General features: G+C 39.4%; 3 protein-coding genes across 3 annotated transcripts; 2 read left to right on the plus strand and 1 right to left on the minus strand.

The window, feature by feature from the left end:
- The first annotated feature begins 13,038 nt into the window (after window positions 1–13,038).
- Window positions 13,039–19,192, plus strand: LOC113034368 (T-box transcription factor TBX2-A-like). The gene is made up of 7 exons (XM_026188855.1): window positions 13,039–13,556; window positions 13,636–13,903; window positions 14,160–14,306; window positions 14,402–14,478; window positions 15,449–15,555; window positions 15,996–16,441; window positions 18,022–19,192. The coding sequence occupies exons 1-7, from the start codon at window positions 13,225–13,227 to the stop codon at window positions 18,325–18,327; spliced, it is 1,683 nt and encodes a 560-aa protein (XP_026044640.1). The 5' UTR covers window positions 13,039–13,224; the 3' UTR covers window positions 18,328–19,192.
- Window positions 19,193–21,110: 1,918 nt separating this feature from the next.
- On the plus strand, window positions 21,111–46,471 carry tm2d2 (TM2 domain containing 2). The gene is made up of 4 exons (XM_026187925.1): window positions 21,111–21,476; window positions 21,804–21,894; window positions 21,987–22,102; window positions 42,929–46,471. The coding sequence occupies exons 1-4, from the start codon at window positions 21,244–21,246 to the stop codon at window positions 43,140–43,142; spliced, it is 654 nt and encodes a 217-aa protein (XP_026043710.1). The 5' UTR covers window positions 21,111–21,243; the 3' UTR covers window positions 43,143–46,471.
- A 3,800-nt stretch (window positions 46,472–50,271) lies between these two features.
- On the minus strand, window positions 50,272–52,988 carry LOC113034142 (uncharacterized). Its single transcript, XM_026188494.1, has 4 exons — window positions 52,918–52,988; window positions 51,740–52,816; window positions 51,467–51,635; window positions 50,272–50,949 (listed from the first exon to the last, which is right to left on the minus strand). Exons 2-4 carry the CDS (start codon window positions 52,638–52,640, stop codon window positions 50,823–50,825), a joined length of 1,197 nt encoding a protein of 398 aa, XP_026044279.1. The 5' UTR covers window positions 52,641–52,816; window positions 52,918–52,988; the 3' UTR covers window positions 50,272–50,822.
- Between the last annotated feature and the right edge of the window lie 6,034 nt (window positions 52,989–59,022).

Here is a 59,022-nt window from a genome sequence, read left to right on the forward strand (position 1 = left end):
CAACATAAAAAGTGTTAGTGAAACAACATAACAAAATCTGGTTGGAAACAGCTTTATGTTCTCTGCGGCAGGAAACCCTTCTGGACTTAAGAGACAAGACATCCATGAAAATAATGCAGGATTTTACTGTGATATTATCTGAAATCTGAATCACATTTACAACCTGAGTTTGAAGCAGGAGAATATCAATGTTATGGAAAACATCCTTTCTGGTTCCTGTACCAGAGCAGTCAACACTATCAGACCAGTTGCTCTCACATTGCATGTCATGAAGGCACCAGAGACCACAGATGAGATCATCCCTCGATCCCTTGCAGTCTGAATACACACCCGATTTTGGGGTGGATGACACAACGGTCTACATGCTGCAGAGAGCTAACTGCCAGGAAAAATCAGTAATCACATCTGCCATGTCGTGGATTACTGATTACATGACAGCCTGCAATATGTGAGACGAGGCAGCTCTGCCTGATTTGGTGATGTGCAGTACATCAGCTCCACAGGAGACGCTCCACAGGAAATGGTGCTGTCTTCATTCCTGTTCACCTTGTACACCCAGCCTTTCAGTACAACTCCAGGTCATACCACCTACAGGTACACTGTGATAACTCTGCAGCAATTGAAGTGATGGACAGCAGGAGGAGTACAGAGTACTAGTTGATCATTTTTTGGAGTGGTCTGGAAGGAATTTAATTTCACTCAACTCAGTTCAGGTTTGTACATATAGTGCCAGATCAACAACAATCATCTTAAAGTGTTATATACTGTAAGGTATAATATTCTTGAAAAGTAAAAACTCCCTTGTAACAGAAAACAGGCTCAGGGAGGAGCAACCATCTGCTGTGACAGGTTGAGAGGCAATAGGAAAAAGAAATTAAAAAGAGAGTATAGGGAGACTGAATCATCTGCTTTTGAATATGAATAAGATGTATGAATAAGATGAGAGAGATGGTGTTCAGCTTCGGAAGGGACAGGATGGCTTCAGAATGCTGATGTGGTGGACGAGTACAAGAACCTGGGCAAGCTAAACTGACCAACACAGTCTCACACAGATGCTGCATACACAAAGGGGTGCTATTTATCCCTTAAGGAAGGTGAGATCCTTCAACATGTGCAGTAAAATGATGGAGATTTTATATCAGTTATTTGTGGCAAGCACAGTGCACACTTTGCTGTGATGTGCTTTAGCACTGGTGACACCAATTGACTGGAGAAAAATATTAGGAAAGCTGGATCTTTGATTGGCTCCAAAATGGATACTTTTTAATCTGTGGTGTAGAGGAGCTCACTGAACAAACTGTTACCCATCACTGGTTTACCCCGATTTCTTCATCATGTCAGTGACTGTAACAAACTGTTTCCATCCCCAACTGAATAATTATCTTATTTATCTATATGCATCTGACATACTTCATACAACATACTGCAGCTGGATTCTATGAACCAAAAAGCATATTATGTGTTGCAGTGTCATCACAGCTATGAGCTATCAGCATCAATCATGCTGCTTTGTCTTTAATAGATGTGAGCATGCTGTCCTGCACACAGCTAACCTGACACATCCAGCCTCCTGCTTCCTGCAAAGGGAAGCAGCAAATGATTAAATAATGAGGAGACCTTAATGCTTCCTCTGGCGGGGCATTCCTCTGTTAGTAAATGACCACTTACAACAGACAATAACTGCCTGCTTAAAGAGCGCAAGCATTAAGAACAGGCAAACACCTCTGGACATAAATATTCACACTATTCAAATGAACAGGCCTGAGACAATATTGTCACATCAGTCAGCAGCAGGGTGAAATATAGTCAGACACACTTTAATAGGCGCTTCACCCTCCCAACCCCCACGTTTGTGCTGACAAAAAGGAAAACACATCTTCTTAATTGAAACACTCATTTCCTAGCTATTTTCTCTTTGCGATGGATTACTCTGACACGTCTACTGACTTTAATTCACAGCCTCGATGAGGGCATTTAGAAGGCCATCTCAGGGATCATATTTTCATTTATCACATATTGACGAATACATTCCTTTTTAAAAACTATTCAGTTAAACTTTAATATATAAATATTGCTGGAGAGAAAGCCTTAAAGAACGCATGATGGAGTGTTTTCAGGGGATTGACTCAGCTTTGCTGGCCGGTGTGAGACAGAGAGAGCGGGAAGTTGTTTGGTTTTACAGCAAATTTGCAAATGCAGAGGATGCGTCTTCTTAAAAAGATTGACTTTCTCACATAGTCAGGAGCTACTCCAGAAAATTAACAGTGGTCTGCCAGCTTCTGTAAATTATCCTGAAAAGTGCACTGGTGGTCAGTGTAGGGCTCTAAACTTGAACAAGCTGAGAGAAAAGATGGGCTGATGGATAGCCATGGTGTCCATCACTTAAACACTTCTGATAATTGGAGCGGCTGATGGCATTTGTCATTGTTATTTACAGATATCACATTCTTTTATGTTGCTTAGCAACACCCAACAGTTTAGTGCTCAATATAAAAATAATCATATTTAGATTGTGCTTTTGTTTTGATAGTCATATTCATCCATTCTTTTCCACTTATTGTTATCAGGTTCACCTGGAGGCTCGAGCCTAAAGAAGACTGAGCAAAAAGAAGAAAGGCATACAATTCCTTCGGGATTAATAAAGTATTCTGATTCTGATTCTGAAAAAGATGACAACAAAACAAATCTCAATAAAAACACAACATTCTTGGAGGAGGTAACTAATAAACTATACTGCCAAGAGCACAAACAAATCTGCATTTTTCTGTTATCCTACTTTTATTCTACTTTTTTTTTATACAGGAGTAATTTGTGTAGCTTTTTTGTTACTATAGTTTTACATTTATCATATATAATTTATAATTTTAAACAATAGTCATGTAAAAAAAAAGACAATTTACCAAAATATTCTAGTGTTAAATTCAGTCAGTGATCTCTAGCACCAGCCTATTTAGAACAGAATGATATAATAATAATAATAATAATAATAATAATAATAATAATAATAATAATAATAATAATAATAATAATAATAATAATAATAACAACCCTGCGACAGACTGGCGACCTGTCCAGGGTGTACTCCACCTCTTGCCCTATGACAGCTGGGATAGGCTCCAGCACCCCCCGCGACCCTGAAAAGGATAAGCGGAAGCAAATGGATGGATGGATGGATAATAATAATAATAATAATAACAAAAGTGTTTAAATAACACAGTCAAATTTCAAACCTGATTGAAATGCTGTGGTGGGTCATACATTCATAGAGAAAACTATTGCTTCAAGTTATTTTCTGCTAAAGGTGGTTCTACAAGTAGTAGAAGACCTGGGGTGTAACTCCTTTTTTCATATAGTATTAATCCATTCATAAGAGCACTTTTTTCTGTCTGTGCTTTTCTGTGTAACATTCACAGACACCCAGGGAGTAGCCCAAGATGAAATTTTCACCCTGCTGATTGGCAGATGACCTGCTCTACATGATGACCTGGGAATTGATAGGTGTAGCTTTCAGGTATGAAAAGTGAAGCAAAAGTAGAAATGCCTTAAACCAGCCTTATTTTTCATGGTCAGCATCTGGTCACAAAAACACTTTCCTAATCGCTTTAGGGTCTCAGCTGCCATATTATAAAAAAGATGAAGTCCGTTTATTATTGTCGGAAAGGAGGATTATACAGGGTATGCTCCACAACGTGTCAGTCATAAGGTTTTAGCCCATGAGCATGTAGTCTCCTGTACCCAACTTCAAAACATCAAAGTGTCTAAAGTAGACAAACCAGCTCAAGGTTTTACTGACATCTTTACTAATCAATGGGTTAGTGACATCTTTGGTGACATCTTTTGTATTGTGCTTCCACAACGAAATCTATTTTTATACATGGAATATAATATTCATAATTCCCTGTACTTCTTAAACAATTTTAAATGGCATTTCACATTACCTTCCAGTAGCCTTTCATACAAATATTAGACTCTCTTTGAAGCAGAGTCTTATTCTGTATGCCCACAGACATAAAGTGATGACGGAGAAATGTTTGGGTGGAGCTCACTTAAAGAACATCACTTGCCAGAGAGCTAATCAAGAGAGAAGCTGTTTTACAGTTACAGCTCTCTTTAATGTCCAGCCTTCAATCCATCTTTCACCTCTCAATAGTTTTAAAGTGACAAAAATTGATTTCTAGGGGCCTTCTGCCTCTTCCTTCCAAAACTCTTTCCCATTCACTTTTTTCACTTACATTCTTAGCTGATTTATGGCCCTGTTGTTTTTTTCTGTTTGTTTTATTCTTTTTTAACAAACCTCTCTGGTTTTGGTCAAATTTGCTGTCTGAGCAGAATGAACTGGAAGCAAATAAATACATTTGGCTTTACTTTAAATTACTTCTGCATCACTGTGTGCACTCTAAGAAAAAAAAAACTATAAATGTAATATAAGTATAAATAGTAAGATCTTTTGGATGTTAGAAGTCAAGATGGGTTTAAAGACCCTGGCTTGATATGACACACCCTTGGGTTTTCCTATAATTGACAGCGGTCCACCCCATTAACATGACTCCTAGATCAGTTTAAGTTTTGTATCTACATATGCCCTATTTCATGTTAGTAACATCTTTCTTTGTGTGTCTGTGGTTGTTTCAGCTCGCTAACAAGTAACAAGGGATGACAATCCAGACAATGAGATGGGAAAAAGTATAATTAAGCAGAAGACACAAGAGACAAAAAGCTACCAACTAACACAGGAAATGAACATAAAAGCTGAATTATAGAAATGCAGGAACAAGATTGAACTTCACAGAGAGGAAAATAGGGAGGATGGGACAAAAGCTTGCAGCTGTTTACAGTAAAAGCTGTAGATTAAATGACATATATACATTTTTTCACCTATTTTTTCAAATGTTTTAACCTTCAGAGAACTCACCTTAAACCTGAAGACAGAAAAAAGTGCTCATGGGTATTGTTGTTTGCCCAATGAGCAAATACATCTTAACTGTTTGACTATTTCCAGAGATCTGAAGATCCGGGAAATGTGAAGAATGCTTCGCATCACCTTGAGAATCTTCAGCTTCAAACCCCCACACTCATCCCCACAGCCCAAAGGTTATCTGCTGCCAGACTCGTCTGCATACACAGTTCAGCTGTAAACCACACTAATGCCTGAACTGAAACTGTTGAATCATGTCCTACAGATACATACAACAAATGCACGAACCAGGACTGTGACTCTTGGTCATGGACTTTAAATATACTAATGAAAAGAACATTTTCTACCCCTAAAATGGAGTAGAAAGAAGGGAATACAGATTTATTAAATTGTTTTAGACAAGGGATATGGCAAACAGAATATGACCATGATGTTAAGGCATCATCAGTTTGACACTCATGATCCTTGAGATAGAATTTGCATGACCCTATGTACTTTGAAATTAGTGAATAGGATCAGCAAAGGTTCTGAAATTGTTTTTTAGTGAATGCAGCTCCTTTCTGCATAAATGCATTTGATCTGGACCGATCAATCCAATAATTACCCATATTTTAGCACCCATATCGAGGTACTTCACACAACTGTGAAGGCCGATCAGTCTATATATGGTTTGAGTAACACATGCTGATGTATCTATACAGGGTTTTTTTTGTTTTTTGTTTTAACAGAAGTTATGTGAAACTGCAGAGAGCAGGAGAGAAAAACAGGAGGTCTCACAAAAGAAACTCAAAAAGAATCCAGCCAATATTCATTCAAAATAAAATGAATGTTTTGGTTCTGAAATGTTCCTGGTTGGATTTGAAGCTGTGCTAAGGATGGAACAGAACTGCTTCAGAGATATAATGTCACAGTCATGTAAATGATGTATTTAAGGGGCTATGACTGAAAAGGTTCTCACAAATCCTCATTTATGGATGGTTGGGCAGGACCTTTCGTGCATACTGGGTACCTTTAAAGGTCCTGTTTAACATGCAGGGCTAATGTAACCATAACCAAAGAATAAAACAAAGCTCTAAAGTGCATGACACATGAACTGTGGTTCACTCCAACTTCCTATATACACTTTTCAGCATCCTAATAGCCTGTGGGTCACCAGTGATCTGTTTAGGGTAAAGATTGGATAGTTAGGTTCACATCTTCCCCTTAATTTACCATTTAATATAGAATTTTCACCTGTATGGTATACGCAAATGGAAATCTTCTAACAGAAGAACTGGGTCCAAGATAAATGTGGAAAGGTTCATCTGAAAGATAAAAATATTTTTGAAACTATGCTTGTTTAACATGTAGCAAAACAAGCAACCTAACTCCTGTTCTATGTTGTTCACTGAGGTTAAGAGGTGCCAAAAATAACACCACTTTGCTGTCTGAATATGAAATGAAGGGAGACTTGCCAAACTTGAATTTCTCATGACTCTTTTTGCCACCTTGAGACATGTGGTCACAGTGTGTTTGATATCTCTTTTAGCACCTCTGCTCCGCTGCTAAACTACATTCCTCCCACCTCCAAAGCCCAAATATGTTCACTCACACTAACCCGTTACCATTAGGCCATTCATCAACGTTCAACTGTCCAAACACGAGAGGTGTTAGGGGAGACAGTGCGGGCAGACAGGTTTGGAGGGTTTCCAGAGCTCCTGGCTGTGAGTATGTGTCAGCTAAACGTGGTCAGACTTATTCTGTCTTCATAAAACATTTTCTAAAGTTTGTCTGTGTTTATGTTTTCATTTCGCAAATATTATTTTACTCTTTTTGGCTCTCTGGGGTCCGTTTTAAAAGTACCACAACATGCTTTGTGTTTTGACATAGAAGCCTATGGTCGATTAGACAGTGTTCCTCAGGAGCTTTGCCAGTGAAGTGATCTGGAAGATCCAGCAGCCATAAGAGCTGGTCTAATGATCTAAATATTAAGGAAATGTGCTTCAGTTCTTCCTTATTAACTCTGTTAGCATAAAACACACCAGACCATCATTTATGAAAGGACATAAGATGTTTCTGTCCCATAATTTGCAGCAATGCACCATCCTACCATCAATAAAAATAGATACCCATGGACTGATAAGTGATATATATTGTGAATGTTAATTAAAGTGAATTTTCCATTTCATGCCACAGCCTGCTGATATGACCAGTATAGAGCCAGAACCTCCTGAAGAGATTATAGATCTCGTATGGCCTGATAATGCCTCTGGATGCCGCAGAAAGAAGTGGAAACTGTGGCTGGAGAACCCTGCTTAGCCTGCTGTCATCATGACCTGACTTAGGTTAAGTGGAAGATAATGGATGAGTGGAGAGATGGATAGGATCAAAACAGGTTACACTGGTTATATGACATGTAGGCTGCCTTATCTTATTTGTGAAGGTTGTTGTCTGTACATAGCCTAAAAGGAAAACCAAAATTCTCATCTTCTTAGGCTATTGCAACATCTTCTGTATAAATTTTTTTAATGTTCTGGGCTCAGACATTTACCAGTCAGTGTGGATGGCCTTGAATTTACTCATCCAGTGAAAAATATGCCCACATTTACCATACTGGGTTCAACCTGATTTCATGAATATTTTAGCATGGGTCTTTGATCTTTGACTGCTTGATAATGTGATGATGGATGTTGCTGACATAGGTTATGGCGATTGTTTGTTTCAGCTTGCTGGTTGGATTTTGTATTTCTATGAATTAAATTAAATTTTGGTCAATTTGGTCTGATGACTATACATACAGATCTCCTGCCACAATGTTACAATCTGTCAGATAACCCCACTGAAAACTGACCCAACCCAGGACTTAAGCTTATTGTGATGGAACTTCCTTTCCCTATTCATCAAGCTTCTCTTGCCTTATTGGCACCCAAAAGGATCCATCCAGCAATGTGGATGTTTTACTGCAGAGAGTGTGTTACTGGGCAGTGACCCAGTGGAGATCTGTGGGTTTATCCGCAGTGGCAGGTTTTACACACAACTCATGGGCCAAACCCACAAATAACACCAGCCGTCTTGTTTGCCATCATTCTCTGGCCTGTTTCAGATTACTGGCTGACTCTTTGAAGTAGGCCGATGAACAGACAGGGTTTTCCCCTGCTTCCCTGATAGAAAAAGACTGGGTCATCAACAGTTCTGCCACCCACCACATATCTTGAATGACCTCTGGTTAAGACGTGTGCTTACTTAGGCATCTGATCAAAGAATCTTGGGGAAGCTGTAACAAAAGGTCCAGTGTGAGGCATTTCCTGATTTCACAGCAGAATCCTCACTGTACTACAAACCTCAGTGTGTTGCCTTTGGAAAACTGGCCTTACCGCTTCATCAAAGGCAACAACTTGAAGTTGTAGCACACTATCAGACACAGAATACTGAGCTTCAGGTATAGTTTATGTTCTAAGGAAAATAAACTTGCATATATCTGTTACAATTTGAAAATGCCCCAATGATCATACACCTAGAGAGGTAAAAGTTTCCACTGAAACATTTATATGAATGGTTTTCAGTTTAAAATGATACAAAGTGCATATGTTAGTGTTACAAAACATCAAATTTTGAGCCCATCTGGACCTATGCAATACTGACATAGATATTGGTTAAGTGCATCTATCTTATTATTTCTGTGGTGCATCACCTAAAATGATTGTTCAACAGTGCGGTGGAGCAGCTAGATGACACTACTATATGAAACAGTGCAGATTAACTCTTTTCATTTAAGTTCAGCCCAAAACCATCATGCAGTTCTGTGAAGCTCCAGTTGGACTTTGCCATATTGCCAGCTGTATTTCAATAATTCTGCACTGGCTGTGTTTTCTTGACCACCTTTTTAAAAACCATTAGAATTGCACAAAACAGTTCAGAGATGTAAATATGAGACGAAATGCTAGCAAAATTTTTTACAGTTGTACAGTTGTAATTTTTTGCAACAATGCACAGCCAGCTGGGAATTGTGTAAATATAATAAAAATGCAGTAAAATGTTATTTAGTTTAATCAATACCTCATCAAAACATTAAAGAAAAACAAAATAACTGATAACCGAAATCACATGGCCATTTCCTTTGAGAAATAAGCAAAAAATATTCAAACAAAACTTTATTATGCTACACAGACAAAATGCCACCACATTTTTACAAATCACATATTACTCCTCACATTTGGTGTGTGTGATGGGCCGTCAGCGATGGTGGTGACTGGACACAAGCTCTCCTCTGATACAGCTGTGGTCAAATCTAATTTGGTATTTGTAAGAGTGCCATCTGTTGGGGACATCATAGGTAATGGTCAATATTCGGGACATTTAAGGTAGAATAAGGGGCGAACTAATTTTGCTCATTATATGGGATGTCCCGTAAATTGAGCAAAATAGCGGGACAGTTGGCAATCCTGTTCTACATCTAGTCAGCTGCAAGTTAATGCTAATGTATTAGTAGGCTACAGTAACTGCTGAGGGCTTTTGCAAACATAATGTTACTCTCAGCGGTCTGAATTAGCCACAGTCTTTGATAGCACCAGTTGTACATTGTCAAATAGTTTGTTATTAATTTGTAGAAACATAGTGGCCTAAAACTAAGTTATATATTTGACTTAAAAATGGAAAAAATGCCCCCAGCAAGCATTTCATCACTGAATAATGGTCAGCTGGTGGCCTTTTCTTGCTGCCTTGTCTTGGATGTCTTGCAGGTTCTGACATCAAAGATATAATGTCTCTGTCAGCTGGACATACTTCTTAAAATCCCCTTACCCTGGACTAACTGGACTTCTAGTAAAGGACATTTTCATTTTCAAGAACTTTGGTTTTAATAATGTTTCTGTTGTTGTTATTTGTATTAGGACTACATACAGTAAAATTTCACACACAACTATGTTATGTGACTTCATACTCAATGCTATCTCCTCATGCTGACATGCTGTCCAGCCCCTCCTGTGTTGTACACACGTGTGGTACAACTGTATCCCGAACCTGCCGCCCTCACTCACACAAAGTTTTCCCTGCAGTGTCATGGACCATTGAGCAATAAAAAGTCTGTAACCAAATCTAGAGTCTAATCCAGCCGGGAAAATCACTGGCTGCTTCTCCACAGAGCCGAATCCTCCCACACTGTCCCCATGCAGCACTGTACAGAGAGACCACATCAGTGGAGCAAATGAAACCACAAGGCACGGCAATGATGTGGGAAGACAGAAGGTTTGTTTGTTACACAGATTTCACTAGTGGTGCTGCTATGGTGTTTGTTACAGTGTTTATAGGAGGTGGGGAGTGGAGGTTAGGGTCCTTGAGTCGGCCAACAATATTGAGTATACCTCTATGCAAACCTAAATGCAGGATCTAAGACAGACTGTGTTATACAAAATGGACTTTATAATTTATACAATTTGACCTGAAATGAGTGAGTGAGCCCATAAACCCATTAGAGAAGAGTTTACTAAGGTCAGACCAGGGGGCTGTTTTCCCATAGACTTTTATAGGGCTGGAAGTCTTTTGCAACCACAGTTATCGTCCTCTTGGTAGACATCAAAAAGAATGCAGGTTAAAGGCACTTCCATGCTGCCTTCATTGTTCAGACCCAGAAGCTATGCCCATCTTTTATACTGTGGTTTAAACCTTCTGTTGGCTCAAAGGGACGAGAGCTAAAACAGTTTATTTCAGACACCTAGGCCCACTATAAGACACAACAACACACACAGCAATGATAAAAGTGTTGACTTTTTTCTTCTTAGAAACACTTCAGTGTTTTAGTGTTTTGAGCACCATTGAGCATCTGGAATATTTCCTTTTTGAAGACTAGAAGCCATGTTGTCAGTCAGTGTTTGCTTTATCAAAAGGCATTTATGATGCCATCTAGAGAGCTCCTCTCCCAACACCTTTTCACCTTCAGGGTTCACTGTCAGGACTGTGCATTCACTGGCACCTACAAAGATATTATGCAGTCCTTCATGCTCCCAGACCTGTTGAAGAAACTTCCACTGATAACCTCTATGGCATGTCTGAGGTACTTGCCTTTCTGATCAAGTAGCTCACTGTCTGCGGTGTCAATATAGGGCACCACTGTAAGGATGTGTTTCCAATTTCTCCTGAGCTATAAAAAAAAACTAAATGAAACAGCGCATGAAGCAGCAGAAAACTTGAAGAAAGCATAGATGAGTAGATGCAGGCTTTTTAGGCTTATCACTCTAAATGGTAAATGGACTGGTTCTTTTAACACTTTTCTACACTATCTGAGCACTAAAAGCGCTTTACACAACTTACCTCAGTCACCCATTCACACACATTCACACAAGCGCTTTTTTTCTATGCTTTCTCCGTACGTGCTTCAGTCTAACATTCCTACACATTCATACTCCAATGGATGCACTGGAGACGAACTTGGGGTTAGTATCTCGTACAGATATTTGGCATGCAGACTGGAGCAGACGAGGATTGAACAACCAACCTTCTAATTAGTAGATGGATTTTACACTACAATGTAAAAAAACAAAAAGGCTGAATGGACAAATCATGGAGCTGACAAATGAAACCAATATGGAAGTACCAAAGACAAAAGAAAAAAAGGAGAGCCTCAAAAGCCTCTTTGATTGACAGGTGTCCAGATACAGGCAATTGTAGCTGGTAGCGGGTCTGCTAGGCCTCACCTCCACTAATCAGGGTCAGTGAACTGGACCTCTCCACTGGGTTTGTGTTGTTGGTGCCTTTTGGAGCATTTTATTGGAATACCTGAAAATAATATGGCCTGCTGCGCAGTACAGTTTTTTCAAGAAGTTTGTGCAACAGTTTTGATAAGTTCAGTTGTTGTGTTTTATTTGGCTGTTTACACTATATGAATTCAATGATGAAGTTTTTTTATATATGAAAACATAATCAAACATAATCTGGTCCTTATCAGGTCCTCAGATAAACAAATTATACTTTGTTATTATGTATTTAACAGAAAAATTAGCAAAATGCAAAAGCAGTGAAAAACTAAATGCATGTATTCCATATGTATCAACCAGGAGCTGATAATCAAATGCACTTAATTAATTAATCTGTAGCAAACGTAACCAACTTTATAAAATCAGACGTTTTGACAGTTTTCTTGTGCCTTGAAGTGGAAAACATTTAGTATAGCTGCCAATCTTACTAGGAGTGCATGTCCAAGTGTATGAATAATGGGTGTGCTTAATAGACAGCACATTGTAATATATCGTTATATCATGTGTTGCTGTTCATCTCTCTCTCTCTGTGTGTGTGTGTGTGTGTGTGTGTGTGTGTGTGTGTGTGTGTGTGTGTGTGTGTGTGTGTGCTGTACCCATATAATTAGCCGATATCTAATAGCACTCCACCTCCTGGTCCAAATTTGACCAAATGTTGTATAAAACTGGTTTCTGGACTTCCATTTTGAAGTCCAGAAACCAGTTTTATACAGTCTATGGACAAATCACACCCTCAAGTACAAAACCTGTCCCAATTCAAACACAGAATGGAACAAAAGAGTTCTCTTGTAAATCAAGGTTTTATACATTTTTTGTGTGTTTGTATGCTACTTCTCATAAATGATCTTTTACAGAAGATGCGATCTCACAGATCCATTGTTGGGTTCTTAACCTCTTAATCCCCCTTTTTAACCTCTGAATTCTACAAGTTAACCCTAATACGGGAAAATGCTATGATTTAAATATAATTTTATAGAAATGATAACGTGATTAAGGTAACTGTAAATCACAAATAAATACACTCATTTTAGTGTCTTAAATAGTTTTTTCCTCCTGTGTCACAGCCGTATTTGTGTTAAAATAAGAAAATAGTATAAAATAGGAAAATAATTATTTAGGAAAAAAAAGTAATTTTTAGTGACACTTTGAATAATTTCATATTTATGGCGATGTTGCATATTGGTGCTGTATTATAAATGGCAACTTAAAAATAATAATAATAATAATTTTAAAGTGAGCCAAGTCTTGGTTATTTGTATATCTCAGTGTTGTTCGTGTGTAATGTGCTGTTTTGTTTTGTGATTAATAAAGTTGAATTTCACTCAACATAGGACAGCACTTTTCTCCACATAAATAAACCCCACCCACTGCCGAGTGTCACAAGGAGTTCAAACGTGTCAATAAGCAAATCGGCTTCGACACAAGCTGGGAGGCATTAGAGAGTAGTGGACCTTCGGCTGATAAACAAGTATAACAGCTGTTTGCTCTAACACGCTTTGCTGACTTTTTTTTTAATGTGCAACTGTTTTTATTTTGTATAAAATTGTAAGGTCTTCCTAATAAAGTTTCTCTTTGGAAACCATGCGCACTTTCTCTGAGCTGTGCGTCTCAGCAGCGGTGCCTCAAACTTTTCCAGGAGGAGATCCGGCTCCCTGCGCGACTCTCCTGTCCGGATTCACTTTGTTCCCAATTGCATCCACGGGAGGACCGCCAAACCGAAGCCTGGATTCCAGTGTAGATCCGATCCTTCGCACATCTACGCCGGAGAGCTCTGCGCTATTTTCTCGGCCTCGTGAACTTGTGGAAATCGAGGAAACAGCAGAAGATGAGCCCAAACTTTATTTAGAAGCCAGTGAGCTTTGGAGACAGTTCCACAAATGCGGAACAGAAATGGTCATTACAAAATCTGGGAGGTAATTTTCTAACATTTACGCATGAATGGAAAGGTGTTGATGAATGCGTGCTTCCTGTCACGGTCTCTTCTCCTCGCAGACGTATGTTTCCGCCGCTCAGGGCCAGGTGCACGGGGATGGACAGAAAAGCCAAATATATTCTCCTCATGGACATCGTGGCAGCTGATGACTGTAGATATAAATTCCATAACTCACGCTGGATGGTGGCTGGCAAGGCGGACCCCGAGATGCCCAAACGCATGTACATCCACCCGGACAGTCCGGCTACGGGAGAGCAGTGGATGTCCAAAGTGGTCAACTTCCTCAAGCTGAAACTAACCAACAACATATCAGACAAGCATGGATTTGTAAGTTTTCACCTAACACCTTGTTTTAAAGGTGGCTTTGAACAACCACCATGCTGTCAAAGAGCGCATCAAGACGTGCTGTTTATGGTCTTTTAGTGAGCAATAACACAGAAATCCAGTAAATTCGCTCAATGCGTAAAGTAGCTTGGGGGTGCTGGGAAATTCTTTTCACTTAAGTGTTACTAACGCTTTCCTTTTATTTTTGCTATGCACTATGCTTCCAATTTTGAGTTTTTCTAATTCTTTTCATTTGCAGACAATTCTCAACTCGATGCACAAGTACCAGCCCAGGTTTCATATAGTAAAGGCACACGACATCCTAACGCTGCCTTACTGCACTTTTAGGACATATGTGTTCTCTGAGACTGAATTCATCGCAGTTACAGCTTACCAGAATGACAAGGTAAGGAATTCTCTTCCCTAGAACAAAGTGGAAAGGAAGGTGAAGACTTTGAGTCTGCAATCATAAAGAAATGTTTCTTTTGTATCAAATATTAGATCACACAGCTGAAAATAGACAACAATCCTTTCGCCAAGGGATTCCGAGATACTGGCAATGGAAGGAGAGAGAAGAGGCAAGTTATTTCTTATAAGTTACAAAAAAAGAAAATACTATGTACATGTTTGTTTCTATATGAAACCAAACCCTGCAGTACCTTGTTGTGGTTGTGTAGAAGTACAAAAAGGAGTAAATGAAAATTATATGTATTGGTGATAACAATGATATTAAAAAATGAAACATCACGCCAATAACATGATAACATGTGCTTATATAACTGTTTTTTCTCAAACAAAGTTAAAACAATAAACAAAGTCATCAATTAATTTTACTTATAGCATTATGGACACTTTTTTTCATTCTTTCCTAGAGACATCTAGGAAAATACAAAACAAAACCTAAACAAAATTTCCTCAAGTGTATTTTTTATGTGTTATTTATCCTATTTTGTTTGTGCAGTTTTAATTTCTCAACTGGAAATTCAATTTCAGAGTGTTCTCTACTAAAAGAAATCTGAATCCAGGTAGCTGTGACAATTCTTTTTACTGCTAGAGGAGTCAAATGTGCATCTAAAACCTCATGAAGTAATCACAGAGTATAATTATAAACTCAGTGCTAACATCCCCACATTTCTTGAAAAAACACAGACACTTTGGCCTCAATTTGGTAACTGCAGCCATCAGTATTTGTAAAAAAATAAAAATAAAAAATTGTTGCTTTAGAAGAACATTTTTTCCCAGTAAGCCACTAATCTTGTTTACGGAATATTACTATAAATTTTAGCTTCCCATTAAAAAAGGTCAAATGTGTCTTTGCATGCTTTGCTTTACAGAATGTCTCTTTTACTCTAGGACGCCAAATTTCACACATAAAATCTGTTTCTGAGCTTCTGAGTTAAAAACAAAACAAAACTGCGGAAGTTCCGTTTTTTTACGACTGAACACCAAAGTAATGTCAGTTTGAACAAAACTGCCACAAGTCACTATTACTCAGCAATGATACGGGTGACCTTTTTCTTCTTATTGTGTTATTCTTGGTTATATCAGGAAACTACAACACTCATCCCACAGCTCTAAAGAGACACAGCTGACTGACGTGAAACATGAACCTGTAAAAGACTCTCCACAGCATTCACACAATTCCAAGTCTTCAGGTGAGCGAATTCACCACTTCACCTGCGCAGTATTCATAATGTCAGTGCAACCCCTATGCTATAAAAAACACAAAAGCTTACAGAACTAAGAAAAGGGTTTAAAAACGTGATGACCATGATTACCGTTGACTTTTCACAGTTTTCGTGGTATTTTAATTTTGTTAATACGATATGATTGGCTCAGTTATATATACACTTAATAGAAGATTAAAAAAAATAAGTACACTTAAAGTTAAACATATTTTAACTTGAAGTATCTTTGCTAAACTAACTTTGTATATGAGTGACCTATATATATATTTTTTAACCTGTATTCAATATTTATAGGCTGTGTTAAGACAGTGATCTGACATTATTCCATACAATGGAATTTTGTTGAATTTTTGTTGTTTGAACAAGTATGAATATGTCTTGTTTCTTGTTTATTTTGGTTTTGCAAGATCCCCACGAGAGTGACAGTGATAAGGACACAAATTCTGAAGAGTTTCCTGGAGAAGAGATGTGTGAAACACACCAGGAAAAAGAACCAGAGCCAAAGGTTTCCATCACAGAAGCAACCATGCAGACTACAGCCAGGATCCACAAAGATGTGGACCTCGGACAAAGTCATGTCAGCAGCCTAACAACTGACCAAGCAAATCGCTGCCAGAAACAAGATGCAAGGATGGAACAACTGTCTGATGTCTCCACCGGTTTTGCATACAGCTGTGCTTATTCTCCAGAATTAAACAGATATCTGTGGGATCCCAGTGTTTCAAATGGCCTTTTCCACTCATCTCGGCTGAACACCTGGCACAGCTGTGCCAACGTGGACAGAGTAGTGCCATGTGGATTGAGTCCAGCACTGACTCCTCTTCCTATTAATCAACAACATGCAATGGCACAGGTACATAGCAACACAAAACACAATTTGAAAGCTATATCCAATGACTTCTGCATAACCTTAAAAAAATCCATTAGGGCACCCATAGCCTTTAAGTGCCTGTCAAAGTGAGGCATTAAGGCTCACATGATGAGACTTAGAGCATAGGAAGTATTATTAGTAATCAAACTTAAAGAATGGTGTGTTTTAATACTTATTATGCATACTACTGTAGGTAGCATTTAATTGTTGTAAAAAGTGCAGATTTAGCCTATTTTAACTGTTAACTTATACTTTATTTACTTATCTTTTTTACTTTAATTCAACTACAGAGTAAATATGAACAGACACATGAAGCACAAATAGTGTTTTTTATAGCAAAACTTAGTGCATTTTCCATTGGTCATGTTTTTAAGGTGCTTACTACCCAGAATGCACAACAAGTCTTATATCTGTTAAAAAAATGCAGTCAGCATTTCCAAAGAATGTATTTCCAAAGGCTGGGGAGAGGCGCTTTGACCCTCATGTGACTGCAACTTTTTGAAGAGTCTTTCTGACCGGTCATACATGTACAGACTGGCACACTCCACATTTAATACTAAAAGAAACACAAAGGACAAAGCACTGGTTATGTTTTAACAACATATATAGCTGGTTTGTCTGCACAGGAACCTTAAAGGTTGGAAAGGATAATTCACTGTCAACTAGTGTGTTACCTCACTGTGGTCTCATTGGTTATCCTAATTTAAGTAAATATAGCCCATTAATTAATGTAGTGAAGAGCAGAAAAGTAGGATGTCAGATTTTATTTTCAAAGTTGTACATTTTTTATTAAAATGTCTCATAGTTGTGCATAACTAGACATCCCACCCCCTCCCTCACCCTGCAACCCTGAAAAGGATGGGTAGAAGAGAATGGATGGATGGATGTTGTTCATAATTTTAAATAATAAAAAATTATATTTTTCTACAAATCAAAAGGATTATTTTAAAGAAATTACAGCATAATTACTTGCAAGTTTAATGAAGAATGTGTCTGCTTTTTACATTCTGTAAGTACCCTCATGTTTTATTTTTAACTCATGCTATAGATAACTGAGAAAATTGTCTTCATCTGTATTTTTTTTGACTTAACTTCATATTGTTTGAACTACTTTTTAAGTTTCCAGAGGCTGTGGATATGCCTTAGTTTAGTTTAGTATTTCAAACAGTTTCCAAAGGGATTTGCAGAGTTTTCTATTTTTAAAAAATGCGTCTATATAGATACTCTATATAACTGAATAGCTATAGTTGCAGAATTACCTGCATTTAAGTACCCCTGGAAAAATGAGTAGACAAGTACAAGTAGGAATTCTTTGAATTTTTTTTTTAATTAACACTAAAATGAAAGCCATTCCTATTATTACTTGATCTACTGTACTTTTAGGTTTTTAAAAATAATACACAATACAATAAATACTCATGTAATGTATTTACACTTCTAGAGCATTATGTGTGTTGTAGGTTTTTTTCAGTCTTTCTGGACTGAAAACCACTCTTGACCTGGGCTGTTGCTGTCCATGATCCTCGGATAATCTTTTCTATCTATCTTATTCTTGTTATCAGGACCTGATGAGCCTTTCACACTTTGGAGGATTTCTGTTTTATCCTAATTCCAGCTTCTTAGCAACATCGGCCCACTACCTCAACCCACAAGGGCAGTCCGGATTGGATTTCAGAGGCTGTCCAAGCATCCGCAGTCGGGATTACTTCTCCTCTCCGGCAATATTTTCATTTGTTCCTGCAGCAAGTGGCAGTTTCAAATATCTCACCCCCGATTGGCTTACATGGCCTAAGATGGAGGAAAAGACAGAGCAGGAAGTGACTGGAGCCAGGATAAGTAAAGAACAGTGGGAGTCTACTGACCTGTGAGGGAGTTCTGCTGCTTATTAGTGTCCCTGCATGTGGTTGTTGAGGTTGTTTCCATAACCTTCTAAATTCCTTATTTGGTGCTCTTTTAAACTCATAAGGAATGGTTGTGTATCTCACAAGTCATTAGCAGCTTTGATGAACAGGTAACAAAGACTTTTCATTACAACAAAATACACCCTACAATATTCTAGGGTGTGTTTTTATAGAAACTCTGCTGTCTGATGCATTATATGCTTATCTAATGCCTCCTTAATGCAGGTTCATGTTGCTTTGTGAATGAGGTTTTGCCAAATAACGAAAGTAAAATACATCAACACAATGTCTGAAACAATGGGGGCTGTCTCCATTTGTTAGTTTTCCCCTCCAAAGAACATAAATCTAAATACATTTGTTTTGCATTTGTAATCAGAATCTGATAACCACTCGGCGCAGATCTGTATTCTCTGTCTCACCTCTTGCTCACCCCAAATGTAAGCGTACCACACTGTCTAAAAGACTTGAGCCTTTTACTGCATCTACAGTGTGTTTGGGATCCCTGTCATGCTGAAAAACAAAGTGGTTAGCCAATTAGACCCTCTCCAATTGGTTGTGCATGGCGGATGATAATCTGAACCCTCTTTTCTGTGTTCCATCAATTTTAACATGGTCCCCTGCACCACAGGCTGAAACTGAGACCCCACTGTGTTTTACAGATAGCTGTAAACACTCACTGTTGTACCTCTGTCATTATGTTTTCTACATACTGACAAATGATGAACCAAAAATTCCAAATTTGGATTCCTCACTCCGTGAGACCGTTGGATGCTGATTTTTAGTCTAGTTTGTTTTTGTTTAATTTGGCACACCTCAGCCCTTTCTCCCTGTTTCTTTTCCTTAAGAGTACATTTTTTGACAGCCACCCTTCCACTCGGATCACATCTGATGAAGTTTCAGAGAACAGTAGATGAATCTTAGTGACATTACTTCTTTTAGACCTGCCACTACTTCTTTTGTCTTCCACTTGTCTAGAGTCCTCAAATCACAACAAACTTCCATGTACGTATGAGAAACAGTTGGTTGTAGTGAATGATGGTGATCCTTGGTGGTGCTTGTTTCATACCTGAAATCAAAATGGTAGTTGGTGTTGAGGTTTAAGTTTTTTTTTTGTTTTTTTTTTTTTTAATGTTTCGTATACATATATTTTAGTACGATTAAAAATAAAAAATGGAAGCCTAACTCGTCTTTCAACCTCATCTATTGAAAACATTACAATTTTCATAAAATTTACTTTATTTTGGACTACAGCTCCATAGGACCCAATTCATTCTGATGAGTGCCTCTGAAACTGGGGATTCAGAGATGAGTTCTTCAGTATTTAGAAGTTCTTTGAAGATATTTTGATTTTGCCCATTTTATATGTGCAGTATACTGTATGGTGGTAAAATCTACGTACTTTGCTAACCAACTTTGTTGGCTTTGACACAGCTCATTTACATGTTCTTAAATACTGATTAAAATATTGAAGCTTGACTGTCCTTGCATCTAGTATTCTTGTTGTGGAAATGTAAAATGTAAATTAGTTAATAAATAACATCTTAGATCATGATTGAAATGATATGCTGTGCGATGTATTACATGAGTAATGATTTAATGACTCTATAAAGACATGCAGAACTTCTTGATGCTCACAACTTGTAATCGACCAGTCATTAGCCCAGGAGCATGCCCTGGGTAATCCATGTTTCTTACTCTAATAATGACCATAATTTATAATGTGAACTGCTTTTTTTTTTTTTTTTTTTTTTTTTATTCAATAGAATATGAAACTAGCCTCTAAAGTTCTGAAGGAAGTGTTTACTGAGGTCACAGAGAAAGGAAGCCAAGGGTTATTTACCCACAGTGTTCACCCAGGTCTTTCTGCACAAATAGTCCTCCATGTTAAAACACTATATCACCAAGATTTACAAAATAGACTTGATTTTTTTATTCAAAATGATTCAAGTGAGGGACTGAACTGATAAACCCAGCATGAAAGTGTTTACAGAGGTTAAGACAGAGCCACTTCCCACTAGACTTCAACAGAACCAGAAGTTTTTCTTACAACCACATCTATTGCCATCTGGTGGCCGTCAGATAGAATACAGGTTTAAGGGACTTCTGCATTGGCTTCCCCAATCTTCAGTTAACGTTATTCCAGGTAGTAAAGTTGTAAAAGTTGTTTAACTATATACAATGCAATACTCGTATACAATACACACATAAAACAATTCAAGTTCACAAACCAAAAAAACAAACAAACAATGTAGAGCCATTCAAGCATCACTAGCAAAACAAACCAATACATTTTTTGTACTTAAAAACACAGCTGCAGCTTGTTTATAGATACGAGTTGAGGAGGCACACCAAATGAAAATTCTGACTTGGATCTGTCATGATGAGCCTGCTCTATCCATGTATGTTTTTACTGCATCTGCAGTGTGTTTGGGATCCCTTCAGTGTTCCATCAATTTTGACATGGTCCCCTACACCACAGGCCGAAACAGAGAGCCAAACCACGACAGAGCCTCCACTGTGTTTTACAGATACAACTCACTATTGTATCTCTGTCATTATGTTTATATATATATATATATATATATATATATATATATATAGTGACATAGAAACATTTGTGCATAAACTACCTAAAGCTATATCGTACAATCAAGACATTCTTAATATTATGATATTAGGATATCAGGATATACACGAAGCCAATTTGATTTAAAAAAAAAAAGTAGCTCAACGGAAACGACTTTCATCTCCGACGCTCATTGATGACGCCATTCACACGAGACGGCCATCGAGATCCAAACAAACATCTTTAGCTGAATGTGGCTAGCCAAATGTTACCATGAACAGCTTTGAGGAATAGCTTAGTAGTATTTGGAGTTGACAATGATTTCGGTCAGCTATATTCTGATGTGCGGACAGTTCCTGCTGCTATTAACGGCCATATTGTTACAATGTTTGGAAGGAATCCACTCGCAAAATTCGACGACAACGGAGACTCCTGCTTCTTCTCCCGGTCCGGTTTCTACTTTGCTCCCCTCCAGCGAACCGCCCGACAGTGCAAACTATACGGATCTCGAGTACAAACCTCCGTCACCCGTTGTCCTCTGCAGTTATCTGTAAGTAACTCAGGTGCTGTTAACTGGAAGTAGCTATTAGCATGTTAGCATTGGGCAATGCTAACTCTAAACTGACACAGGACTACGTTTATAAATATGTCAATTCATACCTACTTACGCACCAGTAACACTGAACTGGAAGCACCGCATTTCCCACCCCAAACTTATTTTTGGTTAGAAAAACATTTGTTCATAGATTACAATATAATATCTTCAAAACTCGGGCTGTCTTTACACATTTCAGTTTGGCTTGACTACACACCGTAGTTTCTTTGAACTATACCTCTGTGTCTTTTGCTTTCTTTCTAAATTCAATGTGTGGTGAAGACCGGAGGAATTCATCTACTGTCAAGACCCTGTGGATCACGCGGGCAACTACACTGCCTATCAGGAGATGGAACATGTTGGTTGCATCGGGGTAGGTATTGTTGGTGTTTAGGACATTGTACTGTTAGTTAGTGTTGAGTAATCGAGAACATGTCTGACTTTGCGCCTTTTATCTCTACCTAGTGGGGTGGCCAGACCCAAAAAGAGGTGAACCACACACGGGTTTTCTGCACTGCACTCGATGATATAGAATGTGCCGGACCCAGAGAGTTCCTCAGAGAGAATGTACCCTGCATCAAGTAAGAGATGCCACACTGGATAAACAGCTGTTACCTCATATAAAACCATCTTAAGTTCTCTGGGTTCATTTTAGAGTGGATCTGCATCATATTTAAATGTTCAAACATTGCCTCTGTTTCCATATGCATCCAAAATATGTAGAACAAACAGATTGTTGTTCAGTGAATGTAAACATGAATCAGCTGCTTTGCTCAGTATTTCCATTACACCAGAACACATGAATCACTTGGGCTTTGATTTACAGTATGTATGTTGAAAAGAATGTCTGTCCAGGTTTTTAGTTATCCAGGTCATGGTAGTCTTGAGAACTTGAAAAACGAAGGCCGCTGCACTTCAGGTTTATGAAGAGTTTTCACCTCTCATCCAACAGGCTTCTTCAGATCTAAAACAACAAGCTGAGTGGGCCAGCTACTTAACTCTTACGGTGTGTTCACACCGAACGCGATGGACGCGAATAAAACGCCCCAAACGCCCCTAATTTGACGCGTGTACATTCGCGTCTCAACGCGTGTCCAAGAAAAATCCATTTTGACGCGCGTGAACCGGAAATGTGGGAGGAATGTGGGAGGGAGTTGTGCCAGACCGGTATTTTTGCAAGATGGCAGCTATCGAGCTAGCGCTTGAAGAGAGAGTCTCCCTTCTCTATGTACTGTGGAGAGCAGAGTAGCGGCGTAAAGGACATCCTCGCCGTACCTGGGTCCATCAGGTCCTCCAGAGGCATGAGCAGTTTGGTGAGTTTCACCACTTGCTCCAGGAGCTGCGCCTGGATGACGGCCGATTCCAGCGCTATCACCGTCATTCACTCGGCCAGTTTGAGGACCTGCTTTCCCTCATCGGTCCCAGCATCGCCCGCCTAGACACCAACTACAGGCGCTCAATCCCACCTGCAGAGCGCCTGTCCGTCTGCCTGAGGTTAGTAAAACTATTTAATACGGTAGTCCTTTATTGATATCTGTGCTAATATGCTAATCCATCCAGTTATACACTGCTAACATGGATGTGCTATGCTAACAGTGAATGCTGTCGGTGTTTACTGAAAGCAAACTGTGGTACAGAGACGACTCTTTATAATATTTCTAGTGATACTCAGAAGCTCTCATCAAGCCCCGATTTAATTCGATTTATGCTGTTATCAGTGTTTGCATGATAGCATGGCTGTGGTGTCACATCAATGTATGCGCTCGGTGTTTGCTGATATCAAACTAGAGCATTAGGACCACTGAGTTAACCTTTGTAGTGATACTCACTCCTTTTTATTTAGACCTGGTTTAATTCTGGGATAGTTGAATATTTGTATATAATCCCTGCAGCTGTCAGACTCTATAGCAGGGGTCACAGCCTTTATTAAAACAGAGTTAGATAAAACTGAACAGTTTGGTTCATCTCTAGTTACATGGTTCTATCTTGATAAACTAGGTCTTATCACAGATTAATTTTTCAAAAATATTAATGATTTAAGCAAGGAAAGGGCTACATGTCAACATACAACTCTTTATTTCTATTAATGTCTCACTTCATTCCTACCTGATTGACATGTTTAGGAATTATGAGTGATTGGCTCACTGTAGTTGTGAAAGTTGCTACCAATCAAATTATGATATGTTAAAGTTAAAACAAAACACAACTGTTTTAGATATTATCTAATATACATTTTGTAATTATCCTTATAATTACAAAATGTTTTATGTAAGATTCATGTTTTGTGATTTATATCTGACATCACAAAAGTATTTTGGAATTTGAATAATGTATTTTGTAACTGCAGTACACATAATACTGATTTTGAACAATTTTGTCCAGGTTCCTTGTCACCGGGGACTCCTTCAGGACCATCGCGTTCAGTTTCAGAGTCGGTGTGTCCACGGTGAGCCAGATCACCCCCCAGGCAGCGACGTCCATCTGGGACTGTCTAGTGGACGACTTCATGGCTGTGCCTTCACCTGGAGACTGGCGGTCCATCACAGAGGGATTCCAGGAGCGCTGGAACTTTCCTCTGTGCTGTGCAGCTCTGGATGGGAAGCACGTCCAGACAAAGGCACCCCATATATCATATAGGAGACACACACATTGATATACACTAAATATTCATTTCATTTCTTTTTTGTGGTGCCCACATTTATGCACCTGCTTGATTTTGTTTAAACAATTATTGCACACTTTCTGTAAATCCAGTAAACTTCTTTTCACTTCTCAAATATCACTGTGTGTGTCTCCTGTATGATATTTAACTGACATTTTTTATTGTAACAACCAACGATTTATACAGGAAAATAATGTCTATTAACAAGGTTGCCCAAACTTCTGCATCCCACTGTATCAGTATATTTTGTCATTAGTATAATATGAAATAAATTCTACATGTGTCAAGTTGTGTGCCAACATTTGCTGTGTAGTAGAACTGAGACATTAGTTATTATAAAAATTTATTTGAAATAATATTAAAAGTCTCAAACAGAAAAACATTAAACATAAATATATAAAATATAAGAATTTACAGAGAGACAGGAATAAAAAGGACCAGCTGCTCTCCAGAGCAGGAACAAGGCTGAGGAGGAAATGCTCCATTGGAGACTGGTGTGGCCTCTTCAGGGACTCCAGGATGGCCAGCTCCACCGCCGATGGACCGTCCTGGGACCCGTCCCTCATCTGCCTCGGAGCCGTCCTCCTCTGTGGGCCTGTAAAACAGCACAAAACACAAAGAAATGAGAAGGCTGCTACTAGATTTTAATTTCAACATTGAAAAAAAAAAAAAAACAATAACAGGATATAATCAGATTGGTTGTAGATATTTAGTAAAGGTGATCACAAGGGAATCCCACCGACTAAAAAGGTATCAGTGCTTGCTGTACATATCTGTGGGTGCAGCAGCAGGAGCTCAGGGACTGGGGATGCTCTGTTGCAGAATCAGTTCGTTCTATCAATACAGTATTAAATGTTAACAGGTTGGATATAATAATCGTAGAGTAGACAGTGGTCCCTCATTTATTGCAGGGGTTCTCAGAATAACTAGCCCCTGGCCACGCACTTTATACACTGTTTTCCCCACACTCATGAACATTGGTCACAGTTCTCACAATTGATTCTCAAAGTGCAAACCTTTGTGGATTGCAAAACGTAAAAGTATTATTATGCCGCGGTTTGTCTTCATCTGCCCGCCACTTTCGTGCGCCTTTTTCCCTCACGGTGCAGGTGTCTATTTCCGAATGAGGCTCATAGTTATGGGTGTTTTTGTGCTGTTTTTTCTATTGGACGCGATGGTTATCAAAACCAAACGTGATAAATTTGGCAAGCGCAGGAGATTTGTCAATCAGGCTGAAGAATGCAATGCTGTACTGTGCAATAAAAAATCAGCGAAAAAGCAAAGCTGTGACGGATGAACAGCGGGACCACTGTGTGCTGTTTATTAATAAACAATAAAATATATTCCTAAATGACAACATGCATAAAAGCAGAACGGTATTTGTACGTCAGTGGGAAAATAGCGGTGGCTTGCTAGCTTTTGTGCGGCTTCCCCGGGTCAGTGAAAACTTTCAAAAGAGAAATGAATGAACTTACCAGGTTGCCCGATCTCTTCACATATCTTCCTCCAAGCTTGGTTCTTTTTATTCCTGTCTCGGTACTGAAAGCAGCTGGTGTTGTACAGCTCCGAGTTGTTTGCTACCGCATTGATTAGCCTTCCCCTCCATTGAAGTATGAAAGGCTTTGGCTGGATCTGCCCCTTTGACCTAGGTAACAGCCACGTCACCAGGCTCCTGATTGGTTGTCGCGGCGCGATTTGACGCTGGAGTTCAGATTTTTCCAACTCGAGCGGTAGACGCGAAACGCGCGTATGCACAAAATGCAACACAAAAACTCACGCGCGTGGTTTTATTCGCGAGTCAAACGCGCCAGACGCGCTGCACTGACGCGCGTTTCACGCGTTTTGGCGTTTTCGCGACGCAAATCTGCTTCCGAATTTTCGCGGGACCCGCAATCGCGCGTCATCGCGCCTTTCCATTGACTTTACATGTAAACCTGACGCTCTATTTGCGTCCATCGCGTTCGGTGTGAACACACCGTTAGTATGGTTGCACCCCTTTGGAGAATGTCTCTGAAGGGTTGTTGACTAATATTGACCTACTGTTGAGCATGTGAGTTGTCAAATGAGCCAAAGTATTTAAAAGGATGTCATTTTTGTCTCCAGGTCCAATGACTCAAACCTCTGTGAGACATTGCCACACCCCGCCATCATGTGAGCTATTAAGGTCGCCTGAAGCAAGTTATGAGTGGGGTCAAAATGCCAGAAAAGGGATCTTAAGACTGCACTGTAGGTGGCTCATAGCTTCTATATGAGGCTCCTTTACTTCTCTCAAACCTTACTTCTCTGTCCAAAATGCAAACATTGGCATTCTGGAAAGAGTGACCTTTATCCTTTAGATGCAGATGTACAGCTGAGCCTTGTCCTGTTGAGATGATTCTATGAATTTGTAGCTTGTGTTTGGGTGTTTTGTCTGACGGTGTTGTTAGGTCAGAAGTAGGCGGTATAAACGGTATACGGTAGAAACGATATAAATTTGGCCAGCGGTAGAGATTTTGACTATACCGCTCTACCGCGATAGCACGTGTTGATGGTGTCACCAAGCGGCGCCTGTTTTGGTCGAAAGCATTGGAGCGGCTGCAAACAATATCATCTGCAAATTATGCCGGGCGACAGTAATAGCAAAGAGACGACGCACTTTTGGAATATGGGGAAAGCCAAAAACTTTGCTTCCTCCACTTCCGTACCATTGATTCATTAATGCTAAATTCTCTCGCAGCTGCTCTATTCCCATGTTCTTGCAGTATGTTAATGACTAACCTCGTATTGTAAATGGATTATCTCAGTTGTCCTCCTGACTGAAGTTTGGTCCGTTTATAGCATCCTGCCATGCAGTTGCATTTGTCCCTAACCACCAGAAACCCTACGTTAACTTTTATCAAATGGAAAAATGTTAGCGTTCATCCTTCAGCTTCACTGTGCTAATGTTATGCTAATGTAGCTGTTTTGGTAGCAATCACGTAGGACATCATTATACACCAGCTAGTCCAACTTCAGTAATTCTACAAACATCACTGCTGTTTAGTTTTCTCTCTTCATTTATGTTGGAAGTAATAGCAGAGCTGTGCGTTTTAATTTTTTCAGAAATCTCTCAGTCAGAACATGGCATATCATGTTTAGCTTACCAAAGTCGTACTAGAACATTTTTTGACAGATTGCTGCGCGCCGTGTGCTGCATAAAATTGGTTTCAGGTCAGTAAGCACAACCAGAATTCATACATAAGGCACACTGTCGATTTTTGAGAAAATTAAAGGATTTTAAGTGTGCCTTATAGTGTGTAAAATACGTTGTACAGAAGAAAAGAATATATCGCGATATATATCGTTACCGCACATGCTTCAAATTATACCGTGATATGGATTTTAGGCCATATCACCCAGCCCTAGTCAGAAGTACATTGCACTGGAACCCTGTTTGGCAGCAGCATGCCAAGGAGTCATTTTTAACCCAGGGCGATCCAGTATATGAATGTCATTCTTGTTAATCTGCATGTTTGGCTTGATTTGTACGCTGGATAGGGCTGCTCAATTAATCGAATTTTAATCACGATTACGATCTGGGCTTTCAACGATCATTAAAAATGACTGAGCCGATTATTAGCCCCTCCCTCATTTATCCGCGACACCTTAAAGGCCGGTCCGTGAAAATATTGTCGGGCATAAACCATCCGTGGCGCAAAAAAGGTTGGAGACCGCTGATTAAGAGGACCCGAAGGAAGCTCGGAAAGCTAAGCACAAGTTATTTGGAGAGGAGAGTGACTGCTGTTGGTTGAAAAGAGAGGTAAAAAAAAAACTTCAGTGGTGTTGCACACTATTTTATATTATTTTTTAAAGTCATTGTTAACCCTTTAAATCCGGTCAGAGCAGCACGCTCCGTTTTGTGTAACTATTTTTAAATCCCTGTAGAACCTGAACCACGTAAGCTAGCGCAATAATTTGTTTTGCATATGAAACCAGAGGAGTTGTACTTACATCTGATGCCATCAGCTTGTCCTCGGTCACGGTTTCCTTCCACATAAAGCTTTGCAAAAATTGCATAAAAAGCGCTTGCAGGAACAAAAACGTAATATTCCAGAAACACGCTTTGCCGATCCGATCAGCTGTTCGTAACACTTCCCACATTGAAAAAGTCGTCAGCCCGAACTGTTGCATGTCCGCCATTTCCTGGCCGAAACCGGAAGTGACGTCATTTTCGCGGAAATGTAGTTTTTTACTTGTAGGCCTTAAAAGCCTACACTGGTCATGTTTGACTTTTCTGAATAATTGCTGGGATGCTTAGAGCTCGAATTGCACTGCTGGAAATAGTTTATTTTGATGCACATGCTGTTTTCTTTGCAAATTTGCATCATAGGATTGTTTTTTTTGTTTTTCCTGCAGTATATAAAAATTGGTGTATCTCCAAGATAAAACTGTGAAGACACTCAAAATAAATTTCCTGTTGTTGTAAACTATTTTTTGCAACTTTTTTGTATTTAAAGTTTTGAGGGATAAACCTCTTAAATTTCTCCAAGTAGAAATATATGTAAAAAAACAAACAAAAACGATTTTCAATTTTTTTTGTAATTTATTGCACTTTTTTGCAATTAATGTAGTTACTATGGACTTAATGCATACATATTATTAAAATATGGGCTATAACAGTTGTTTAGCAACTTGAAATGCTCCCACAAATGGCACTACAACATGTAAAAAAATAATATAAGCTCTGGTGGACTTGGTTCTATAGTAGGTCTTAAAGGGTTAAATAAATATCGTCAAATAATCGAGATCTCAATTTCAGTGAAAATAATCGTGATTACCATTTTTGCCATAATCGAGCAGCCCTAACGCTGGATGCCTTTCCTGACTTGCCCCTCCTGACAAGTCAGTGTCTTTGATGTAAACTATGGGTTTTAGTGGAAATCTAGTAGCGACCAAAGCAGTCACGAGGAGGTTTTCGTTGCATCACCTTGTTTGTGACCAGTTTCAGCACATGATTGCCAGGGTGTTGTGCAGTAGTTTGTAGTCCGTACATGGGTAGCATGTGTTTAAATATATAAATGGCTGTTCCTGAGTTTCCCCTATCTGTAAATTTTTTTTTCTAGTTTTACTCTCCTGTAGAGTTCTCACATATGGTCATAGTTTTTGATATTTACACCTAGGGCTGTGCGATATGACCAAAATCTCATATCCCAATATAAGACATCTATCATCCCGATAACGATATAAATCACAAAAATTTAACATTTTCTGTAAATTCTGTGAATCTCGGGCAGCTCGACTTGCGTGAAGTGTTTCCAGCTGGGCGTCATGTACCTGGAGTCAAGTGTTTTAACCGATGCATGAAACGATGCATTTTTAGACATAAGTTGTAACAGCTGCCGTTTTCTTTGTGAGTATTTATTACACAGCATGCTGCGGGGAAAAGCCTGTTCTAATGTTTGAGTCTAAGGTTTATCTTTTAGCACCTGGCGGCTCTTTTTTGCTTCTAATCCTTAAATACTCTGCATACTCTTTCACATGATTCATTTTTTTTTTTTTTTTTGCAACAGGATCTTGAGCTTTATTGTGAAAGGTTTATGTGGAAAATAAACAAGCGGACAGATTAAGACAGAATCTGTGTCAAAAGCGTAGATGTTCCTGCTGACTAATTTCCTTGGCACCTAAGTGGGACAAAAAAAATACAACACTCTTAACATAACCAAGAAAACACTGTGTGCTCAATTTTCACTGTTTACCTAACAGATGAGGTTAAAATGATCTTTGCAGTGATTCACTTGTGAGCCATTTGAATATGGAACGCCAGGACTGCCATAATGAATTAATTAAATACACCATTAAATAATTAATTAAATGTGGCAATAATTAATTAAAATTGGAATTAATTAATTAAATAAATAGTTATGACACATGTAATTAATTAATTATTGACACATTTAATTAATTATTTATGTATTTCACATTTTAATTAATTATTGACACATTTAATTAATTAATTATTGACACATTTAATTAATTAATTATTGACACATTTAATTGATTATTTATGTATTTCACATTTTAATTAATTATTGACACATTTAATTAATTATTGACACATTTAGTTAATTATTTAATGATATATTTATTTATTTCATTTTGGCAGTCCTGGCGCCTGGCTCTCATCATGAAATAATTTTATCTGTCAGCCTCACCCATCAAACTCAGGGGGCGGGGTTAACGCTGCCCATGCAGCTTCTCTAACATTTGATTGGTTGCCGTGCAAAGTAAGTCAAAACAGGTCGATCCTAGAAAATCGATTGCTTGTGTAGACTTGGGGCAGCCAGGTATCCCAGAATGCAGATCAAATCACAGGCAGCAATGGTGGTGGTGTAGTTTTAAAATACCCCGTTTTTCTGTCACCAGCTACACTTTTAACAGTGTTTTAGCCGCGAATGTCGCAACGTATGTCTGGTCAGGTTGTCAACATAGAACATGTTTGCAAAAGTGCTCAGATGTTTTCAGAGATTTCACTAGCTCTGCTAACAATTAGCATGCAGAGTGCACCGAGGGGGTACGTTAACCGGTTTGTTTACATATTCCACTCTCCGTGTTCCACATGTTGCATTCGCAGATTCTCATTTTCACCGAACGATCGTCTCTTTCCGCCTGGTCTTGTGTCTCTGTGCTTCTGTAACATAAAGAACGAGCTGACATTTTTCTCACGAAACCAGCGATCAGCTTAACAGACCCTCAGTTTACCTGCATGCATCCTCCTCCTCATCTGTCAGCTGTTTAACACCTGCTGCTAATTCAAGAAACACGCCTAGTTACCTGGTGATAGTCACAGTTTAACTGGGCAGCCGGTGCTCGATATAACGCAATGTCAGCGCATTTTTCTGCACAAGATAAGTAAATATAGTGTTTTCCCCGAGCGCAGAGCTGCTGGAGCTTGTTTCCTTACAGAGCACTTTATAGGCGAGCCAGCTTTATCAGCGGCTGATGTCCAATCACCGGCACACAGCTTTCAAACCTCAGCTGAGTTTTAGCTCTCAGTGGTTAAACGCTGGACTTCATTCACTCAGGTTCTGTCTGTCGGGTCACGTTTACTTCGCTGTTTTATTTACAACTGAGCAAATCGGTTTGGCTGAGGTTAAAGTTACGTTTCATAACTGCATAGTTTCACAGACGTTTAATGGTTCACTGGCACATGTGTTAGACTGAACTATCATCTAAATATCATCTGTTTTTTAATAGTTATTCAACTGTATTCTAAGCACCAGCTGTCTGTTAGAATGTGATTTTTTTTTTTTCTCTCTCTGTTGGCAGACGTATAAAAATGCGCAGGAAAATCTGACGTGCATGGCAAACTTCAGCGACGATATTTAAGGAGGAATAAACACACATCAAACATAAATGAACCATTTGCCTGTCTCCATAATTGAGAGCATTTTCTCTTCTTATCTCAACACTCTCTCTCTCTTTTTTTTTTTTTTTTTTGCTTTTTCGGTCATGTTATGCTTACCTGTCAAAGGCTTGTTACAAACTATGAAACACATCGTGCAGACTTCTGGATGTTAGAAGAAAACTAATACTGCTCATGAATGAGACTAAAGGCAGGAAGGTGTCCTTTAAGACTAAACATGTTAATAGGACCTCCCTATTTATATCATAGTTTATGATATAGCACGTGTATTTCAGTAATAGCCTGCTGAGGCCACTATACGTGCTGGCCTCATATCAAATGTGAAGGCAGACTGAGTCTATGTTTGACGTTTTTTATATCTAATCTTCCTTTTCAAACATTTAAACAGCAGCGAGTCTGCAGCTGAGGGAATACAAATTCAAATTGTCGGAACAGGTTTGCTCGTTTCTTGGATTCATTTGGTGATTTATTAAATGTATAACTGTTATTCTAATCTGCTGCTGAGTCTCTTACACTTTTCTTTATGCTGTATATTTTCACGTCTCTGGAATAGTTGGCAGTTAGATAGTCAGCTGGGAAACTTTGTGTTAACTCATGGAGCTGAGGATATCGTGGATATGCTGACCTCGCTGCGTGGTGTACAGAGCGAGGTCAGCATGATTAATATTCACAATAAAAATATTAGCCGAACATCATGAAGTCTGTATGTGTTTCATAGTGTCGAACAACCTTTGTACAGTTAAAGCCAGCAGTTACTACATGACGGAAACACCAACGTTATCTCTTTTATGTGTTTATACACAGGTCACGCTGATTACTGAACAAAAACCCAAAGATCAGATGTTAAACAGATTTATTTGCTCTCTCTCCTCCTTAAACATGTTTTTAATGTTAGTTATAATTCAGAATTGGCGACTGAAACACGTAGGACACATAAGAACATCAGGAAATAAAACACCGATAAATATAACCTCAGTAAAAGAAGTCAGCGGGGGTTACTACCGGGGCCTGCGCTTTGTCGGTGGGATTGCTTGCGAGGCGAGCGGGTCTATCCCACGCTTTGCCGTGAGACTGGGCAGACATCTCCGAAATCATCGAAACACTTTTGCAAAGAGGCTGTATCTTGACAAACCGACCAGACACATGAAGATTAAACCACTACATTCTCGGCTAAAAAAATATTAAAACGGTATTTGGTAACACACAAACAGGGTTTTTCAAAGCTCAGTTCTGTTAGCTTCCACATGCCGGTTGTTGTGTGCTAGAAACAATGGCCACCAGGCCAAAGCAATGGTTTTGACTCGATCAGCGTTAACCCCGCCCCCTGAGTTTGATGGGTGAGGCTGACAGATAAAATTATTTCATGATGAGAGCCAGGCGTCAGGACTGCCAAAATGAAATAAATAAATATATCATTAAATAATTAATTAAATGTGTCAATAATTAAATGTGTCAATAATTAATTAAAATGTGAAATACATAAATAATTAATTAAATGTGTCAATAATTAATTAATTACATATATCATAACTATTTATTTAATTAATTAATTCCAATTTTAATTAATTATTGCCACATTTAATTAATTATTTAATGGTGTATTTAATTAATTCATTATGGCAGTCCTGGCGTTCCATATTTGAAACTGAAACCATTAATTTCATTTTTCAATAACCCGGTTTTATTTGAAATACCACTGAAATGTGTGCTACCTCTTACTGTGAAAGCGTTCTACATTGGTTTGCTGAGTGTAGATGATGCTGGCAGCTCTACAGCAGCAGGCTTCTTTCCTTACTGGCTAACATCCACACTCCTGTACAGAACATGGTTAGCCTATCCTCTGTGGGTAGTTGTGCTAGTTTACGCTGATACAAACTACATACTAGTCAGTGTATGCAGAACCAAACTTTCCTTCTATAACACTGAGCAAGAAGGACTGTGCAATCTGTGGAGCTGCAGTCCTAGCTAGTAGCAAATGGTTGGGTAACATCTTAGAACCAAAGGTGAACTAGTGTTATAGGTATCTATCTGGACTGCGCAGTGAAGGAAACTTAGGCACAGGTTAAAGTCCAAAATAAAGATTTTTTTTATTTAACCCAAAAAACATAATTGGTTAACTCGTGCAAAAAGAATCAAAATCTTGGGCCCATAAAATAGGTCAAAATAACAGAACTCTACTTAAAGTTGACAACACTACTGCTAACTCAAACAAACTGACCTAACTCAACGTGACAAAGGGGAAACTTAAATAGTGGCTGATCAGCCCACAAAAAACACGAGAAGGGGTAAAACACACAAAACCTAACTAAACCTAACATAATGAACTCCAATTCCTCCCCATGATCCCGAGTTATGGCATGAACCAATTTGCAGTCTTCCTTTGAAGCTCGCTCCGCCCCTTTTCCACCTCTTGGCTCCTTAATTAAGGGACTGGAACAGCTTCAACTAAGGTAACTCAGAAAACAAAAGATTAATCATACATAACAGTGTAAACTAAAATGTGCGCACTTATTTAAGAATGCAGTGTTATGTGGATATGTGAATTAATTCAAAACCAAAACCAGTTATTTATTGTCCTGTAAATTAATATTTAAAGACAGACAAATGTGAATGCAATGTTATGTATAAGCCTCTACACTAACATGGTGGATATTACCACTGTGTGGCTATAAGGGCAGCCATCACAGGCGGGGACAAAAAAAACCTGAACAAACATCAAAATCGTGTTTGTTCCTGTGCGCTTTTCCTACAATAAATGCTCAAACTTTTGATGAGTTGTGATAAGGACATTTATTACTTGCTTTACTGAACTTTTTACTCTTATTCATTACTTTTATTTTATTGCCTTAATGGACAACAGCCCTGTGGTAAAGTGCAAACTGCATCCAGGACAGAAATGACATCATTATGCTGCTAACACAACTTTGGTTCTTGACCCCGTACCAGCTGATCTCCCACAGACAGTGATGAGCAGTCAAGCTTATATCATTGTAGCCTCCACTTCTACACGTATATCTTTATACAGTGGCGATCACAGTGAGGCTTCTCAGATGGTTCTAGTCCCAATGCATTGGAGGTCATGTTTCAGAGTATCATGAAAGTAATGTAATGAGTAGTGTAATAAATTGTTTTCTTTAGTGAGTAATTAATAAGTAATGTACTGCATTACTTTTCAGAAAAGTAACATATTTTTGCAGTACTTTTTTTTTTTTCTATGTTTGTCTTGTGTTGCTGTTGTCTCACTGTTGGTAAATTACTTTACTTGCTCTTAATTTGTGAAGCACTTTGACTAACATTGTTGTTTTTAAATGTGCTATATGAATAAATTTTGATTTGATTTGAACTCTGCTGGGACTCCAAGGGATCCAAAAATGTCAACTTACTGTATACCAAAGATTGACTAGTCAGTGGCATCACCCGAGTCATGAGAGTGTCTCCCTCACAAAAATCAAAACTGCCCTTTTTGTCGTCTGGGGCTGGGCGCTCATGTATGTACCGGCTCACTTCTGGTGGCCGATTGGCGGGGCCTGGCGCCTGTGGCCCGGCTGGGCCCCTTCCGGGGGGTGTGATGCCCTCAGGCCTCTGGCCTCTGGGCCTGAAGCTCGGTCCTCTCTGGCACAGCTGGCTGCCGGCAGAGCCCGCAGGCACGCCACTGCAACCCCCTCTGGCCTCTGCTCTGTAGCTGCTGGGTGACCTCTCGTTTGGGGCTCTACTGCTAGCTAGTTTATTGTGATGGTGCTGTTTTTTACTTTGTTGCTCTTTTTGTTGTTTGCTTTCTCTTCTGTTTTTTTTTTTTCTCCATACAGGTGATCCAGGTGTTTTGTTTGTTTTTCTTTCTTTCTTCCCCCCTTTCTCACCGTCTCTTCTCCCCTTTGGTTTTCTTTCTCTCCCTCTCTTTCTTTCATTCTTTCTCCCGGTCCTATCCTCCCAGTCATGTCTGTCCCGTTTGTAGCAACCGAAAATAAAATAAATTCATAATTATAATAAAGGTCAATCAAATGGACCAATATGGCAAGGCCATGATGATCCACTTGGTAAAAGAAATCCACTTGGCATCTTTCTTGGCCTTAAGACAACAATTCTGATGGCTAAAGATCCAAACGGGACACAAAAAAACCCGCCCTTTTTGAAACCCGGCAACGAGCGAATTGGCTGCACAAAAAACAACACCGTCGTCCCAGAATCTGACAAAAACTCATACACGGTATAATGGGATATTCGCCCGTGTTGCTATAACGACCCTGCGCACATTAGGTGGTACTCTATTGAAATGGAAAACAAGTTCAGCCAATCTAAGTACTAATGGAAAGGGGCTATGAGAGAAGCCAGAGCAAGGGATGATGGTTGTGCTAGACTGATGTTTTTGTATGACTAAGAGGCTCCATTTGAAAATGTAAGACTTGAAGGTGTTTGCAGCACCTGAAAGGTTGTAGCGTTGCAAAAAATCAATTGACTTCATTTCTGCTATCTGGATGATAAGGTCTGGCTGGCCTTTAGTTTCTGACAGACAGAAGGAAATTGACACACAATGGCATGACCTCAGTACCTAGCTAGGATTAACATTATCAGAAGATTACGATTTCTTAGCAGCTGTGCGGTGGTGTTGAAGCCAGGACTGGAGCCGCAAATAAATTAGACTTCAAGCCACTGATCAGGCATGATCTCTTCCTGTCAGACTCTAAGGAATGATTAACATGCTATTCACACACCTTCATATGTCCAAATCAGAGATGAAACATCTAATTAATCATCTGACTGACAGGAAGTGAATTGGCACCTAATTCGAAGTCAGATTTTTTTCAGAAACTACCACAGCCATTTCATTCAGCCTCCCATAAGAGAATGTTTTTCTTTTTCACATTATGAACTCTTTGGGTTATTTATGATCATGATTAAACTTGCGGCATCTAAAAATAAATGACAGATTCACAGTTGATAAATAACAGTTGGTTACAGCTCTAACCAAAATCGTATTTTGAAGGTGTAATGTAATATTTATTATCTACAGCTCTAAGTTATCTCTCAGTGAACAACCTGACCCTTAGCGCCAATATCTTGATAGTGTGGCATGAAAAGCATATATTTATATCGTTCTTTGCCCCTTTAGAGATCTTCTAGCTGTGAAGCTTTGAAATTCAACATTTGTTTTAGATAACATTCTGACTAATTTAAAATTATTGTTCTAGAAATTGAATTGCGCAGTCTTACACTACAGGCTACATTCACAAAGACGTTCCTACAGAACATCACACACCACCACGGATACATCAGGGCAATTTGGAGTTCAGTATCCTGTCCAAGAATATATTGACATTCAGACTGGAATTCAAGCCGTGACTCAAACCCCTGACCTTCCACTAGAGGATGACTCACTCTGTGCCTGGAATAACAGTTGTTTACACAGAATTAAACGGTGTCTTGAGACCTTTGTTGTGTTTCTCGGGCTATTAATGAACTTTTTAAAAATGTATGTATCCATATATGTATTTATTTATTGGTGTGTATTTGTCATCATCTTGCGGCCGCTGAAACCAAGCAGTAACCTATGGACCTGAAAAATGAAGCCAGTACACAAGGACCAAAAAGTAGGGGTGCAACGATATTCGTATCGATATTGAACCGTTCGATACAGTGCTTTCGGTTCGGTACGCATATGTATCGAACAATACAACATTTGTAATTTATTTTATCAATTTTCCTTCTGACGATGCTGTCTGTGTTGAGCGCTCAGTGAATCTGCATTCGACTACTCCGCCTAGGCTCGACAGTGCAGCCTAGGCGGAGTAGTCGAACACAGATTCACTGAGCGCTCAACACAGACAGCATCGTCAGAAGGAAAAGCGCAGGGCAAGCTAGCGAGACAGAAGTTAAGCTCTCCTTGCAACAGGCAAATTGAACCTCATTCAGATCTGGCGTTTGGAATTATTTTGGTTTTCATGTGACGTATGACCCTGAAGGTAAGCGAGTCATGGACTAAAGTAAAACAGTATGTTGGATGTGCCATGCAATGCTCAATTACATTGGTGTGAACTAGTGTGTTAGCGCAGTTAGCTCCTCGTTAACGTGTTGGCCGTCTAGCCCCATGCACGGAGCGATCGGCGGTAGCTCGTTAACGGAGATTTGCCGTGTTGTGGCGTTAAGGTCATTTCAACGAGATTAACCTGAAAGCACTAGTGGGAACACAATGAATATGACTGCACATTTACGCCGACATCATCCTAGTGCAAAGACAAATACAACAAGCATGCTACTAACTTTAGCCGAGTCATTTAGACAGCTGTTAGCACATGATTCTCCTTATGCTGCTGAGAATATAGCCCAGAAGAAGCGGATAGTATAGCTTTTATTTTGGAAAGAGCCATTTCTCTGTAATAAACTCTCTTTTCCAAAGATGAGTGATTCCTCAATCAGATACAGGGCTCGCAATATCGCTAGCCCGACGTCCCGGAGCTAGCGATTTTTTCAGTCGGGCTACCAAAATCTATCTCTTCCCTGCCCATCGGGCTATTGTAGGAAAAATATATGTCAATGCTTTTGCATTCTTTCAGAAATGTAGCTGGGTAATTATGTCATTGGCATCGGTGAGCCACTGTCAATATGTGACATATTGAAGTCGCGTTTGAATTTGCGCTTGTTTTTTGCTTTCACTTTGCAATCGTGCGAACTGTGTATAGAGAGCGACAGCACTGATCTGTGAGTGATGATAATTTGTGCACCAATTCCTCTGACATCGTCTTATTAATCGTTAGCTTACTATGCAAACATGACAAGTGAAATCTCCCGCAGCAAGCTTAAACATGTGAGAGGTTGATCGCGCAGAGAATCGCTGAGCTTATGTGAGTGCATGTGTAAAAGCATTTCAGTTCTGCTGAGCCAAATAAGACAGGTCAGGGTGAAGAAGTGACAGCCAAAGAAAAGCTTACCACAAAACGGAGAAGTTATGACAAATCAGACTATAAGGCAAAAAGAAAGTGCAGCTTTATGGTTTCATGGACAAAAGAATTTCTGTGGCTGCAATATGATGAGCTAAATAACCAGGGCTGCACATAAGTGGTCCGCAGGTGCGCATTCGCTGTCAAAATAAAAAACACGCACAAGGGTTAGGGTTAAATTTAAAAACTGTACTTTTGAGTTAAAATATATATTTATAATTTTAATAAATGACAAATAAAAAATGCATGAACATTTTTTTTGTATCGAAAAAATATCGAACCGTGACACCAAAGTATCGAACCGAACCGAACCGTGAATTTTGTGTATCGTTGCACCCCTACCAAAAAGGGCATTTTCTTCTAATGGCCACTTGAGGCTAACTCCAAAATTGAGTCGATAGCCATAGACTTCAGAGCAGGGTTTTAATAGTTTTGCAATTTTCATTAGTTTTTATTTTTATTTAGTTTTGACTTCAGATTTTCAATTTTATATCAGTTTTAATTAGTTTTTACCAATTGTTTGCTAGTTTAATTTAGTTTTTATTTTTTTGAAAATCCTTAGTTTCAGTTTAGTTTTGATTAGTTTCAGTTATAGTTTTAATTGTGTTTGCAATAATTAAGTGTAACAAAATCCCAGTTTCATCATATCAGTCATGCTCTTCTGGGCCCTATTTCAGGAAGCCGGTTTAGAAAACTCAGAGTGAAAAACGATACTCGGGGTTGAGTAACCCCGAACTGTCCAACTCGGAATATTCGGTTTCAGAAAGGCTGATAACAATTAGTTCAATCAACGCGGAGTTGCTTTAACCCCAAATTAAGCGCGCGCACGAGGATACATAAAGCCCTGATTAGTGGAGCACAGATTAAGCGAGTCACCATGGAGACGGAGGGAAAGAAGGCGCGGTCAATGTATTTTACAGCGCTTGAGGCCGAAGTTCTGATGGCAGCATATGCCGATAACATGCAAATTCCGCGGAAAAAAAGTAAAGCAGCCTCAGCTGCAAAAGAAAGGGAGCATGCATGGCAAAACATAGCTGACAGAGTCAATGCGTGAGTGTTAATTTAAACACTGATCTAGGGATTTCCACCCATTTAACACGTTATTTTATTATTTTTTATTTTATTTTTTATTTTATACATTTTATTTTGTGATGTGATGTGAGCGCGGGTGCAACCCAACAGGCCCCAAACGTTCCTGGCAGCAAGTAAAAATGAAATATAAAAATATAGTCCAAACAGGTAAGGTGTAATTGTATTATGAGCCATAGTGCTTGGTCTGTTTGTCCGATGTAAATCAATTGCAGTTAGAGGCTACATTAATTTTCTTTCTGTAAGCACTAATTGGAATTATCTGAGCACATTACAAGTACATATTTGCTTACTCTGTATGCTCAAATGTGACCCGTTATAGCCAACAGAAAAAAAGCAAAGGCCCGAAAAACAGGTGATGGTCCTCCACCACCACCACTCACAGAGGCTGAGCAGTTGGCTTCCACATTTGTGATAATGTTGGCAGCATCACATATGATCTTCACAGTGCAGAGAACACAAATTAGCATCCATTACTATAATGAAATAATTTGTTAGTTTGAAATGCTACAGGGAACTATGTACCTGTACATTGATGCTGTGGAAAGACTTCCTGTTCACATAGTCTCCTTCATTTACTGAAGGAGCAATGATTGTAATGTGAGTGCCATCTATACAGCCAATCACGCCTGGGAACCGTGAGAATAAATGTAAAATTTAAGTAGTAGTTCAAGTATCACCACATCATGTATTAAGTTTTGTTCATCCTGCTACCTGCAATTTTGTGGCATCCCTCTTTGATAAATCTTGTGGGTCTATGACCGGGGAACACCACAAACGAGTACAGGAGACGTTTCAGGGCAACTAACATTCTTGACTGCCCGACAGACGGTAGCCTTGGAAACGTGCTCAGCGTCACCAATATTATACAGAAAGCTCCCGTTTGCAAAAAACCGAAGTGCAATACAAATAATATGTACAGAACTGAGAGAATGTCCGCGATGTGTCACATGAGCAATATTAGGCCTGAGGATTTTATTCAAATAAATTATAGATTGTGCTGAAAAACGGTAACGTTCACACAGGAAATCATCAGGAAATGATCAAATGTCCAAACGCGCTCTAATCACTCTCTCCCGGCGGAGAGCTCTGCGGAGAATTTGGGCTTCAACATCTACTGGCTCTTCAAGGAAGAGGCACGCCATGTCTGACACTTCCTACAGTCAGGTTTCTGACAAAGAGGCGGAGAAGGTCGGGTTTAGTTGAAGTAAACCTGCTAGGGGGCAGGTTAGCTTCACGGAGTGTGTCGTCATAGTAACTCACTCAGAATTAATCTAAACTCGCTTTGTGAAACCGAAAACCCAGAGTTTTCGTTAACTCAGGGTATACTTACTCAGAGTTTGCACTAAACCGGCTTCCTGAAATAGGGCCCTGCTTATCCTTGGGTATGTTGCTATTCCAGCTACCATACCCTGCACCCTGCACAGGTCGCCTGTCTGTCGCAGGGCTAACACGCAGAGACAGACAACTCACATTCCCACCTATGGGTTCTTTAAATAAATAAATAAATTAGTGCAGATGAACAACCATTGATACCAGGCAACTATAAAATTTATATCTTGGCCCCAATGAGACTATTAACTCTTGCAGCACCGGGTGTTCGTAATTTTGGTTCAAGTGAATTGATAAACTTTTTGAAGGCAATTGACTCACACAGTTATGTAGATATCCCCGTCCTGTTGTCTCGGGATGCATCACGCTGCCTTGCCTGGGGTTAGCTTCTGTTTTCTGGGGATGAGGGTTGAGTGTGCTCCCTTCTCAAGGTAAGCTAGGTTAGCCTTCTTGTGTGAACTTTTCAAGTGCACTTTAAGGTTTGTGGGATTTTTTTTCCCTTTAGAAATGTCCCTTATAATTTGTCTCTTTCCACTACAAGACACTTGCTTTATCCAAAACACAGTCATATTCAAAGTAATCCCAAATTGGATTCTGGCGCTTTCTCCCGACTTTTCCTGACATGATTCTGCGCGTGGACGGAGCAGCAACACAGACGACTCGACTAACGTACTTGCCACCTGCTGGCATAATGAGACACAGCAAGAAAAAAATCTGGAAACTAAACTTCATTTTCACCCTTGACTATTGTATGACACACACACATCTACGAAAACTAAACACATTTTTGCTATAAATTCAGTTAATTTTAGTTAGTTTTGTGAACACTCATTACAGTTTTAGTTAGTTTTACTTTTTTTGTTTTTGTTTTTATTTTTATTTCCGTTAACGAAAATGTTTTTTCACTTCTAGTTTTCGTTATTTCGTTAGTTTTCGTTAACGATAATAACCTTGCTTCAGAGCCTGACCGATACTACAAATATGTATCGATACATATGTGTAGTTATTTATTTCCTCATGTGCACTCTGCCTGACTTTGCACAGACCAGCTGGTTGTTGTGGTAGTGTTGTCTGACAAATAACATGGTCTGCTCTGTGGTAGATGTTTGTGCTGTGGTTTTGGTCAGTGAAATTGGTGTACTAGTCTATTAGCAGTTGTACGTCTCTGTATGTTATGTAGTTTGTGGATCCTGCACATATTCATTACCTTATTAGTCAGAACTCCACAATCTCACTCAGATATGGTCACTTCTTGATGTATACATTATTTTCAAAATGAATATGATCCACCTTGCCTCTTCAGTAATTTTCTCCACAGGAAGAATTTTATCAATTCAAAATCAAGTTGCTCTCATGGATCTTTTATAGAGGAACGCATTTGTGCTTTAAAGACCTTTTCCACAGTGACAAAGCGTAGGCTCACCACTAGATGGCAATGTTTAGCCATAGGATCACAACTTCTTTTTGCCCTCATAACTTCACACCACACACAGCATTCATGAGCACATCAGGCTAATCTCTATAGTAACTGCATAGACATCAGACATTTGCAGTGAACGGGCACAATCAAAGCAGCACCTGTACAAAGACTGTGCTGCCTCCCAGGCTTCAGATAAACCAGGCTCAAATGCTCAGTTTCCCCCGTGCCTCCGTCCGCCAATTATACAATACAGAGCAGGTGTTTCTTTTATTCTGTCCGCTCCTTGTAGATCACAACTGCAGGTTGTCTACACCTTTTCTTTTTAATCTTGTGGCTTGTTTAATCATTATGATTAAAATATATATCTGTTTATGTGTTTGTTTATTACCTTCTTGAGCCATATGGGGCATCCACAAAGGATGAGATTGTCGTAACCAGACTCTGTGAAATGTCAGTAACTTGCTGCAATCTGAAATAAAGTGAACTGATGCCGATTTAAACTCTTTCCAACTTTGGAACCTGGCTGAGGTCCAGGTGTGTAAATGAAATACATTTTGCAACTCATCTAAATTCTTGCCATGTGTTTTACAGATACACTGGACACTACTTCATCACCACACTGCTGTATTCCTTCTTCTTGGGCTGTTTCGGGGTTGATCGTTTCTGCCTGGGCCACACAGGGACTGCGGTTGGGAAGCTGCTCACTCTGGGAGGCCTGGGAATCTGGTGGTTTGTAGACCTAATTCTGCTTATCACCGGTGGACTGATGCCCAGCGATTATAGTAACTGGTGCACATACTACTGAGAGCGACAGCAAACCGCAACTAAGGACTCCGGCCACTTTGCTGTCTGATATTTATCAGCCTAATAAGGAGGACTCCCAGGACGTGGCCTCTGCCTGAGTTGGCTTACTAGAAGTGGAATCGGGGACCTCCTGAGGGCTCCTATGGGGTTCCCAGGAGCTCCAGTGAAAAAGGAGGAATAATTTGCTATCATTAAAATAAATTCAGTTCTTGGAGAATGCATAAAACTCAAGGCTTTTACAACAGCTACAGTGATGGTGGTTTTTCCAGTTTCCTGATTTCTCAAAAAAGGTCACTTTCATGCTTGTAGTTCAGTTCATTTTGTCCGATATGAGTGGAACAATATGATTCATTGTTGCCGTTTAGTTCTGGTCTGCTGGAATGGGCTTCTGGTTTTTTTATTTTGTTGAATGTCATCCTGCATCCTGAATGTCAGTACCCACAATGGAGAGAAAGATGAGTATATTTCCAGTGTAGCTGGTTTGTTACACCCACTTTCTAATCAAGCATACAGATTCACATGGATTAGGACACAAGCACAACATGTTATATCAAAGGGTTTAGACTTGCAGCTTTCTTTAGCATTGATGCTCAGTAGATAGGCTTGATAGAAATCAGTTTGCTTTCACAGCACAGGCTGCCACCAGAGTTCATTTGGAAGCAAACGGAGGCCCCATGATCCAAAGGTTGCCTCAACACCACATCTGTCCGGGCCTGGGTAACAGTTTCTGCTGCCCGTTTGGCTCAAAAGTGTTGTTAAAGCTGGTGCAGGCTGAGATTTCATGAGGAAAGGACAATTCTGGTGGAGGTGTGAACGCAAAACTACCAAATGGAGGATTTTATGGGAGTTTGCGTTTTAGGCGTGTTATACTCTCATTTAATGTACTCAAACATGCTCACAGTTTTGTGGAAATCCAGAACTTACAGCAACAGTGTGTTTGTTTTTCACGGTGCAGACAGCATGAACTCTAATTCTGAGGACAATTCAGTTCGTTTGTGATTTACGAGTATTTCATTTTTGATGTCTTTCATTGGATGTTTGGGCCGCTTTCCTTGTTTATGCGGGCGTCTACAGTTTAAGTTTCTGGACTTCTTTATGTCATCCAGTAAAGACAATGAACCAGGCTCCTTTCTTTGTTGCTGTCGGGAGGACAAAGTAGAACTATCAGTTATGGTATTTTTGGTTCAAGCATAGCCTGTATAAAAAAATTGACACGGTCAGTCATGCCACCCGTTTTGAAGCCTCGAGATGAGGCTTTTTGGCCATCTTCATCTTGGTGTTTTAAAGCTGGGTGTGCAGTGTGGATCGGACAAATCACATACTTATTGGCTGCCAACTTGTTGTTAATCAATGAGCATATCTCAGATAATCCTGCTTTCTCAAATTTAGGACTAAATATGACCCAAAATGAGTGACTGAAAACATAAACTCATCAGGAAAGTGTTTGACCCTCGGCCCTCACCTAGGTATTTTCCCATACACTGTTACAGGACCAGGAGTACATATGGACCCGCAGCCTTTGCCCCCTCATGTTTGCTCATCCATCTTTTAAATGGCCTACAGATATAACCCTACATCAGTCCTTCAGCAGTGTTGGGTGTATCGTGTTGTAAAGTGCAAAGTCACATATTAGAGTTGGGTACTTTCAGCTGCCCCTTATCCATTCCCAAAGCAGTACATTTTACACCCGATTTATCCGAGCTGAGGACCAGCACTAGGAGTAGCTTGTGACCCCCTGGCTGTGTTTGTAGCTCCTCTTCCATGTAAAGTGAAGGTGTTAACCAGTACACCACAGAGGCATTAGAGAACTACTGTTCACATTTTGAAGAAGCACCTGCAATAACCCATCACTCTGAGGGAAATGAGGTGTGTTTCTGGTTATGTGGTAGAGCACAAGCTGCCACTATCAGCTACATTCAGAGTTACAGTAGATTACACTCCTAGATGTATAACTAGTGTACCCAGACTAAATTCAAATAGAAAGGTTTATTTTTTTGAATGCAGAAATATTCTAAAGGTAATTAGTTTTCAGTTGTTAATGCTGTAATTATGCAATATAACAAGTTACTTTTAGAAGTAACATTACCCAACACTGGACCTCAGACAGAGAAAGCATAAATCGGTCTTTACAAACAAGTTAAAGCACATCAGCACCGGTGACCACGTGGTGTCAATGTGTCCTGGAAGCCTTGTATATGCTATAAATGTCTCAGGAATAGAAAATTGAAACTTCAGTGTTGATGTATCCTAAATTTGCAAGTTCTGTGGCTCGGTTCATTTTGTTGCCTATGTGACTTACAAACTGAACACGAATCTTCCATTCCATAAAACACTTAGCAGGTTTCTTCTCCTGAGGGCAACATCATACACAAGTTATCACTTTTTCCCTCTGTCAAATTACTCGACAGACCAGAATTGACCCTTCACTTGCCTCTTCCACCAGAGCTGTCTGAATTCTGTATTTATATATTGCAGGGTTTTTTTTTTTTTTTTTTTTAATATGTTCTTTCTTTACTTGGAATGATTAACATTGGAGCTCCAAGCAAGCAGCACAGCAGGCATGGACATGCACAGCAGTCCTATTAGTCACATTTCAGATATCGATGTAGCGGTCTTCTGTATTAACTCAAGGTTCCTTACTTTTGGAAGGGAAAAAAAAGTCTGCTGTGTGGAAGCATTTACCTCCAAAACCTCATCTCATCCGAATGTCTTAAACTAAAACAAATTTTGATCTCCATTGACTTTCAGGAGTGAGGCTCAGGTCTCACATTAAATATTCAAATCTTCATCTCCCACTTTGTTAAATTTCTAATCTTTACCAGGACCCAGGGTTTATGTGCTGTTCCATAGATAGAGCTCATTTCATTACCTAAGGATATGTGAAAACCCTCTTAGCTCTCATCGTAAAAAGTTGAAGAAGACACCATCGTCAATGTGACGACTCATCCAGCAGCAGGAGTGTGCTTTCAACAGGCAATATATTTTCAGCTGGCTAAACATCCTTTGTAGAGTGAAGCATTAAAACACTGCTTTACATAATTTAATTTTCCACTTAATTCATAGAGTGACGGTTTATATGCCACTTGAAAAAAAGATCTGCACACAGTTTTTTCCAGGTACCATATCTCTCTTTTAGTGTGATGTCCTCCTTAAAGCTCTGTACACTTGCCCTACATTAATATGTTTTGAGACATATATTTTCTTGAGTTTTTCAGCTTGTACAGATATAGATATTGTATATGATATGGATCCAAATGATGGAAGCATCACCTGAGCTGGGTGTAAATGTTATTTAACTTTGATCCACACATTGCTAATTTATGTCTGATTTAAAAAAAAAAAAAAAAAAAAAAAAAAAAAAAAAGATGAATTCATGGGAATATTATTGGTATTGTTGAGACCAATGTTTACTATAAGACGTATTTTTCTTTTCTGTACTCTTAAACCTTCAAACCAGGTGTGTGCATAGGAGGTCCAATGTTCCCTTTTCTGATGGTGTTAAAAAAAATCCAAACTTTCTCATGTTTTCATTGTTCCCAGTCCTTATTACCCAATAAAAAGTATCTGGGACATGGTGTTCTTTACATTCATTGGAGTCTAGTTAGTGCTGGGGTAGAATGTCAGTAAAAGAGTGTGTTGCCTCCTCTCAGTACTTTGCATTTTGACTGAGGTTATAGATTTGGCATGATTAAAAAAACATTTTTGATATTATCTATGGTTTCAGACAATTCAATTCAATTTTTCAATAAAATTTTATTTATATGGCACCAAAACACAACAACAGTCGCCTCAAGGTGCTAGGTTTCAAACATTAGAAATACGCATTAATACTATAAAATATTACACATACATAGTACTTTTTTTTTTTTCTATCAGTGGTTTAGCACAGTGTTTCAGCAAACAGACTACAGGTACCAACATTTAAATAATTTTGTATGATCTTATTTAGTCTTGTTTTACTGTATTTGACAGGTGGTCATAAAACACTTCATCAGTTTTGCTGACTTTGGTTTTATTTATTTATTTTACTTATGAAATAACCGGATAGCCATAGATTTAAAATGTTAGATAATAAAAACTCCTCTCATCTACATCAGCCAGTGATGCTTATGTATGTACAGATTTTTATATTACACATATTATTAGACATAAGTTTTTAAAAATCTCTACCCAAACATACCTGATCCATCCATCCGCTTCCACTTATCCCTTTTCAGGGTCACGAGGGGCGCTGGAGCCTATCTCAGCTGTCATACGGCGAAAGGCAGGGTACACCCTGGACAGGTCGCCAGTCTGTTGCAGGGCTAACACACAGAGAGAGACAACCATTTGCACTCACATTCACACCTATGGGCAATTTAGATTGATCAATTAACCTATCCCCACTAACTGCATGTCTTTGGACTGTGGGAAGAAACTGAAGTACCTGGGGAGAACCCACACAAACACGGTGAGAACATGCAAACTCCAAAGAAAGAAAGACAGACCCTGGTCTGATGGTAGAAATGAACTCAGGATCTTCTTCTGTCCAGCAACAGTGCTAACCACCATGCCATCCTTGGCGGCAAGAACTGCAATCAAGTATTTGCAATAATGGTAAGTCTTTTGGGCCCACCCTTCTTTGTAGAACGGTATAAATTCAACAACACTGGAGAATTTTAAAGCACTAATGTCATGTTTAAAACATGTCAAAACAACTCAATCAGTCCCCACTTTTGATTAGGTCACTCTTTCTTTTTTTTTTTTTTCTTTCTTTTTTTTGAGTCATTCAGAGGTGAACTTTCTGGTGCTTCAGGGAGTGAACTTGATGCTCTGGTCTACTTGTCCCGTCAGTGCACAGAACATGTTGATCCCCCGATGTCTTGGATCAACATGATGATGTTTTGAAAAGAATGAGATGAGCTTTTGTGTTCTTTTTAGTCAGCAGTGGTTTTCACCTTGAAACTCTCCTATGGATGCCATTTTTGCCCAGTCTCTTTATACTGTTGAAATATGAACACTGACCTTAGCTGAGGCTACAGTTCTTCACATGTTGTTCTGGTTTCGTTTGACACGTCATGGATCAGTTGTTGACACAATAATGGAATCATTTTGGTAATCCTTTAACTCCTGAGAAGGTTCTGTCTTTCAATACTGATAGATGTTAATGACTTTGTTTCCCAGCTGTTAGTTTAGATCAGGGGTGAGAAACTCTAGGCCTCAACTGCCAGTGTCCTGCAGGTTTCCTCCCTGGGTCATCACACCTGAATCAAATGTTCATTACCAGGTTTCTGGAGGACTTCGGGGCTGTGTCCCAATCCAGCGACCGCACGCTTCGTAGTGCGCATTTGGAGACCGATTACGTCACAGCGACGTGAGGAAGGGTGTCCCAATTCGAAGTGTACTCCAAATGCGGTTGACAAATGTGCAGTTCATTTCCCCAAATTTGAAGTGTGGTCCAATGTAGACTTCGTGGTCCCATATATCCCACAATTCATAGCGTGGCGGTGGGTGTGGATATTTTGTTCGGAAAAAAACGGCGGATGCCTGAAGCGGGGTGGCTAAAGAGTAAACTTTCAAAAGTAAGTGCTGAATATTATGTCACTTATTTATGTGCGAATGTTTAATAATGAAGAACATTAAAACATAACATTATTAAAACATTGGCCACATATCGGCAAAGTTATGTGACATTAGTGATGTTTGTACTTTCAGCGTCAGCTTGGTTTTAAAGCCTTTACTTTAAAATATATGCCGTTAAATAGTTGACCTTAATCTTACAGAGAATGTGGTGATTTTATGGATAATTCACAAGCAGGATTCCCTGCACTGTTAATGTCAGCTATGTTATATTGCTGCCTCTGTTTGGTGGTGTCGAGCCAAACGGACTTTAACGTGTGTTTGAACGAGCTGACGGTTCACTCGTTAAGCTGAAAGAAAGATGCTTTAAACACATGTGTCCACTGTACCATCTGGGAACTCTTCTTGTTTAGCACTCGTAATAACACAAACACTAAATCCTCCTTCTCTTGTGCTGTTTTGTAGCAGTGTATACACCTGAGACTGTCACCTATCTGTCTGTCCTGCACTCTCTCTCTTTTTCTTTCTCTCTGATTGTGGAATAAAAGTATGAACATGTATTTATAAGTTACACTTGTGTTTGAATCCTGCAGCTTATCACACATTTGATTTCCATGTGTGACAACTGCAAGTGTCCAGAGTGAGGACAGACTGAGGGACCCACTGCTGCACATCATCTGTGAGGCTTTGCACCCCTGATGATCCACCAGGACAAACTCAGCAGTGTGTGAGGAAGAGGAGGAGGAAGAGCCAGCAGCAGGTGACAGATGGAGAGAATAGACAGACTGTTCCCTGTTTGTGAAGGACTGCTAGGAAAGTTTAAAATAACTAATTGCTTGTCCTGAATCAGTCTTATTAGGTAATGTTCAAATAATTTTATCATTCCAGTGTTTTCAGTGTGGGAGAAAGTACTCAGGGCCTTCAAGTTGAACACTATGAAAGGCAGCAACCAGTTTAATGTTCAGAAACCTAAAGTATCAGCAGCAGAATGGACCTAAAAATAAATGTTTGTTTCAGTTCTATGAAGCTTTGAGTATTTTGGATTAGTAGTACTGCTGTGTTTGTTGCATCATATTGCTGTAATTGTTTATATGCTTTACACTGTAAAAAAAAAAAAGTGCTGTTTTTACAGGAAAACCCTGGCAGCTGGGGTTACCAGGGACTTCCTGTAAAAACGCTTTACAGATGCAACTTGTAAATTGATTTACAGTGAATGAATCTCAGATTAAAACTGTTAAATCTACAGGAAAAAGAAGTTAATTTCACACATAGATGTGATATATAAATACACTATTTCCTGTATCTTTTACAAGTAATAAATGCTTTTTGTGGATCCATAAACTGCAAAATTAACAGGGAAATATCGTACAAAGAACTAATTTAAAATGGTAGAACTACGGTGAAACAGTGCATATTAAATGGAGCTGCTCTGTAAATTATACATAAAATCTATGCTGAATATTATATGTTTTAATGTAAAATTTTAACCATAACCCAGCAAATTTCTTACTGCTACGCCTACACCCAAACATGCAAAAATACATCTTGAGAAAACACAAGAGAGGAAAATATCACTTTTGGGAAATTTATTTTGCAGCCACATTAGCAAAATGACAGCAAATGGATCCATTTTTCCAACTAACACAATATGCAAGGCACACAGCAACTACACAATTCAATCAAAATATAGGCTATAAAAGCTGTGGAACATTCCTGCAAAGCAAGAACCATGTTCATGAAACAAGCATTTGTTAGACCCTCCACCAGAAAAAGTTAAATAACCTGTTAAGACTTTAAAACAAAAAACACATATTGTGCCAAAAATGATCATAATCACCGTGCAACGCGACACGCACCCTGCTGTCACCACAACCATGGCCCTGGTCAGAAAACATCAGCAAAACCACGTGGTGAAACAAACCTACACATGTGGTCTAGAAACACTGCAGTAGCAGCATGTTGTTTTTTTTCTTTTCTTATGTAAATAAAGAACATTCCTACAAAGAAAGAACATCTTCATGAATTGGCTTCATGCATTCGACCAGTAAAAGGTTCCAGTACACATTGTGGAACAAAATTAACTAAGTAAAACTAACAGTCCACAGAGAGTCAAGATTTAGGCTTAGCGCCACTTGTGGTCGGCAAGATCCTGAATCAGGGTGAGGACTCGAGGGTTCACACTGAGACGACGCTTTGAGTTTTTGTTCTCTACTTTGGTTCCTTTTTCTGGGTTTATGGAGAAGAAACACCTGTAGAATAACAATCATATAAAAGTTTATTAAGCATTTTTATAATTGATCAGTTAAAATACACGTACAAAGTAAGTAAAAATTAAGTATATACATATATATACACACAGTCATGGCCATGACCACGTTCAAGACAAAGTATAACCAAAATGCTGTGGGGAAGTGAACAATGCATGGTCAAAAGTATTGGCACCCTTCACGAGTGTCTTATGCAGTGATATGTCACACTTTAGCATTGTTAAAATCCAAAGCAAAGGTTATAGGTAGTCAGACGTCAGTTGACGCTTGGTCTAGCCCTGAGTCTCGGCCAGGCTTGGACCCGGATTCAGACTGTTAATGTATTTTAAAAAACCAAACAAAAAAAAAAAAAACAACAACAAAAAACAGAAAAAACAACTGAAACCGGCTCCAAAGCCGACCGAGACTCAGAGCCAGACCTGGACTCGAACCACATCAAAGCCAGACTCCAGATCCCAGAGTCTCAGTTATGAGAAATAACAAAGCCATATTTGTTCACCTCTGAAGAAACTCTAAAGTGGAAGCCAGCTCAGATGGATAATGGATGTTGAAATTGTAGTAGCTCCCGAACATGAGGCACAGTGCAGAAATGAAGGAGGATATGTTTGTGCTGACGAGGTTCCGATCAATACTCAGCATGTATCTTCTTGAGGAATAGCAGGACTGTCCTGTGAACAAATTATTTAACAGGTTATATCAATAAACACGGCAGTCACATGACATTCTATAAAAAGTGCACTTAACAAGAGAGAGAGCTATGAAACAGACTTACCACACACGATAATAGTGGGTGTCAGAGGCACTTGCTCCAGTTGTACCTCATCTGCCAGACATGTATCTTCAACACAGAGAAGCATGGACTCCTCCTTCTCTTCAAAGTAGCTGAGCAGAAGCAGGACCATCTCTTTCACATCATCTGAGCAGCCACTCTGCGGTCCCCGCATCCTCTGAAGCCTTGCATAAGTCTGAAGGAACACCTTGCTTTTGCTAACAGCAACTGTGGTCAAGTAGTCCAGTAGCCTTTTCCCCTTCAAATCCAAATTACGTGTGAATGTCTCTTTGAGGTCAATCCCAGTAAGTTCCTTGAAGTGGACAGACATGCCAAGTTCATCAAACCAAAACGGCCACTCCTCCCTAAGGCATTTGATACTTTTCCCCTGATTGACATGTTGACGTTGTGTGTAGTAAGTGGACTTCATTAGACTTTTTACCTCTTCTGGATTGGTGTCAGCTTGCTGGAACATCACCTTGAGTTTTTCCATCTTTTGCTGTTGGCTCTCTGGAGTTTCTTCAAGAGGCAGAAATTCTACATTCCATTTAATGCACCCGTATGTATCCTGCATGGCTGCTCTTTCTTCTAAAGGGATCTCGTCTGTGTGGTCTGAGTCAGTCTGATGTTTTCTTTTTCTTATTTTGGGTGTTGAAGTGCGCCTTACATTTTCAATTCTGTTCTGCAACTGTTTGACAAGTGAAAGGTAGCCTGCGCCAACAATCTCACCCTCTATTAAATCTTGCAGAGAATTGGGATATTTTGCCACCATTTTTCTTGCAACGTCAATTGAATGTTTTCTACCTACATGTGGGCATTTTTCCATCATCTCAGTCACAACAATCCGGACCATTTGCCTCCTCAGTTTTGGGCGAGGCCTTTTCCCCCTCTCAAGAAAATGCATCACTTCTGCAGGAAGTTTACTCCATGGAATTTCAAAGTTGTCATCCCATTGTGTGTCACATCCTGGGCTGCTGGAGGAGGTCGACGATAGACTTTGGGGTGAAAGTGAGAGCAATGACAGCGACTGGGTTGATGAGGCTTCCACAGATGATAGCGAGCTGTTCTCTGGAGTTTGGTCTTTAAATTACAAAACAAATACAATTATGATTCACACTGTATGTCTGTTCATGACCATCTCTGCTTTTGAGTTTGAATAGTTGTTTGTTGTTTTTACTTACATTTCTGTTTCCAAGCAGAAAGAAGCTTTCTTGCTTGTACAGGTCTTAATGCTGTCTGTGATGCCTCAAAGGCATTTATTTCATTTATCTTTAATGTTTGCTTAAAGTAATTCTTTTGTATGTATTTAAGTTAGAAAGAACAGTAAAAAGAGTTAAAAATGTTAAGAAGCTTTAATTTTGAAGGTGAACTTGCTAATAACCTCACTTCCTGGTGGGTTACCTGTATTGCTTCATTTCCTGTTTAATTCCTCTTCCTGGTTCTCTAAGAGGGAGAGTGACATGTGGTCTTGCTCTGAGGCTTATCCACAGCCATCCACTTGGGAACATTGTTCAGGCAACGCCGTAAGTGTATATATTTCACGATGAAGGTGTTAAAAAGACATAAATAGTGGTATTTGTGAAAAATTATATTTTATTTGTGATTCATGGAGGTTGATTAGTACATGTTAAAAAAGGCAGTTTTGATGATGATCATTACTGTTGCTAAAGCTAACACGAAGGTGTAAGGTCACATTTTGAGTTATTTCGTGATGCAATATTTATGTAAACGATCATTTTTTCTATTCTGTATTTCCTTTCAACTACAGTTTTCACCACTTGTCAAATGAAGATTCTGAGTAAAAAGTCAACTCTACTCGGACTCGTGTATTCATTGACAGAGGTTTAGCTTGGTGTTTGATCGGAGTTGCTACACTCTGCAACAGAACACTACACTGTCATCAAATCTGCCTCCATTACGAAGCGTAGATCATCACTTGTCTCAACTCCAATGGACTGCAAGTGCTCCTCCAGGATGTTTTTGTTCACAGCTTGAAGTTCTGGTAGGACTTCCGTGATGGCGACATCTAGGAAGGTTCGCTCTGAGTCACTCATACTTGCACTGAAGAAGAAATGCCACATCCAAACAAAATAGAAAATCACATACAGTTCATACACTTGATGGAGCAGGGTGGGGATCAGGTGACACTTATATTAATGTTAAACTATTTACAGTGAGAAGTGAGCTATTAGTTGGACATTATTTTGCCACAATACTATGCTTTAGTGGAATGACTCGGTATTCTTGAAGAATGTATGATACCAAAGGATAGAAATCAGGCAGGTCATTAATGTTGATGCACTGTAACCCAAGACTGTCCTTTGTCACAGAATACAGATGGTGTTCTGAGAGGAAGATGCCTTTGTGGATATCCATTAGAACATACACAGATGTGTCATTTTGAATCAAGATGAGTAGAAGTTCACCAAACTCCATACACTCGTCATTTCTGTACACAAGAAACTGTCCCTTTTTATATGCAGTGCCCTTGTACTGAATGTCTGTGGTAACTGTGGTATTGCTTTCTGAAAAAGCTAACTCCCTGACCGCATGCTGAATAGTGTCACTGTAGAGGTTGGGATAAAACGCACAGCTCTCCTTGACTTGCAGCAGTTCACGGCATTCTTGCCCTGCTAAAAGATAAGCCTGATACATCTGATGACGTGTTGACAAAGTTTGACAAATATTTTTGAAGCTTTTCAAGTGTCTGGCACATCTTTTGAAGTAACTGTGTTTACATTCAAACCTAAGCGTCCATAACCTCATCAATGGACCAAATTGCAACAACAATGCTGAATAATGGCGCAAATAGTGGTGCTTGGGTTTTAGTTTAATTCCAGGAAACAACATCTCTCTCATCTCCAAATATTCTTGGATCAAAATGTCAGCGAATGCTATCTGGGACAAGGAAATGCTCTGAGCACAAATAAGATCCACAATGTCTTTCATCTGGAGAGCTAACTGCCATACTTCATCCTCATGGTTTTGTACTTTGTCACCAATCAAAACTGGCAGCAATCTCAAAAGGTTCCAGTTTTGAACGGCTTGCCCTGATAATTTGGATCCGTCAGGTTTGACAGTACATGGCTTTGTAAGTGCTTCGGATCCTTTATATTTAAACTGTTTAATGCGTCTGTTTAGAAGGGAGTATGTGAACCATTTTTTATTTTTTATAATGTTCTTCAGGTACAGTGCTAGATCATATGACGCAACTCCTTCAAAGAGGTCATGACCTAAACAAGGTGGGAGACCAGGCTGGGATACGTGAAAAGACTGAAGGGTATTGAAGATGGAGTTTACCTTTATTCCTCTGACGTCTTGGATAGTTTCAGACTGGAGATCAGCAACAGCCGCGTCATATGTCTCTGGAGTGCGTGGAGGACCACAGGCATTCGGATCAGCATAAAACTCACTTCGTGTTACTTCACAGTACCTGCAAAAATATTGAGAGCAGCTGAAGTTTTCTGTAAACCCTCCTATGCAATGAGAACCCAAGTTGTCCCCAGCAATACAGTAAAGACCCCCTTTTACTGTTTCTCCATCTACATCTATTCCATCTGTCTCCAAAGATTTCAGATCTGCCAACAACTCTGAGAAAACTTTGGCTATTCCAAAGCGCTTGAAGTCATTCTCAACACACAACAAGACTAAAAACATGTTATCTGTATTTGAACGCAAATGAATGGGTAAATTTGCTAATGACAGATAGACTGCAAGAAGTTTGTGCGTTTTTTTAGCAGAACCCAGGGGATTCACTACCTCAAATGAATCTTGGTACAAAATCAGTTTGAGGCTTTCAGGGTTTTCATTAAAGAACTGGTGACATTTGAAAATTTTGCCATCATATAAATCCTTAAAAATTTCTACATCAGGACCCCCAAACTGTTGTGACTGTGTATTCCTCCATAACTGTGACTCTAAAAAGCTCTTCAGGGTTTCTCCAACTGGTATGTAGTAAGCACATTTTTCTGTCATGTTTTCATCCATTCCCAATGGCACTTTCTTGGGTTCTGTGTATTTAAACATTTTTTTGAATGTTTGATTTCTGGTGTGACTCTTTAATGCAGTCACAGATTTTAGTGACTGCTTCATCTGATAGGTTCATTTCATTTTTTAGTAAACAACTTACCTTATTAATTGTGTAGGCTTGACCCAATTCGTGCACATTCTGCATTTCCTCAGCAATACTCTGTATAGTAGAGGCAGGAATTAGCAGCTGTTCTTGCAGTTTAAGGTAAAAGAGACACATGTTTCTGAGATAAGAATGACTATCCTTCTCTGGCATATCACTGGCTGAACTAGCAGATGCCATGGTTTCATGTGTGTTTTCTGAATATTCTGTACTGTCATTTGGGGGCTGAGGACGAGATTCCTTGTACATGTCATCAATACCATCTGGGGAACAAGCTTTATGCTTCCTACACATGTGAGAAGTAAATGATGACTTTTTTGTAAACATATGCTTACAACCACTTACTGGACATGACACAGACCTGCCCTCTGCAATATGATCGTTTAAGTGAGACACTAGCTCTTTCACTGTTTGAAAATGGCGGGCACATAATGAAACTGCACATTTTAAATCTGCAACAAGAGCTTTAGGAGTAGCTTGAAGTGCAGGTGCATTGTGCACACGATAAAAATGCCCCTTGAAAGCAGAGTACGTGGTGAATGTTTGGCTGCAATTGGCACCAACACATTTAAAAATACAACAAGGCTCATTCTTATGCACTCTGCAATGTAGTACATAGCCTCTTAATGTGACCAATACCTTTTTACAAAAGACACAGATGATCATTTTTAGTATTTCAAAAGTTTGCCTGTGCTTTTCAGCTGAACTAGCATGCTAGCGCTAGGTTATGAGCATTGGTCTAAATATCAACTGGTGCTTTTATCTCGAAAAAACGTCGCCAAGATATTGAACTTACCGTGCAGACTTTCTGACGAACAAACACAGATCCTCAAAAAACACTTGAAATCGTATGTTTGTAATTTGTCCTAACAACGTAGTTGCTGAAAGTTCAACGTTTTCTTCTCCCGTCTTCTCTCTCGTGCTGGCTCGTTAGCTATAGTCGTGAACTAGGCGCTTTTCTCCTCCCGCCCTCACGTCATTATCCAATCAGAGACGAGCTTCAGATGCACATTCAAAATTAGGCGCGCTCAGTGCAACGGTGAGTGGCCTGAAGTAGCTTACAGCTCTGTGGAGATGAGGCACCATAGAGATCCTATGGGAGGCACTGTAAGTTTGTTTAGCCTGTAATAATGAGACATTGCTGACCTAACCCAAAAAAGTATTCTAGTCTAAGTATCACATTGCAATTAAAAGAAACATAAAGAATACAAGCATTATGACAGAAGCATTACTTAGTCGTTAAATAATAATTTCTTATTGGTTACCCTACAATAGGCTGCAAATAGCCCGAATGATTTAAGAAAAAAACACGATGTAAACAATTTTAATTGTATATTTTTATATAGCCTATAAATGGAGAGGCAACCTCTCAGGTTCACAATGACATCTTCTGTGAAAACATTTTTATTAGTCCTATCCATGACTTTGCATCATTTCATGAATCATGTTAAAAGTAGGCCCAGTACATCCATGCAGTTGTAAAGTGACTTACATATAGGTCATGTGTTTTTAAGAAAAACTGACTAAAACTGTGATTTTTACAGTATTTGCATGTCAAATTAACATGATTGTTTGGTTATGAGTATTACGGTGTTTCACTGTTTTTATTCACAGTATTTGTAGTTTTAACCAATAAATTTGATTATAATCACACATTCATGTTGTAAATATAACAGGAACATTCTGTTTAAAGGTTTACAATAATTCACTGTGATCGAAACAGGAAAGTTGTGTTTTGGGGTTTACTATACATTTCTGTAGGGGTTTTACATGGTTTTTATGTCAATTTCACTGCCCTTTATTTTACAGTGTATATATTCTGAGGTAAGTTGATCTACAGTGGGGCAAAAAAGTATTTAGTCAGCCACCGATTGTGCAAGTTTCCCCACCTAAAATGATGACAGAGGTCAGTAATTTGCACCAGAGGTACACTTCAACTGTGAGAGACAGAATGTGAAAAAAAAAAAATCCATGAATCCACATGGTAGGATTTGTAAAGAATTTATTCGTAAATCAGGGTGGAAAATAAGTATTTGGTCAATAACAAAAATACAACTCAATACTTTGTAACATAACCTTTGTTGGCAATAACAGAGGTCAAACGTTTACTATAGGTCTTTACCAGGTTTGCACACACAGTAGCTGGTATTTTGGCCCATTCCTCCATGCAGATCTTCTCGAGAGCAGTGATGTTTTGGGGCTGTCGCCGAGCAACACGGACTTTCAACTCCCGCCACAGATTTTCTATGGGGTTGAGGTCTGGAGACTGGCTAGGCCACTCCAGGACTTTCAAATGCTTCTTACGTAGCCACTCCTTTGTTGCCCGGGCGGTGTGTTTTGGATCATTGTCATGTTGGAAGACCCAGCCTCGTTTCATCTTCAAAGTTCTCACTGATGAAAGGAGGTTTTGGCTCAAAATCTCACGATACATGGCCCCATTCATTCTGTCCTTAACACGGATCAGTCGTCCTGTCCCCTTGGCAGAAAAACAGCCCCATAGCATGATGTTTCCACCCCCATGCTTCACAGTAGGTATGGTGTTCTTGGGATGCAACTCAGTATTCTTCTTCCTCCAAACACGACGAGTTGAGTTTATACCAAAAAGTTCTACTTTGGTTTCATCTGACCACATGACATTCTCCCAATCCTCTGCTGTATCATCCATGTGCTCTCTGGCAAACTTCAGACGGGCCTGGACATGCACTGGCTTCAGCAGCGGAACACGTCTGGCACTGCGGGATTTGATTCCCTGCCGTTGTAGTGTGTTACTGATGGTGACCTTTGTTACTTTGGTCCCAGCTCTCTGCAGGTCATTCACCAGGTCCCCCCGTGTGGTTCTGGGATCTTTGCTCACCGTTCTCATGATCATTTTGACCCCACGGGATGAGATCTTGCGTGGAGCCCCAGATCGAGGGAGATTATCAGTGGTCTTGTATGTCTTCCATTTTCTGATGATTGCTCCCACAGTTGATTTTTTCACACCAAGCTGCTTGCCTATTGTAGATTCACTCTTCCCAGTCTGGTGCAGGTCTACAATACTTTTCCTGGTGTCCTTCGAAAGCTCTTTGGTCTTGGCCATGGCGGAGTTTGGAGTCTGACTGTTTGAGGCTGTGGACAGGTGTCTTTTATACAGATGATGAGTTCAAACAGGTGC

The sequence above is a fragment of the Astatotilapia calliptera genome, chromosome 12, assembly GCF_900246225.1.
Source record: "Astatotilapia calliptera chromosome 12, fAstCal1.2, whole genome shotgun sequence".
Taxonomy (NCBI): Eukaryota; Metazoa; Chordata; class Actinopteri; order Cichliformes; family Cichlidae; genus Astatotilapia; species Astatotilapia calliptera.

What these genes read in the sequence shown, in the direction of transcription:
- LOC113034368 (XM_026188855.1), top strand. Translation starts at nt 13,225, where the DNA reads ATGCGCACTTTCTCTGAGCTGTGCGTCTCAGCAGCGGTGCCTCAAACT. An exon ending in TATCAGACAAGCATGGATTT is followed by an intron (nt 13,904 to 14,159) that starts GTAAGTTTTCAC and finishes TTTCATTTGCAG; the next exon opens with ACAATTCTCAACTCGATGCA. An exon ending in AACAACATGCAATGGCACAG is followed by an intron (nt 16,442 to 18,021) that starts GTACATAGCAAC and finishes TCTTGTTATCAG; the next exon opens with GACCTGATGAGCCTTTCACA.
- tm2d2 (XM_026187925.1), top strand. Translation starts at nt 21,244, where the DNA reads ATGATTTCGGTCAGCTATATTCTGATGTGCGGACAGTTCCTGCTGCTA. An exon ending in GTTGTCCTCTGCAGTTATCT is followed by an intron (nt 21,477 to 21,803) that starts GTAAGTAACTCA and finishes TGTGTGGTGAAG; the next exon opens with ACCGGAGGAATTCATCTACT. An exon ending in GAGAATGTACCCTGCATCAA is followed by an intron (nt 22,103 to 42,928) that starts GTAAGAGATGCC and finishes TGTGTTTTACAG; the next exon opens with ATACACTGGACACTACTTCA.
- LOC113034142 (XM_026188494.1), bottom strand. Translation starts at nt 52,640, where the DNA reads ATGCATTTTCTTGAGAGGGGGAAAAGGCCTCGCCCAAAACTGAGGAGG. An exon ending in ACCCACTATTATCGTGTGTG is followed by an intron (nt 51,636 to 51,739) that starts GTAAGTCTGTTT and finishes ATTTGTTCACAG; the next exon opens with GACAGTCCTGCTATTCCTCA. An exon ending in ACTTTAGAGTTTCTTCAGAG is followed by an intron (nt 50,950 to 51,466) that starts GTGAACAAATAT and finishes GTTATTCTACAG; the next exon opens with GTGTTTCTTCTCCATAAACC.